The following is a 72089-nucleotide window of genomic DNA, read 5'->3' as shown; positions in this document are numbered from 1 at the left end:
TCTTTTGTCCAGTTCTGGGCACCTCAATATAAGAACATCAAACTCTGGAGCATTTTCAGAGGAGGGTGACCAAGCTAAGGGTGAAAGGACTCAAGGGCAACATTTAAGAGGAGCAACTGAGGTAACTTGGTTTACTCAGCTTGGAGAAAAGAAGGCAGGGTGTGACCCCATTGAAGGGAAGCAGTGGAGAGGGAGATGCTGACTTCCTCTCTCTGGGAACCAGTGATAGGACATGAAGAAAGGGAATGAAGCTGCTTAAGAGAAGTTCAGATTCGTCTTTGGGAAAAGATTCTTCACTGAAAGCACTGTCAGTCACTGAAACATACTTTCCTGGGAAGTGGTTACCGCACCAAATCTATCAGAAATCAAGGAGATTATGGATGACTCTCTTAGTTCTATGGTTAGTCCTGAGAGGAGCAGTGATGCTTATGGGCATCTTCTGATCTGAGATGTTCAATTTCTATGATTCTATGATTTACTGTTTTGCCATTACTTACGTGTACAGTGCTTGAATGTTTCAGTGGAGGCACTTGAGCTTCTCTCCCAAGATACCTTCAAAGGCAGCAGAAATGGTAAGGAGTGGGAAGAACCACTACCAGGGAAGAACTAGGATGCTGAGATATGTATAGTTTGTCTGAATACCAGCATAAATACTTTGTAGGTCTAGGAGCTGGGTGAAAGTCTCTGGGGATCTGGGTCCTGGATGCAGTGGGAGAAGTGAGGGATCCTCCTTGGGGTGCAACTTACCCTACAATCCTGGGTAAAGTAACATACACACGCAAAGCAGGGAGTGAAAGCTACCGTGAAGGAGATAATACAAAAGTTCTTCTAAGAGAAGTACAGCTACTTTTACGAACCTATTACAGAGGAAAAGAGCCAGTAGATGGCACTCCAGTATATGTAACACTCTTCCTGGGGTTGACAAGGACACATAACACCTGCTGCCCTACTTGCCTTCGGGATGCTGTGTGCGGCTTTTCGCACACAAAGCAAAATCTGAATCTTTTAGTGATGTTAAAAATGAAGGTGCAGGAACGAGGCATCTCCCAAGCAGTCAGCATGAGTGTTCCTGGAGGTCTCCACAGTCCCCAAGGTGCTCATGAACCTTGTGGCCTCTACACTGAACCACTAAAGTTTCTTCACTTCAGCAGGACAAGCTACAGAACTCAGTTAGTCAAAGCGTTCATGCAAACCAGAGTCAGCAAGGACTTAACAGAGGAAAGTGTTTCAGAAACATGACAAGCAGAGGATAGCTGTGCTGTGAATGCACAGACCCTTCTTGTCTTCCGACAGGATTCAGCATTTTGATGTGCTTCCTTAGGGAGTGTTCTTTTACCAACATCAGTGAGTTCAAAATTACAGCTGACCATTATTTTTTTCTCCTGTGGAGCAGCAGTGGTTGGGCTGTACTGAAATAGTTAAATGGGCAGAAGCATAGCACTTCAGATGCAGCCTGCAGTATCTGGCCACATAACCAGCTGGATGTGGAGAGGTAGCACTGGAGCATCCCCAAGCTTCACCAAATCTTTCCAATGAGATCTGATACCTTTAATGAAGAAACTGACATTAAAATGCTCATAAAATTCAAGTATTTCTTGAATTTTGAGCTTCATGTAGTGAATCAATAAAAAGATTGGAGAGGGGATGAGGGTTTTTGTCAAGTATAGTGTTTCTTCCAAACTCCTTTACACAACATATCCTGTCTTGTCCTTTTCATTTTTTCATGTTAATAATAAGGTCTTGCTGAAGGCTTAAATACTCTTTAAATTTTCATCATTAATTATAAAGAATATTTTTCATTGCCTTCATCTAAACACAAGTCATCAATTTAAGACAGAGAAACAAAGCAGTGGTGTGGGGAGGAGTGGTGTTGCTTTAAACTAAAGTTGCCAGAAGAGGGGAAACTCAATCCATCCCACTCCTACCAGTTTTGTGCCAGGACCAGCAACAGATGCTCACAGACTAGAGAGGGATCACAGGTCAGCAGGAGAGCTAAGACAGTTCAAAAGAATTCCAGCCACTGCAGTTAGCAAGTCAGCTTCATAGGGAGTCATATCTAAATGCCTCTATGCAAATGCACACAACATGGGGAATAAACAAGAGGAATTACATGCACATGCCTGCAGGACTATGATCTTACTGGAATCACAGAGATGGAGGGGGATGACTTCTGTGTTTCAAGTGTTGGAATGGAAGTAAACAGGCTGTTTAGGAAGGACAGGCAGTGGAGGTGAGGAGGGCGTGTCTCCCTTCATGTCAGTGACCCAATGGAGTGCACAGAGCTCTGCCTGGGCATGGATGAGGGACCATCTGAGAGTTTATGGGTCAGGATTAAAGGGAGGGCAGGGACAGGTGACATTATAGTGCAGGTCTGCTACAGACTGTCTGACCAGCAACAGAAGGTAGATGAGGCCCTCTACAGACAGAGAGGAGCAGACTTGCATTCAGAAGCCCTGGTCCTCGTGGGGGACTTCAAACACCCTGACATCTGTTGTAGGGGCACTACAGCAGGGCATAGGCAATCCAGGAGGTTCCTAGCATACACTGGTCACAACTGCCTTCTCCAAGCGAGAGAAAGGCCAACAAGGAGAGGTGCTATGCTGGGCCTTGTTCTCACCAACAAGGAGGGCCTGACGAGAAAGGCGAAGCTCAAGGGCAGGCTGGGCTGAAGTGACCGTGAAATGGTGCCGTTCAAGATCCTTGCAGCAGTGAGGAGGGCGAGAAGCAAGCTCACTGCCCTGGACTTCAGGAGCAATGCATCCTGACAAAAAGGAAGTCAGGCAAAAATTCCAGGAGGCCACTGTATATGAATAAGCAGCTCCTGGAAAAACTCAAACACAAAAAGGAAGCCTACAGAGGGTGGAAACAGGGATAGATAACATAAGGAAAATATGGGTTAGGAAATCTACAGCCATGATAGAGTTAAACATTGACATGGACATCAAGAACAATGAGAAAAATTTCTAAAGGTACGCTGGTGTTAAAAGGAAGAGTAGGGACAAGAAGGAAATTGGAGACCTGATTACCTGGGGTATGAAGAAGACTGAGGTACTCAACAAAGTTCTGCCTTGATCTTCACCAGCAAGTATGCCAGCTGCATCACCTGGGTTGCAGAAGTCAGAGGCAGGGGTTGGGAGAATGAGGAGCTGTAGAAGATCGAATTCAAGACCGTCTAAGGAAGCTGAAGGTGTACAAGTCCATGGTACCCAATGACATATATCCACAGATTTGAATGGTTAGTCAGGGCATAGTCTGGGGAAGATCCCACTCACTGGAAAAGGCATATTAAGTCCATTTCTAAAAAGGAAGACCCAAGAACTACAGACCTTCCAGTCACACCTCTGTGCCCAGCAAGATCATGAAGCAGATTCTCCTGCATGTGAAAGGAGGTGATAATTGACAGTCAGGATGATTTCTGTAAGGGCAAATCATTTGCATTTGGTTGGGGTGAGCTGGAGTTCATTTTCCTATAGCAGCCCTTGCAGCGCTGCGCTCGGCATTGGTATCTAGAAGGTGGTTGACAGCACACCAGTGTTTTGGCTGCTGCTGATCAGGGCTGTCACAGCCTCAGTGCTGTCTCTCCAACATTCTCCCCCCATCAAGGGGCTGGAGTGAGCAAGATCCTTGGAGGGGACACAACTAAGCCAGCGGATCCAAATTAACCAAAGGGATATTTCATACCAAGTGACATCAGCTCAAACATAAAAGCTAAGGAAAAGGAAGGAAGGAAGGCAGGCATCCTTATCTTAACATTCTACTCAGAATTTATGACAAACCTAATATATATTTCTGTCTCAACTAATTTACAGCTTAGTCTCTTATGAGAGATTTACTCCTGTTGTTTTCACTCATTTTTCTTCTCTTAAAATTTGGTTTAAAAATATTTCATGTATTACATATTTTCAACCAAAAAGATTGACTTTTGATGAGATGAAACCAGAATAGATTTTATTATTGTATTTTTGTACTAATATGCTACTTTTTGGGGTTAATTTTTAAAGTCAAAATTTCCTTGACATAATTAATACAGAAGAGAGGGAAAAAAAATATACAAAATTATATTTTTTTTATGATGATGGTTAAATACTGTGTGTACATATACAGCTCAGATTTCAGTATCTATATTAATGAGTTAACACAATTAGTCTATCTTTTTTTGTTCTTTCTGTAGGGTAGGGAACAGAGATGGCCCTCCATCAGCAGGAGCCTTATCGGTGTGTACAGCTGTTGATGATAGTTTCTCTACTAGTCGGTTTTACATTGATCATTAAAAAATAATTTAATAATAATAATTTTATTAAAAAATAATACAGACACCATTTGCAACCTGGATTCTGTGCCTGTCAGAGTAATTAAATCATTACTGTCAGTAGGTCAATCAAAGCAGTGTAGGGCACACAGGTACTGCAAGATTGCCAGTGATCAACACTCGGTTGTTTTCACAGAGGGTATGCTCAAGAAAATGCTGTGTTCCTAATTGGCAGGAAGCCCCAGAACACAACCATAATCAGGAGTTATGTGCTCTGTCTCTGGTTTCTCATGATTTAGACAGCAAAAAATCCAGCACTTAAATTTTGTTTTGTCACAACAAAAAATGTATTTTTTATCATGGCGTTTTATATCATGGCTGTCTTTATATGTGCTGGTTTATTGTGAGTCAATATAAAGAGAACAATCACGGTAAAATGTGCTTCAGATTAATTACCACCTTGTCACAGTGTGCCAGTTACATCATTTAGCTGCAGTGATCACTGCTAGGTATGACAAGCTCATATATCCTAGTGTTTATATGGCACCCCATGATTTAAAAATGGAAGCTGACCTTCCTGTTTTTAACCACACTGATCTGTCATGTGAGAGCTGTGCCACTCTTGTAGAGGGTGCCAAGTCTAGCTAAGTTACTCATTGCCTCATGAGGCAAGAAAACAATGTGTGGACTGTCTGTGCCCTGACAGAGACCTCACCTCAATCAATTTTTGGTGAGCTGAGGCTATGGGGATATTCTATGGAAAGATTCCATAGCAGAGGCATGTGTGAGGGCAAATAACATCCTTTAGACACCTTTGTTTGTCTTCAGGACAGAACAGAGAGCATAAATGAAGATATTCACTAAAATGCAGAACAGCCAGTGAGACTCACGTATTTATGTAGTGCGGCTCTTAACACCCACTGAATCTAGTGGGACTTAATTAGAGGAAGTTTCCAAAGACATTCTCATCTGAGCACCCAAACATGGAGCCACACTGAATTAGTGGGCTCTCCTGAAGGTATTGGCACTAACAATTAGTATCACACTCCAACGTAAGTCACAAGTAGTAAAACGTGTGTAGGGAAGGCTTCTTGCAAGACAGAGGCTGCCTCTGGAAACCATTCCACTTTTTAATTTCCTTCTACCTCACAGAATTCTTAAAAAATAATGTATAACTTACATTAAGAGCCCATACAAAAATTTTGAGTTAAAATGTTTCCCTACGGCAAAGGGGGAAGTCACCCATTCATGATGGACAATCCCCACTGTTCCCAGCAAAGTCAATATCCCTGACTACACAGGAACATGTTAGAAACATTTTAGATGAGTAAGCAGAGAACAGTATTTTTAAAAAGCATCAGGAAAATCAAGATCCCCTGTGATTTTTGTCATCTTCAAAAATACTCCTAGGACATTATTCAAAGCAACACTCCACTCTTATGGCTTATTATTTCAAAATAATTTTTGTACTTTTGCATAAACAGAAATAAGAACAGCTCTTCTGGACTGGACCAAAGGTCCCTCCTGCCTGTGGCCCGAAGGTCTACGGCCACATAAGCACTTCCAGCTGTGGAAGACAGGCATCTCTGACTCTTCCCTCTAGTGCCCTCCTCGCAGCCTCTCACCTTTTTCAGATCACAGACCTCCCAAACCTGACATAGTCACTGTGCACTAACCAGTCCTTCTTTTTCATTAATTCTTCCATCAATCCATGCATGATTTAGGTGCCCTTTCACACCCTGACCCCTATCAGCCTGATGAACCTGTGTCTCTGCTTGTTGGTTCCTCCCAACATTCATTTTGGAAGAGACAGCAAAGAGATGTCCCTGCCTGGTACATTGCATTCATGATTTGATAGATCCCTGAGGAAAAGCCTCACTGGCTTTATCAGATATCTCAGCCATGGCCAGCCTCTGCAAAGCCCTCACTCACCATGCCAAGTATGCCATACACAGGCCAGCTGAAGGTTTACCATCAAGGAACTAGTGCCAGTTCTCCTGAGGCAGTAACAGAGAGACCCTGTGGGGACACAGTAGGATAACTCACCACAAGTTACAGTGAGAGAGACCTACTGAAGGGTGGAACAGGGGAAGTTTGGACCCTTGGAATCTCTCTGTAGAGACAAGTGGTATTCCCAAAATAAAAGTCACCGATTGCCACTTGGAATTAACAATTAAGATTTTTGCTTTTGTTTGTTTATTTATTCATTCTTGATGCCTTTATGCTTTCACTGACTGTTAGAAAGTGAAAATAAAAAACAAGACCAGCACCTACATACACTAATGAACAATGTTCTTTTCTTCTACAAAAGGCGAGGAGGCGTTTGGATTTTAACATGCCAAAAAAAAAGGCTAAAACAATCTGTTTCACCCTGTGACGTTCATATGTGCAGGCAATGAGATTTTTCAAAGCTCCTTTCTAACACCCTGAGCCAGAGCATGCACACTGGAAAAAGTCCTGCTTGATAGGGCCTCGAAAGTCTTCTCTTCCTCCTGTTCCCCTCTCTCCACCTTGGATGGTCTCCCTGGCTGAGACTCAGTGGCAGGGTACAAAAACAAGTTCCCTGCCTGTTTTTATGCATAGATGCTGTCCCCATGTGTGCCTCGGGACCACAAAAATATTTAGAGACTCCAGAGAGTGAATAACTGCACCATACACAAAAATTCCTTGAGCCATTCCAGAGACTAACTCTACTCTCAAACGAACAGAAGCATGTCTCTGCTTGATCAGAGCTGGCACTTGCTGTAGCCCCTTAAATCAAGTGTTCAACAGCTACACAACTGATTTTAAAACCAAGTCATCATAGAAGAAGTAGTCAGGTGCTCAAATCTGTCTCAGAATTTCAAAACAAATATTGAGCAACGTAAGAAATGACTCATTCATGTTATTACAGGGTTTCTCACTATAGTGCAGTTGGATGAAGCAAACAAAAACAGGACGAGAAGCATGAGCTGCTTTCCAATGACTTTTTCAACTCAGAAACAGTAGGAATGTCTGCAGCATCACATCTGAAGCTGCCATCGAGGCCACACCTTGCAGGACCTTCCCCACCAGTAAGAAACCATCCTCTTCAACCAGCTACTTCCCCTCTCTGATCTGTATTACACAAGAAATTAATCAGACGCTTATAACACTGTGGCTGAAAAGCCTGAGAATTTTTTTTTGTTCCTGGAGGGAAGAAAAAGAGCAGTGAATGAATTTAGCACAATAACGTCTTCTAGTCCCTTTGACACTTTTTTAGTTCTCAGTTCCAGATGATATTCTAGCCTGGACTTGCAAAGACAGCAATCAGGTAGCCGAGGAAGTGACAGGTTTCCTACCGAGATATTTTCAAACAAAGAAAATATACTTCCCTGGAGCTGATATCAGAAGATGCTCTCAATTAGTCTGCATGTTAAATAAACCTGGTGGGGGGAATACTGAAAACATCTGCTTTCCACATGCTCTTTAACTACCTATTATGTCTTTGCTAGCAAAATACATCTTCTCATGCTCTAAATTGCTAAAGCTGAGCTCAGTGTTAGCCTAGATAAAAGTATGGTAACTGCTGTCATCCTTCCCTCTCTCTCTAGACCATGTCACTCCGGCTGCTCTCTGGGAGCACTGGATAGGATAAGGCAGAGGCACCAGTCATGTCTTCCTGCTTTGTATCAGGGGGTGAATGATGAATGCAGAGCTGTGTCCAAAGCAACTTATTTGTTAGTAACTGAAAGAAGGGGAAAAGCTAAGATGTTTTACTACATGATATGGACAAGAGATGGGCTCTGATGAGGTCATTAGTCTTGGGGTGATTTAGTTTAGTTAAAAGTTAGTCCAGCCGAACCAAGCAAAACTAATTCATTTTGCAGGAGCTGAAGACTCTGTGCATACAGTTACTTGTTACTCATTCCACTAAGCCTGGTCCTGCAGGACAGGACACCACAGGCAACCAGGGCTCAGGCAGTAGCTCTTGTTCTCAATACACCTGAGGTTAAAAATTCTCCTCTGTGAAAAGCCCATTTTCCCTCCTTTTTAAATATTCATGCTGAATTTGGGTAATACTTTTGTGGTCATCTGATGCACATTTTGGTTCTTGTGTCCTGTTCAGTGTGACTCTTAGACTAGCAATTTTGATTTGCAGACCTGATACCATTTAGTAAATGATTTTTAGAAAGCCTGAAGAACCCACATGCTTTTGGATTTATTCACAAGATTTTCAGCTTTCTGATCTAGACACACTCTCTGTTAAGATAAATGAGGAACTGTAGTTTGTAATGTGCCAAATGTTATGACACAGAAAACTTCTGTTAAAAACATGCCTGAAGCAAGCCTTCTAACAATGTTCTTAAAATGCTTTGTCTCATTTCACTGAGATAAAGCCCTTACTTCTTAGGCAGAAGACTGAGTGCTCAGATTTTACACTGTAGTGTGATCTGTAAGACACCCCCACCTACACACTCGATTAAATAAGAAAAAGATAAATTACAAGGAGGGTGAAGCTGAGACTCTTATTATATTGTTGAGATATTGTTGTGATGGGAAGGATGTAAACTGAAAAGGACAGCAAAATCCATGTGGTGCTCCAGGAACAGGCACAAGGAGCACACAGATCTGTAAAAGATACCTGTGTACTCTGTGTTCAGAATCCATCTTATCCTTCAGACCGTTCTCCATTGTCCCTCATCAGCTGTGTAGGAAGACCTAAAACCTAGAACAGTAATTGATATTCCTGGGCCTGGGAAAAAATATATTAAGAGTTTCACTTCACACTGTCTTCCTTCCCTTTTAATAAAAGCAAGAAAATACAGAAATTATCAAGCCATACTTGTTTGCTGCTTCAAATAAGTAAACAATTCCACTGGTAGATAGAGTTATGGTTCTGGTTTCCTTTCGCTCACCCAGCCTCCTGAGGTCACCCAGCCTCCTTTCGCTCACCCAGCCTCCTCTTATTAGTAAATCTCAAAAAAATTTGTCTTTTTTGTGTCATATCATTAAAATACTACCCATATGCAATATTGCTTCATGCACTGTCTCAGTGCATCACTAACCAAAGTGTATCTTTGTTTTCTTGTTTTTACCAAGTCTGAATTAATGCAGGTGAAAATATTCCAAAATTGTAAGTCTGGTTTAAAAATGGATATAGCTCTATCTCAAGCAAACCTCCAATGCTCATAAAAACAATTTGTCAAATTTCTCTAGATTGGATTTCACTGAAATCACAGCAACAGATAAGACTTTATCTGTTTTTTAAAGCCACACAAGGTGCACCTCACTAAGACACTAGTAGGGAAGAGCAGTGGTGCTCAGTGGTGACCCTACAGCACACCTGAGCTGTACTGGATGATAATTCCAACTCACAAAAGCACAACACAGGGGAGGAACCCTTTCACACCCTGACAGTATGTTTATTTAATATGAAAGCATCTCATCTCTTCCATAGCAAAGTACCATTGACAAAGCAGTCACATCAAACAGGACCCTAAACTATATATTTAACTTACCTGCATTTAAAAAATGAAACTTGCTCAGAATGAAAAAAGAAAATACCATAACCATTATTTAGCAAAGGGCAATGCTGGATACAGGAACACGTAGCTGTTCTTTTAAGTCAGCAGAGAAGAACAAACAAAACCAAAAGGTGTTCTTGTGAATTAGGAAGCACAACACATTTTCTATATTCTGTTGTCAAGAGCCATCTGAAATACCTTCTTGTATATATAGCTTCCGAGAAGAGTACCTTTAGAAAGATTTTCTCTCAAGAACAGTATCAACTCACACCATGAATTGGCTTTCAACTACACTACAGGTTTTAGAGTTGCTACATTGTTGTGAGAGTAGCAATCATTTCGAAGAGTTCTGAATGAGTAGACAGACTGTGATTCAAACTACTAGTACCCCTTGTATTTTTGGATGTTTACAAGTTTTCATCTTACAAAAGATAATCTCATTTCTGTGTTTGGAAACACCAGACTTCCTATTTCTTGTTGATCATCTTTTCATCAAACACATTCATTTGCTGAGAGATGAAGTAAAATCCATTTGAAGAAGAAACAGAAATATTTGATAAATACTGTCCAAGCAGATCACCAAAAGAAAATGACAAGAGCAAGTGAATTATTACAAGATAAAATTGCACCTTCTGAATATTAAATATCAGCTGAGTAATAGCTACCAAAAACCTCTCAAAAGCTGGTTCATTCATGTTTGTCCATAAAAACACTGGTGGTTCCCACCACTTCACCAGCTTCCCCACTTTTTGAATCCTGCCCAAAATACAGTCAAGCCAGGGACAGAAGACAGACCACTACAGCCCAGGCTGAAATCTGTCTCATAACTTTGCATACTGACTTTCAATAGTAGTGTACCATATGCCTTTTTCTTAGCTAACAGAAATTCCATAATCTGCTCTGCAGCCTGAAAGAAGGGGTGGCCAGCACTTACTGAGACACCTGCTCAGAAAAATGATGAAAATTAATATGGCTCTATTCTTCACTTACAGAATGTTAAGATTTACCTTTAATAGTCTTCATTAACTTAATAAGAATAGTTATGCTTTCTCCGTATATCTTTAATAACTTCCATCCAGGGATCACGAAACAAACAATAAAATGAGCATATTGATACACGTAATTACAAGTCCACCAGTATCATATCCTTCATCTCCATCATGTTAGTCTATCACACTATTTGCCTATGCTTGTGGCACCACAGAGTAACAGAATTTTTATTGTCCTAATTCAGCTTCAGGAGGACATAAAACAAGAAGCAAGCCAACAAGACTGGAAAGAATAGGGGCTTCCCATGCAGATAGGACTTTGTGTTTATTCCGTCCTGTTCTAATGGACACAGAACTAAGTCTAATGGACAAAGGAGCTCAGATTTGGGGTTGTGTGAAGAACATCTCCTTCCAAAGACACTATGGAGGCAGTGGAGCAATTTTGGAGAAGTTCCCAGTCACTTCTGCTCATATCTGAATGATCTGAGTAAATTTTGTGAAGTATGCATTGTTTACTACCTTCACTAGGCAGACAAGCAAAATGCTGGCAATGAAATTGTATGACCATGATATGTCCAAACACTGACTACTACTATGTCAACAGAAGCATGTTGAGCCTTCAGGCAGTATCGGATACATATTAGACATTTATCATCCTTCATCAGAGAAGGAGTCCCAACCACTCTATGAAAGGGGTTGGCAGTGCACTTAACCCCACTTACTAAAGTATTGAGGCAAAAATCAGCCACAAGGAAATTCACCTGCTTGAAGGAACTGCATCTGTACTGAGTTTGGGTGGCAAGGTTATTTTGGGAAGAGGGGATGGGGTGAATGCCTGCAGGGGCAACTTCTGTGAGAAGATGCTAGAAACTTCCCCTGTGTCTGATAGAGCCAGTTCCTTCTGGCTCCAAACAGACCCAATGCTGGCCAAGTATGAACCACTAAGTGATGGTGTAAGCCCCTCTAGGATAGCCTATTAAAGAAGGTTAAAGAAGTTATTGCACAGAAGCTATTGCAGAGAAAAGAGAGAACATGTGAGAGAAGCAGCCCTATAAACACCAAGGCCAGTTCAGAGCGAGGGGCAGGAGGTGTTCCAGGTGCTGGGGCAGAGATTCCCCTGCAGCCCCTGGTGCAGCCCATGGTGAGGCAGCTGCGCCCCTGCAGCCCTTGGAGGTCTGTGATGGAGCAAAGATCCACCTACCCCACAGGTGGAGGGTCCCACACTGGAACAGGGGGATGCTAAAAGGAGCTGCGACCCCATGGGAAGCACACACTGGAGCAGGTTTGCTGGCAGGACTTGTGACCCTGCAAGGGATCCGTGCTGAAGCAATCTGTTCTTGAAGGACTGCACCACAGGGGAAGCTCACACTGGAGCAGTTTGGAAGAACCGAAGTTCATCCTGGGGTTTATTTTGGAGAAGTTTGTGGAGGACTGTCCCCTTTGGGAGGGACACCATGATGGAGCAGGGGAAGGCATCCTCCCTCTAAACAGGAATCTGTGGCAGAGACATGTTATGAACTGACCACAACCCCATTCTCTATCCCCCTGTGCCTCTGCAGGTAGGAGGTAGAGAATTGGGAATAAAGTTAATCCCAGGAAGAAGGGAGGTTGCCAGGGAAAGTGTTTTTAAGATTTGGCTTTACTTCTCAGTATCCCACTCTCATTTGAATTTGACTAAATTCAGTTACTTTCCTCAAGCTGACTCTGTTTTGCCAATGATGAAAACTGCTGCGTGATCTCTCCCTTTCCTTGTCTCCCTCCATAAATATATGTCTCTGCCCTGACCAGCTGAGGAGTGATAGAAGTCTTTGGTATTCAGCCAGGGCCTAGCCTTCAAGGCATCCTTGTTTCAGCTCTTCAGCTGTTACAGTTCACGAAAATGATTTGCTTGTGAAATATTTTTTTCTGTCTTTTTTCCAGTTTTTGTCACAGATGAGGTCTCTAATCTAGCCCACTGTATGGTCTCACAACCAATTTGTATCTTTACAGCTAAGAGTTTATATATCTAAATTGAGCTAACCCTATTGTAAAGGCAAATTTGGCTTGGAAATCCATTTCACCTGTGACAATGTAGGGTTAAATTAAAGTTATTCAAGTATAGGGTGAGAATAAAGGCAAGCTTTAACAACAGCACCGCTGCTAAAAGAAATGCTTGTTAATTCACAGTTTCTTTATGAAAAGTACCTTTCATTAAATGTTATTTTCCTTCTTTTCCGAAGCCTAGTTAGGAAAAGCTCATGCTATGCAAATATAGTCATGATCAACTGGCTAAAGAACTACATTTTATATTCTATTGTCGGCTGGGAGTCTGTAACAGGTGGTATAAAAAAAGCAGGACAAAACATAAAACTTAATCTGATTACATACTTCAAAAAAACCCCAGTTGTTATAATCAGTTCCAATCTACAACTTGAAAAATGTTCTACATATCTTCTGGAAATGTGTACATGTTTCCTCAAGTGGCAAAACTGAATAGCCTTAAGGACTTCAAGAATATGAGTCTCTGGAAAAAAAAAAAAAATCAAGTGGATCGTTTTTATTAAGTTGAAAAAGCAGTGTAAAATTGTTGATATGTTTAAGTCTCTTCTAAATATTACACATAGGACAGGGAGGGAAAAATAAGCTCCAGGTGATCAATTATTTATTTACTCCACAGGAAAGCAAACTGCTAAAGAGGAAAAGGGTGAGGAGCACAGTAGAAAATCAGTAAATCAATGAGTAGCTTCTTAAAGAGAAAAACAGCTACACAAACCGGCACTACAATTTGAGGGCTTGACTTCAATTACTGTCTCTCTGTACTGATCAGAAATTAAACTTAACACCACAGATGCAATTGCAGAGAAAATGGGTGCTTCTTATAGCTGGTAACCTAGAAAATGTAACCACATAAATGGTTTTTTCTATTGTTAGGCATCCAGTAAAATCTTCTGCAGCAGTTAAAAATGTCCTTGTGTCTTATACCTATTTTTCTCCCTGTAGAGTGGAAGTGCAGTGATGATAGTCACCAGCCACATTGCCCTTCCTGTTCCAGATGAGTTATCTTTATCTCTCTCATTTTTATCATCCCTCATCCCTCCTTATCATCACTCATACTTGCAACACCAGCTCCTTCTGATGATAGGCTAATTATCAGGACTGTGGGGTAATACATCTGTTTATTAGCACTAACAAGAAAAGCAATGGTAATATAAAGGGCCCTGTTGTGTGCAAACAAAACCTGTTTCTTCTACTGTTTTTTACACTCAGAAAACACAGCCTTGAGTGTGGTGGTCTTTCAGTAAGTGGTTGCTTGATGAAAATATGTTTGATTTCATGTGGACTTTAGCTCCTATATTTCTCTTCCCATCATCCATCTGAGATTTCAAGGGAAGAGATTATTAGCCTGTACTTAATTTATCTAAGCATTGTGGCCTACTTGAGCATTTTTATTTAGATTTCATTCTCAGCTTGGCTGAATATGGTAAATGCAATTAAATATGAATAAACTGTCAGAAAGACTGCAGAAAACTCACGTCTTATGGGGATATTTCATATAGAGAAGACTCTTGTTTGGTACTCCTGACTCGCAGATCACTCAGGGAAAACAAAAAACCCGAACTAAATATTCAGGGGACTACAGAGATGCTTAGCTGGTAAATGGGTGTTCTGGTTGATGGTTGATTGTTACCATTCTCTGCCAGCTATAAACAACATTGGAAAATGGATTACAGAAGCACTCTCCTGTTAATTTCAAAATTGGTTTGTCCAGCCAGGTAGTCTGAGTTGATCTACCTGATTTTTCCTCATGTGGATGATTCACAGCTCCTGAGATCCCTTCAACTAGAACAATCTTTCCTTGGCTGATGGCAGCAAAAAGCTGGTAACAATAATGTCTTAACCTAAGAGAATAATATTCAGAAATGGGAAAACCCCCTTTTAGATCATCCAGAAGTTTTGGGGGTGATGGACCTAATCAGTTGGTGGCCAAAATACACCACCTACCCCAAATGCCAAGAGCAAGCACCAGTAGAAAGAAAGATCCACCACAAAAATATAAACCGACTTCTTTCAGAGGTTAATAGACTAGGCAAGTCCTTAAACAAGCATCTTGAAATTAAGAGGATATTATACAGCAGGCACCTCCAGAGAGTCACTCACTGTTAAGCAAAGTTGGTTAGAGCATTGCCATCTAACACAAAAATTTAAAAATACAAGGAGGTAGGGTTAGCAGTTTTTGTTTTTCATTATCTAGAAATTGTTATCAGTTATTGCTTTTCATTATTTTGTGGGAGATAAAATAGTTGCAATCCATAAATCTGTGAATCCTGAACACTGAATCCACTACAGAAAAGAAAAATCCTTCCCAGGGTAGGGTACATCTTTAAGGTACCTTGGACACTTAAACTCTTAAAAGTAAAAATGTTCACTAAGCTCAAAAGAGATGATTATTACAAGCATTTTGACAGCATCACAAGTAAATGCTGCTCTACAAAGTCTTCTTTGGGCAAGCACTGCACATGTCATAAAATTCCTGCCTTGAGGAGACTGCAGTCGAATCATTTACTCTTGAAAACAATTGTGATACACTACTGTCCTTTACACAATTTAAAAGATGTGTAGCCTAATAACCACAGCAAATAAATGGCTGATTTGGCAGTCCTTTCTTGTCCACAAAGCAATAGAGTCAGCCATTAGGATATATAGCTTAGAAATATAATGGAGTGCACAAAAAGATCACTAAATATTTTCACATAAGTTTAATAATCTTAATAACATTCAATTAGTTAGAACTAGCCTTTTTTTCCTCACCTCATTTTCTCTCTTCGCCCCCCAACTTTGTTTCTTTTTAAAAAAATCATTCCTTTCAGCAGATATTTGTAATATCTTAATACTTCTAGCTATGATTAAAAAAGAAAAAAATAAAACATGGAGCTAGTCATAGATGTAGTCAGTTAACCCAGGAATCCCTTTCTGCAGCACTTTTGAAATAAGTAGAAGTAAGCCCACCATAGCAAGATGCAATGGAGTCCCTGCAATGATTCCTCAGCAGGCCCTACTCCCCCTTCCTCTCCCACTCCCTCTGAGGCACCAAAGGGTTTCCAGTGTATTTTTCAGTCAGCACTTCTCACCTATTTCAAAGAGTGGTAAGAAAGGATGCAAAATGGAAGGAAGAAGAAGTAGGCTGGAGACATCCAGAAAGTACTTCTAGCAGCCTTTGGAACAAATTAAGACCCTTGTCCCTGGTTGTTTGACATGATCTCCACTTTCACGCCTCTGATGCTCTCCTAGGGCGCTTAGTTCTACCCAGACACCCTTTTCTGTAACTTGAGCTACCCTCTTGAGCTATAGGAGGAAGGCAGATTGCTACACTGTTGCCTTTATTCTGGTTATGTCTGAACAACAAAAGCCTCTCCTACACCCACCCTGTCCTTCATCGCTGAAAAATTGTTTCCCTGGTTACAAATGTAACCTTGCTGTTACATTTGTTTGAAACTTTGAACTTTGCTGTGTGATGTTGAGGTACGTGCAAACCCTCACCTTCTGTTCTCTTTTCAATTTGCTTTTGTGACATTTTTTCTTTTCCTTTCATTTAGAAAGGGATTACTACTCTGACAGCTCTTATATGATAGCCTCTTCAGGCTGCACAAAACACTTTCTCACACAGATTAGACTGCGCCAAATGGTGCTGCTATTGTTGCTGCTACTGCTGCTGCTGCACACACTGATGAGCACCCCCTTACCACGGAAGTCACGACAACACATGCTGAATAAAGCTCCACAACTAATAGGACAGGAATAAACTTTGTTCCTGCAGCTGTAAAGGCCACAAGGAATAGGATCAAAGCAGCTGAACATTGAAGCGGTTCCTACTCCACCTCATTCTAAGTAACTAAGACTTATTTCAAAGAGCGGTGAGAAAGGATGCAAAATGGGAGGAGGAAGAAGTAGGCTGGAAACATCCAGAGAGTAATTTTAGCAGCCCTTAGAACAAATTAAGATCCTTGTCCCTCGCTGTTTGACATGAACATCTTTCCTCTGTAGACAAGGTCTGCACAAAACCACTTGTAAAGGTGAGGAAGACACAGATGATTCATCTAGAATAGAAACAGTGATGTGGTCAGAGTTGTTTATTTGGCTTTACAACTTCCTCTCTTTTTTAATTGCAAGGCCTCTCCATGTCCTCCAAAGATACCACCCATCCCTTCTCATGTCTGTGTACCATATCTGAAGGTGATTTGCCTCTGAGAACAGGGAAGAATTTGGCAGCAATGTTAGTGGTGCATTACTTGCACTAGTGTTCTCACTAGTACTGTACTAGTGGAATGGGACTGCAAAATGAAAATGTGTCATGGCACAAAAGAAATGACCACATAGGCTCTACGTGCTATATTTTATTTATTATTTACCTGTGCAATGTGTCTTGCTGTTCTCTGCCCAGTTTCTCCTTGAAATTACAGGATTGTTTGGGTTTGCATATTTTTTCCATTTTCACAGTTTTGTAAATGTGTCCCCCTACATTCATTGTGTCTCATGACACTGCTGAAAAATCATCCAGTTTCGCACAAAGCCATTTATACACCTTTGTTAATAGCTCTTCTCCAGCCAAAACACATTAATTTCCCCACAGGCCATAATTATTTCCACTTTTAACCCCCAACACCAAACAAACTACTGAGGTCTTTAGGGATTTTTGTTAATCTTGTTTTCTCTTGTGGAGAATCTTGTTTGTTTCAATAGCAATTAGCTTTTACTGTCTACTTTCTCTTCTCTTTCACTTTGCCTTCCACTTAGATGTTATTCCATTGCACTACAGACTCTTCTGTGTGTTTGGAAAGTACCTAGCATGTCATTGTCACTGCCGATCATTGTGACTGCTGTAAGGAAAAGATTGTAATTTATTGCTTAGGAAATGCCATGCCATGTTATTTCCTGAAATGTGTACACTCATACGGTCACCTGAGTCTTACCAGTCAACCCACTAAAATTCAGGAGAAATACATAAAGGACAAATTATGTTTGTAGCAAGTTCAGTCAGTCAAGTAAATATCTTAGTATCATAACCAACTGCATTTGGTATCAAGACTCTACCTTTTAACACTTCGCTTTTAAGTGTAGGATATCCAAACAGAAGGATTTCTAAGAAACATCAATAGATTCTATATGAACATGCCCTAATATTTCCTTTTTAATTTTGTACAGATTCATTTCCAGAAAAGATCCAAGAAACAGCTACTAACTGAGCTTCTTTAGCTGAAACAGCCTGTCAGAGATAACTTACCTGGAGGATTTTGGCTTTGGTTTAGGAGGGTGTTGTGAGTCCTTGATGTACTTTGAACAAAAAAGCTTGCTGCATTCAATGGCTTGGATCATCCTTGCTATGAGCAGCCCAGGTTAATAACAGTCAGTAACACCCCAACTCCTCATTTCCTCATGTGGTGTTATTCTCCTACAGGAATTCTCTTTAACAAAAATTCACTGAAGAGCAACCTTTCCATGTGTCTGAGTAAATCAGAGTCAATAGAATCACAGAATGGCTTTAATTGTAAAGAACATTAAAGAACATCTAATTCCAACTCTCCTGCCCTGAACAGGGATGCCTTCTACTAGTCCAGGTTTCTCAAAGCCTCATCCAGCCTGGCCTTGAACACTTCCAGGGATGGGGCACCGACATCTTCTCTGGGCAACATCTTCCAGTCAACAATAAAGAATTTCTTCCTAGTATCTAATCTAAACCTGCTCTCTTTCTGTTTAAAAGCATCACCCTTGTCCTATCACTACATGCCCTTGTAAAAAGTCCCTCTCCAGCTTTCTCCCAGCAGGCCCCCTTTAGGTACTGGAACACCCTACCACCACTCTAAAACCTTGTCAGCCTTCATAAGAAATCCAGCAAGTGCTCCTCACCAGCTGAGCGACTTCCTAGAAATCTACTCCTAACAAGAACACAAGTCCTTTTACTGCTCCTGCCAGCTCACCAGTTCATGTCTGCTGGACTGAAATGGCCCGCTGGACTCCTAGCAGCCAGCAGCTCTGGAGCAGACTACAGTGCTTCCCCAGTTCCTTTTATCATGTCATTTATAGCCCTTTTTTCTTCCTGAGCTGCTCACACAGTTTAACTGTAGCTGGAAAATACTGAAGGGATAGAGTGGAAGTCCAGTAGGGAAGTCCCTATCTACCCTGGTTCACCCACTCCTCACACACATACTGGCTCAAGTGTTCAGAAAAAATTACTCACTTTTCGACTCCAGCTTGTCCATACTCAAAGTTGATGGAATTTTGGAACTGTTTGCAGGAGGCAAACTTCATCTTTCTGTAAAAAAATGTATTATAATTGGAGGAAGAATGCACCAGATAAGGACTCTGATGAGCACACTGAATTCAGCTTGGGTACATCTTATCCTTGTCACTGTGACTGATTAACTTTCCTTTTGTTCAGGTTTTGGTTTGGGGAAAGAGGTTTGTTTTGGGGATTCTTTGTGAGTTTGGTTTCGTTTTATTTTGGGTTTGGTTTTATGTTTGGTTTTTTGGAGTTTTTTGTTTGGTTGGCATTTGTTTTGGTTTTTTGTTCATGTTTTGGGTTGGTTTTGTTTGTTTGATTGTGTTTGTTTGTTTGTTTGCTTTTCTTAAATAAATGCTTGGGAATAGAATAGAAAGAACTCCCTGAACAATTTCTTCTTTATCAAATACCATACAGGCCTGAAGCAGCATGCATTAGTGTTATTTTAGGACATTACATAGCAGAATATGTACTTCCTTTGCTGTTAAACATGTGTAATTTAATGGAAAAAGTATTAAAAAAAAATTAAATTTTAAATGCCAATTAGAACACATGAAGATGCAGCAAAATTCTTTCCCCTGCCTAGGAAAATGCTACAAAAACAAATACTTTCATATCAATCTAAATCAGAGGAGTATCAAAAGCATCAGACAGGCTTTAAAATATTTGGGGCATGACTTTCAAATACAGAATTCACCTAATTAACATCAAGCAAGATACTTTTTTTCCCAAAAAGTGACATAACACTGCTATCAGCATCTAAGGTTCAAACTAGATTAGATGTGGCTGAAACTTCATTATAGTTCCTGTTTTGTGTACACTGGCTTTCAGTACAGTTTGGAGAAAGCAGCTGAAGCGTCACTTGATTATATCAGTGTTTACTTATCAGCTCTATGATATCCGCAAAGCAAGAGCTAAAAGGTTTAGCTGATGAGTTCTTGTCAATTGCAATGTAAAAAATGAAAGGAATTCACCTGCTCGTATTTTGGAATGAGAAATGATAAAGCAGCAGCTGCAGTAGGTATACTCTCAGTATAATTGCTTTTTGATTTTTGGATTTCAACAAGAGAAAAATTGTGCCTTTTCTTAATTACCTGGATTACCATAGTCTTTAAAACAGGTTAGAATTTAGAAAACTCTGTGAGGACAGTTCTTACACAACTCCAACTTATGTGCCTGGAATTCCAGCAAAGGCTTAGGACCCTTCCCAGGTAACTGCCCATATTGTTATCATCAGCCTGGTTGGACAAGACAGTTTGAGTCTTATTTCATCTTCCCGCTGAGGTTCCAGACTAAGTCACTTTCTCTCCCATGTCTGTAGGATCCTCCCTGGAATATTACATCTCCCTATATTGTGATATTAAAGAGAAATTACACAAATTAATCCACTATGTCCACTTGCTTTTTCAGATGAATAGGTGACTTCAACACCTTATTCTCTTGTGTTGAAATTAATTAACTTTTCCACATATTGTGAGCACAATGTCTTAATCATAACATTATGGATCTCCATGCAATCCTGGATCGTGTCTTTTGGGGTGACACGAGGCAGGAAAAAACATAAATAGTCATGCATGTGCTGGATGGGGAAAGATTCTCACTTCAGCCAAGCAGAAGAGAGTAGATGTAGAAGAACATAAAGTCCCAGTGACCTTGCCAGTCCCCAATCCTGAATTCCTGCTTAGATCACCCTCATAGTCATACCTATCACCCCATACCCACAGAAACCTCTCCAAGGACTAAAGGGAGTTCAGGGCTCCTTTGCACTTCCCCAAAGACCTCCTGCCAGCTACTAATCCTTGACAGACCCCAACCTCCCCTTTCTGTTGGACATGGATGGAGACACACAGATGGTCATTTTCCAGTGTTTGCAGCTTCTCTACTGTGTCTCCTTGAGGTGGCTTTCCTGCACTGCTTGCCACCAGTTTATCAGACAGAAATCAATGGTATTTAAACCAGGGCTAGAACTGATTAAGTAATTTCATTTTTCCTAGACTATAAAACTTTTATTGAAGCTGTAACACTGGTAAATCTCTGGATAAATGCTAGCCTAGTCAAGTCTAAATGAAACAACAGAAAATGTCTGCAACCGTTCTCTCAATTGATTTACACTCACTGGGAGAAGGGTACAGTCTTCCATTTTAAACTTTTATATCACCATTCTTTTATCTCCTTCTCCATTAAGTACCTGACCGCTTATCTTGATGCCCATTACCAAACCATCTGATGTCCCACAAGATTATGTGAACAATAATAAATCTCTCATTTTTCTCATCATTTAGTAGTTGGAACTTGATTAGGAATAATTTTAGGCGTTGTTACTCCTGTGTTCCCCTCAGGGAGCAAACAAGTCTTGTTGACTGAAACATTAGTAAATAGAATTATGACGAAACAAATCATCGAAGTAAAAGAGCTGGGGTGTGAAGCCCAAAGCATTTAGAGAAATGCATTAGTCATACCTTGGAAATCAATCAAGAATTTGGGGAAGGGGGGCAGAAAGCTAGTGAGGTCAAAATGTCGGCAGAACTAGCTGTAAATAAATTCCCTCTAGATAGCTGACTAACACAAAGTGCATGAGCTGAAACTTGTTTATTCGAACCCTGTGGACACACTACATGTTTCTGTTGGTTAAATATCTTGGAGCTGGAGGCAGATGCAAGAGGTGAAGGTTACTCCCTAGTTAACAACAAAACACAACGCTCTCCCACACCGCTCCACCAAGGGCTGGAACAGGGATGATCAAACAAAAAAACCCTTAACCCCTGGGAAATACGTTCCCCTGTGACAGGTGGGAATGGTCCTGAAAAACAGCCTGCACGTCCACCTTGGGTCATGTTTACACAGCAGATATTTGGTACAGTCCAGCACTAATCAAGGAAAGGGATGTGGGGCACACTGCTCTGGAATTTCTTGTTTTATTTTCCTCAGCACCTCTTCTCCCCCTTGTTTTCTTTCTCTGCCCATGTCACTCTATGAACTTGATACTTTGTTGCTGGAAATACATATTTTGGCAAAAACTACAGAGAAAATAGTGCTGGGCACCAGTGAAACAACCCTGAATAAAAGTGGAATAAAACCCCAAGCCAAAACAAAAACCACCCTATTTAGAAGGAAAGGTTTAAACAATCTCTGAACGAGTAGGATCCTACTATTTTATGATTCTTTGTCCAGCCTGCTTCTGGATAGTGGATATTCACACATTTCATCAATGAGATTTATTGCTCTTCAGATATTATCTATACTCTAACATGTTTTCATCATTAATTTTAAGGGGGAAAATACTAGAAGTGAGCACAAACAGAAAACTATTTCACTGCCTTAATAACCTGTTCAAATCCCAGTACTAAAGCTGAGCTGTAATGAACATGTCAAATTAACTCCTGTAATACTCTGAGCCCACCTCATGGCCTATTCCTGCTGCATCTCAAGTCACTTAAAATCAGTTTGGTGACGTCTGCCCCACTTCACAACTGAACTCAGAAGCTATCTAAAATTAAAACCTGAATTAATTTGGTTCCAGCAACCTGAGGCAGATCTTTTCTTCCTGAGATCAGAAAATCTCATAACACCACGTTTCACTGTTAGAGTGAAAAGATTGTTCATGTAGTTAAAACGATGACAAAACTTTTAACAGGAATAGGACGAAGGTTGCAAATAATTGCCAGCTGAAGTGAGAATAGTCTTTGCGTGCAGTTTACAGCAAGGTCACTGCAAAACCATCTTTTCACAAAAACACACCTATCACTATGGTAGTGCCTCCTTTCCATTACTGTCATAGCTATGTACATTATTGGAAGGAAATAAATGTTCCCTGATGCCCATTCCTCTCTGGAAGGGGAGGAGAAAAATAATACCTTTGTCATTTTTAGAGCTGATCCAAATTTCTTGCCGTAACTGTCACATATTAAGTTTGTAAGTTTAATCGTCATTATCTCCAAATCAAAATACCTAATTTTTCCAGAAGAAATGCCAAACTGCCATTGTTCTGTTTGAACTGCTATTTATATGTAATCTCACTTGGATATATCCAAATATCAACTTGTAGGAGTTTCAGTACGGCAAAAGCAACAAAGCCAACTATAAGAAAAACATTTCAGACAGTAAACTGGTTCTTCAAAAACATCAGTTGCAAATTAACATTCATGACAAGACTAGAACTTTGTTATTGCTATCTCAAGGGATGATATTAGAGAAATAATAGGTTAATATTTATAATGTAAGATAATTCAATGAGCTGCTTCAGGATGAATATGATAAGGCATAAAAAAGCTTTGACTAATTATCAACTAGGTTAACATAACATAACACGTGTGTGTGTGTGTTGTGTGTGTTGGATGAAACACATGCTGTTATGAACGTGCCAGATCTGCAATACTGATTACTCATCTCGTCTTGCAGACAGACTGAAAGTACTTGCTGTCGAGTATGTGTGCCAATTAAGTCATGGAATCATAGAATATCCTGTGCTGGAAGGCACCCATCAGGATCATCAAAGTCCAACTCCTGGTCCTGTACAGGACATCCCAAGAGTCACACCATGTGCCTGAGAATATTGTCCAAACACTTCTGGAGCTCTGTCAGGCTTGGTGCTGTGACCACTTCCCTGGGGAGCCTGTTCCAGTGCCCAGAGATCCACTGAGTGAAGAACCTTTTCCTGACATCCCACCTAAACCTCCCCTGACACAGTATCCTTATGGACTAAGTAGAGGATCTTGTCATTTCGGGTAATGATCCAAATACTGCTGCTTGGTGAATAAATTTTTGGGGTTTTTTAAATAACTTTCTGTTCCCTTGTTGTTACAGTAGCTTCACCATCCTAAGAAACTAGAGCATAAACTAAAAAAATGTATGTCTACAATTTAGCTATTTTTAGCCCAGCATCACACCAAGAAGAGTTCTGAGTTTCTCCTCAGTGCTTTCTATGCAAGGTTTGCAGAATAAACGGCTTTTACAGCTCTCTGAGTCCACAATTTCTCCTCCAGTTGTACTTTCTGGTGTTTATCTCATAAAGGTGAAGGGATGTCATACATCTGCACTCATGCTTGGTCACTGTTCAGCTGTGTTATCCTCTTCTGCAGTTACTAAGTTAAACCTAAGCCCATGTGCCTGGTCCCCCCAGTCATACCCTGGATAGGCCAGACACAATTCCTTTCCTGACACCACTATCAGTCAGGAACTACAACTGGATACAGACCATTACACTCACCATTTTTAAAATGCTTTCCACTTAACTTCCACTAACAGTCTGTGGAACCACAGAAACTGGTTAATAGGATGGTTTTATATAATCTGTTGCAGGGAAAACATCCACACTTCTACAATATTGTTTCAAAACAATTGGACCGTTTTATTTAGAGGAATTTTGCACAACATGAAGGCAGCAGCCCTAAGGATCTTCACTGGGCTCGAGTCAGTTGATGTTTCTCTTCCTGACAGCATTATAGGAGTGAAAAAGAGTCAGGTTCTTAAAAATGTTGGCATCTACAGATGAATTAGCAGTTCAAAAGTTTTGAGACCCTCAAATTTATACCTGCAAACCAAGAGGTTGAGGAATCAAAGATACCATTCCCAAGGCAGACAGTTCCTGAATTCTGAGAGTTGCCAGAATGAGATTTCAGTAAAAGCATTTTCCTTCCTTCTTCTGATGCCTTACACTTGGCTGTAGCAAGTAATGGTGAGAAGCAGGTATGTTCCAGCTCCAAGGCTGCATCCCAGGAAACAGGTGACCACTGCCTTCAGGTTCCCAGCTCTCAGACCACCTGCACACATGATCAGGCTACAGTCTTGCTCAATCCCTTTTACTACATCTATTTATATAGCAAAATTTTTGGTCTAACTAGTGGAAGATGGCAAATAGTTCTTACCAAGCAGTGAGCTCTGTTGACTGTTAATAAGTTTGCTTTAAAGTACTACAACCTTGCTTTGACTTTCAGTAGAAAAGCTTTGGGTTTGAACAGACTTCCAAAATATTTAGAACCTCACAGACTACTTACACTGGTTAAAAACTGCCTCTGAAAACCCAAATTTTCGTTGTGTTTGTATCCCAAAAGAAGTACTCCAGATTTAAAAGTGGAAAGAAATGATTGGACAGATTATGTTTCAAATTTTACAATTATTTTCAATGTAGAAAGAATGTTGGAAAAAATACTTTCTGGCCTAATATTTTGCTTTTTCAGAAGCCAAAGGCCCAGTCAAGGTCAGGAAAAATAAAATTTTAAAAAATCCAGAAAATCTCTGCTCAATTTTGAAACCAAAAGGATACAGCTGTAGTAGTACAGGGATGATATTGGCTTTTTCTTCATTCTAACCAGTACTTGCTCAGAACAGGACTTCAGACTCCACAGCTGCAAAACCCATGCCAGAGAGGACAGCCTGTAGTAAGTATCATGAGTGTACTTTATTCATGCAAATCATCCCACTAATCTTAAGGGGACAACTCATTTTCTAGGTTGATCTATATTCTTCAGTGTTTGCACAGTTTGTGTTAAAAATACCTGTTGAGGGAGAAATAAATCATTAATGAATTATCAGCCTCAATTTGCCTTCTATATTTGTCAAGCAGAGCTGTGTTTAAAGACAGCCTTTCACTGTCCTTATGGATAACACATATCCAGGACTGTAACATGTAGAAGGATAGCCTTCCACAGAAGAAGGCTAGAAGGGGGAGGAAAAAATCTCTCTTCCTTGTAGAAAAGGAAATAACACACATCTTATCTACTAATTTAATGAGTTTTGTCCTTTTTGCAGTAAAGTTTCCTTATGAAATTATTTTCACCTTTTTCCACATCAATTTAATGACAAGATCGTAATTTTAAATTCCTAACATCCAGATCAGTTCAGCCTGGAAAACTGGAATATTTTGACACAGGTATTTTCCTCAAGATTAACAGAAGAGATAACATAGGAACATTGGGTCTTACAGAAGGCTAAGAGTAAAGTTTGCTTCAAAACCTGAAAAGGCAGCACCTTAATGGAAGGGTGGAACCGGAATCGTCACCTCCTCAGTGACACTGCTTGCTTTGCTTACTTTCTTGCCAGCTATTTGTCCATTTAAACACCCTGTCATTGCCAGGTTATTTTGCAACACAGGAACCTTGGATCAGCTGAGAAAGTAAATACTGCTCAAACATTCACCTTTTCTGCGTATTAGCAGACCAGAATTTCTGGACATGAGTGAATGACATCGCACAGGAGACAATAAATTATCACAAAACACTTATCTCTGCTGTCTTTTGCCTCAAAAGGTGCAGCACTACCTGTCTGGCTAGCATCTCATGGCAGTAGGCCAACAAGAGAGCTGTTGATAGTGGCCTGACCTGCAATTTAGCCAGGCAGACAGGACCCAAGCCATGTCATACAGTGTCCCCTCCAGTGGCACTGCATCCTCAGCTGACCCTCAGGAGTATTTCAGTCATTAAGTCACCCACCACAAGCTGTGGGTGGACAGGAGTCTATCAGGAGATCCCATGAGATGTCATGCAGATTAGTGTGGGGTGACAATGGGCTCTCTTTTTTGAAGTGAAGGTGCAGATGTACAAGTGCCAACTAACTGCACACTCCCACCAACCCTCATCCCATCCTGTGACTTAATTCTTTCTTTCTGATCCCCTGATGGACTCTGGGGATCCAGACTAATATTGTTCCTTGCCATCAGCACAGGTTACAATAATACGGACTGAAATGGTCCATGTTCTAAACTACAACTCTTACCCTGCATTCCCAAATCATATGAAAGCTTGGGGACTTGTTTGACCCACAAGTAACTTTTGTTCATGCAGGTAAGTGAACAGTACACCCAGAATCATGTCTGATTTAATGATGGATATTTAGTTCCTTGAGTATTCACTTATTACAGAGATCCCTGGTTTTATGAAAGAGATTCTCTTTTCTGTTCCTGAAGAAGAAAATTAATAATAGTGTAAACACAAAGACTTTAAAGCTCGAACAAACATTCTAGGAAGCCGAAGTATATTACAGTTGTTCTGCAATATATTTTTGAGGTCTTTTGATTTTTGAATGCAAGGAGTCAACACTACAGGGATTGTATACAACCATTTTGCCTACAAAGTGCAGCACCATGCCTCAGGAAGGAAAACAGTGAGTTCTCAAAAAGGTGGATTTCTTTTCCCTTAGCGTCAATGAGGCCCTGCAGGCTGAAATATGCCCATGTTTGATGGGTTGAGGACTTTACTCAAGTGGTTCTTGGCAGGTGTGAAATAACTGCTGAAAACAATCTCATCTGTAAAACTGCACCAATTTGGCTGCACAACATTTTCTTTCCCTATACCATGTGCTAACTGATAGAATGTGAATCACAAGAATTAAAGACAGAAATGATCTATGATCTCTTCCATCCTTCTGCTACCAGGCCAGTCTTGTTCCCTGACATATATTCAGCACTACTTTCAAGTCGTTTTATGAAAGGTGCATACAGACTTCCACCAATTCTTTGCCAGTGCACAAGCCTAATACCTCCCCAGCTAGAAAACCTTTTTTAAAGTGCAGCTTTTGCTTAATTTCATGGCCTTATCTCCTTGGCCTGCGCTTTGTAAATTCCATATATTTTCAAGGCTCTTTCATTTTTTTTCCACTTCTGCAGCATCATTCCTGTCAAATACCACAGCAAAGGAGCTGATTTGCAAAGGTGACATTTTTTAGCATCCTCAATTTTTTTCAAAGCACTCCTATATAGAACAACATGGCTGCTGGTGAGCAGCTGTAAAGAGGAAATGTAAAATTATAAAAAGTTCAGGGACAGGCTTCTGCTAGTGCAGGCATGACCCAGCCATTACTGAAGATCAACGGGCTTTCCTGAATGTTGCTACATCTCACGAAGTCTGTGTATGAAATGATAAGAAGAATGTATAAAAAAACCCACAATAAGTCAAAATTTGAGGTTTTCTCTTGCTGTTTAAGCCTTCCTATAGTGGAAACAGAAAGATTTCTGTGACTGGACAAGTCTTCTGCATTCTTAAAATGTCAGTTTCATTCATGGGTAATTGCATGTGTTAGTTACAAGTATGCAGGTAGCTTCCTGTATACTGTATTTTCTGTCACAATTTATACCTGTTCTTTAAATTGAAATTGCATGTCCTGCAAAAGATATCCCACTTAGACCATGCCAGTTGCTCAGTATGCTGAAGCCCAGTGTAAAGAACCAGACTAGATTACCTTCCTACCTGAACTTCTGTCCTCCAACTACAAAGGTGACACTGCCATAGAAATCAGAAGAACTTGTGTGGTTTAACGTTTGCCCTGAGGTGATTCAGCATTTGATTTAACTGAAATCTTCAGCTGCCTCCATCCTCTTTCTTCATGAAAAAAGTTGCCCTACCTGACAAGCAGGAAGGCAAGAAAATCTTACTACTCAATAGTTACCTTCTAAACTATTTGGTGGCCTCAGGGAGAGGCTCAGAATCAGGGTTGATCATCTTCTGACCATGTCAGGTCACAGTACACCCACTAGTGCCAGGCAGCAGTCTGAGCCTGAGTAATGCCCCAGATTTTGTTGTTACTGAATGTAAAACTGAAAATTGATGGTGAGCACTCAAAGCTTATTTTAATAGGTTAACAGCAGACTGTATCACTTCACAGAATCAGAAAAACAGAAGATAGGAAAACCATTTTTGTTTGTCCAGTCTTCAGCTATCCTCTATCAACAAATTCACTGCACATGTGAAAGCAAGACAGTATTTTATCATGAATCTCAAGAACACTATAGTACAGAATAACAGAATATTCTGGGTTGGAAGGGACCCACAAGGATCATCAGGTCCAACTCTTCAGTGACTGGCCTGTGCAGGGATCAAATCCACAACCCTGGCATTATTAGTGCCATGCTCTGACCAACTGAGCTATGTTTTCTAGGTTGTAGCTGTCTCAAATAAGTTTCTTCCACTTTCTCTGAAGTATTATATCTGATCTGTTACTGCCACCAGAGCTCTGTCAATAAAGTAGTCATCGCTAGTACTGAGCAGTGGCAGTTTTATGAAGAATTTTTATGTTTTTATTCTTTTGAATGGCCAACAACCCAACATTTCAAAATTCTTCAGAAAGGAAACTCAAGGACCTGGGGAGAAAGGTCTGGAATGCTCAAAATATCTTAAAATATTACTGTATTACCGTCAATTTTGCAACTGCTATATTGAATTATATATAAGATAAAATACATTGTACACATACTTAAGAGAGAGAAAGGTATTTATTACACACTGTAACTCTTCCACTTAAGTATTAATAGGGAAATGTTCATGTGATTCAAACATTTCCCTATTCACTTTGTTTAAGAGAAGTGCCAGCCAACAAAATAGGCTTGATTTCTTCTGAACTTTGATATTAACACACTTCTTCTGCACATTTTCTAATAAAATGCTTGTCAGAAATGTAGTCTGGAACCTTTTATGTTTGCTTTGCTCAACCACAGTAAATGACATCTAGACATATGCCAAATACATTTTGTTCGTTTTGTGTATACTAAACTATGTACAATGTACGCCCCTCAGTGGACTCCAACATGTTCTGAATGTAAGTATAAATATTTTCCAAGTCATCAGACATACAAACTTGTTGTGCACACCTCTTTAAAATAAATTTTATTCAAGAGAGAGAAAAGCGCATTGTGTTCTGGTTTAAAAGTAGGGAAGAGGTATGGGCAGAAGTTTTTTTAATCAATTCTGAGTGGAAGAAGCAGGGATGCTCTGCTGCCTTTCAATAGACACTTGTGCAAAACTGCCTGTAATTTTATGGCTCTACAGAGACTTGTCACATTTCCAAGTGTTAAGTACTGCTTTTTTAAAAAATACAGTTCCCTAAGGGACTGTGAGTACTGCTAGGGGTCACAGAAGAACCTCACTGACAGCTGCAAGAAATGTTCAGCCATTAGCATGCAGTTAAACAGCACTGATATGGTAGGTTAGGGTCCACCTTTAATTGTTTATACTTACAACATTTTTGTAAGAGTCCAAGCAAGTTGTATGTTCCTGAGGAAACAGAGAGAGAAAACTTGAAGGATGAAAACTGCCCAGGGTTTTATTTTCTCATGTTGTCAGTTCAAGGAAGGACAGTCAAGAGCCCTGAACTTCGAAAATATGTTCAGATTTTAATAAATGAACAATCATTTTCAGATACGGGGCTAAGGTTGAGTATTAACCAGACACTGCAAGTTTCTAATTGCTGTACTTCTCTCCATTCCTTTAACTGAGATACTCATTACTGCAAGGTCACAGTGGCTACACATGCTTCCTCTTACCCAGGGAGTTACATGAGAAAGATACATGGTGTCTTTATATTTTGCACCATAAATAATAACAAGGCATCAGCCTGCAATATAGTTCACAGAAAGCTTTGTGTCAAGACACTGCACAGCAAATCTTTAAGGTTTGGGCTGCTAAGCTGCACCAAACAGGTCTGCCTGCACACCTCATGTACATGAAAAACAGATTATTGCATATTGCATTATTTTTATTCATCTGTATTTTGGTAATGAGGATGATGTACTTGGCATCCAGTCATCACATACAGAGAAAAGACAGTTTGAACACACACGTGCATACACATAGTCTTCCTTCACACAGCTGAGGAGAGTATTGAAATCGTGGTCTTACATAATGCACAGCAAATAAGTAAGCAGCAGTTAACTGTAAGACAAAAAGTAATTTGATCTCACATAGTCAAACTGAATAAATATAGCTGCTCTTCATTATATTTTGGGTTTCATCACAAAGAAAGCTGGACAATGACATGAAGATGAGAAAATTGTGAAAAGAAAGGAGTTTGCTCCTCATTGTTACTATAATCTCACCATTGTCTCTAACAGTGCCCAGAGTGACAGTCTGGTTTTATTTTCATGCCCTTAAATTAATATTTCCCTTGCTTAGCTACTTGTATTGAATTTGCATGGCCAAGCTTTTGTAGCAGGGGGCTACAGGGGTGGCTTCTCTGAGAAGCTGCGAGAAGCTCCTTCCATGTCCAACAGAGGCAATGCCAAGACACTCCAAAGGCCAACGTGCCACTGGCCAAGACTAGGCCAACTAGAAATGATGGTAGTGCCTCAGTGATAACATATTTAAAAAGACAAAGACAAAAAAAGTCATTGCACAGTTGTAATCACAGCCAGATAAGAGTGGGGTGAGAGCACGTGATGGGAACAGCCCTCCAGACACGAGGGTCAGTGGAGAAGGAGAGGGAAGAAGATCCTCCAAGCACCAGACAAGCTCCACACCAGAGCAGGGGGATGCCTGAGAGGAGGCCCATGGAGAGAGATGCCATCACTGGAGCAGCCTGTCCTTGAGGGACTGCACCTCATGGAAGAGTGACCCATGTTGCAGCAGTTTGAGGGGGACTGTTGCCTGTGGGATGGACTCACATCAGAGAAGTTCATGGAGAACTGTCTCCCATGAGAGAGACCCCATGATGAGCAGGGGAAGGACTCCTCACCCTGAGCAGCAAGAGAAACAACATGCGATGAACTGACCATAACCCCCATTCCCTGGCTCCCTGCACTTCTAGGGGAGGAGGTAGAGCTGGGAAGGAGGGAGGCATGAGGGGAAGGTGTTTTTAAGGTCTGTTTTACTTCTAATTATCCTGCTCTGATTTTGTTAGTAATAAATTCAATTAATATCTCTAAATCTAGCCTCTTTTGTTTGTGATGGTATTTGGTGATTGATCTCTCCCAGTCCTTATCTCAACTCATGAATTCTTTGTTATTATCTCTCCCCAGTCCACCTGCAAAGGGGAGTGAGAGAGCTCCTTTGGTGGGTGCGTGGCATCCAGCCAGGGTCAGCCCACCACCACTGATGAAGAAGAATTGTGACACTTGTGCAGCAATAATGAAACAGTGAGATAAATATCCTGTGTTTTCCAGCCAATTGCTTACAGACTTTCTGAATTAGTGTTCAGGAAATTGGCATTCTGCTGACCCAGCAGCATCTCTGAGTACAGCAGTGGTGATCAGCCAGCCTGGCAGCTCGGCCTCTGTACCCTGACATGGCTCTAACTCTGGTCTGTGGCATTTTATGACAATATGCAAATCTTGGCATTTTGTAGTTAGGCCATAACTTGGAACAGAACTGGGAAGCCAACCCAGTTTATAATTAGTCTAGGACTGGTAACTAATTCTAGGTAGTTTCTTTTTCTGAGGTATTTTGGTAATGTTAAAGGATTTCACCACCAGCTTGTAAGTGGAGCTTTGGTGCAAAAAGGCAGGGGTACACTCAGACTGCTGAATGCCTATATAATATTATTTTCTAAGGAGAAGCTGAATTCTAGTGTCATGGTCAGAATTATTCTAGTTTGGGGATCATATAAAATACAAAAACAAATTCTGTAAAAAGCAGTCTAGAGCAGTTGCAATGAATATGTACATCTCACTTGTGCAACTCCATTTATTTCAGTGACACCAACCTAAGCCAACCCAACACAGAAAATTAGAACTTGTCTGCTTTTTTGATTTACATCAGGATTATGTACTTCATGGTAAGCATACCATCTGAGCAGGCACTCAGTGGCAGCACTCCCAACAGCTTTCATTTTACAGTGAGTTGGTGCTTTCAGGCAAGGAAGGTTTTCTCTGATGGGTTTCACTTCGTTATGATAGTGCTGACCTCCATTCCTGGTGGCATTTTCCTAGTACTAAGATGTAGGCCATGGAGCAATTCTAAAAAATGCTATGCCTCCCCCTTAGGATCACACAAGAAAAACCCTGCAATGTTCTCCTGCCATCTCACGAGATGACTCTTTCGAACACCCAGTGTCAGTGGACAGCCACAACCGCCAGAAGGGCAGCCCACACTTGTCTGATAGGCAGATGCACTACACACATGGTGTGCATGCACTTGATGGGCCACTGGTCAGTGCAAGCTGGCTGCAAGCCAAGAATTGTGCTAGTCAGCAGCTGTGACCATGGCTTTAGTGGCCTGCACTGGTTTTGGCTGGGGTAGAGTTCACTTTCTTCATGGTGGCTGGCATGGGGCTGGTTTGGATTTGTGTTGAACACAGGGTTGATAATACAGAGATGTTTTTGTTCTTTTTGAGCAAAGGCCCTTTCTGGTTTTCATCCTGCCATGCTGGTGAGAAGACTGGGGATGCATGGGAAGTCACAGGACCCTCTGTCTCCTCTGCAGCTGCAAAAGAAAGAGAACAAGCATGAGACCAAGGAAAGAGAAGCCCGGGTAGCTGCTTCAGCAAGGACAACACAGAATAGCTTCATTTAGCACACTGTGGTTCTGGGAGCAGTAAGGAGATATCATCAGGGAGAAGAGAGCAATGCATGGCTTCAAAAGACAAGGATCTTTGAGCTTCAGCAACAGGGACCTACACATCGAGAGCTCCTGCAAACACACAGAGCACCTGGAAGTTCATGATGTTCCACAGGTGCCTGCAGGTGCTAACTAGTGCAGTGCTGATATCCTGACAAGCATGACTCTTATGATGAAGGTGAGCACATCTCTTGAATTACAGTTATTGCCACTGTTTTCCCCTCATCAGTCCTCAAGATGGCTACTGACTAGCTTTATGGACATTACTGTATATTTTCTTGTTTTCTGAATTTTCATCATCTACAACAGATGATGAAGACTTGATTTTACCAGGAACTAGCAGTCACCAAAACAGATGCAGGGGAACCACAGAGCAAGTTTTGGGAAAAAGTGATCCTTGGTGTGTAATATCAACCTCAGAATCCAGTTCTGGAGCATTGGCGCCAGTATTGTCTGAAGCAGTACGGGATGCATTGCAGAAAGAGAAAGACACCAGTTTTCCAGGCAGTCTCACTAGAGACTCACTAGTGGCACTAGAAGATGCCACTTCCTGAAGGAGAATTGCTGGGGATATGGTATCAAGGACATCTCACACAGATGTGAAGACATGCATTTGGCAAAAGAGACTTTGGCCAGCATATTGGGTCAGGTATCCTAGTTCATGGGGTGTGAACTGCTAGCCAAGGTCTCCTGAGAATATGCTTTTGCTGCACTTCAGTATGCCTTATTGAAACATACTGGCTCAGAGAAAGAGAGAAACATATTGGCTCACTACTTATTGAAACATATTGGCTCACTACTCTCCATGGAATTTGTCCTCATGCTTTGAAAAATGGTGTTTTCCAGCTCTCTCTGGGCAGTAAGTAGCATTTGGTTTAATGGGCAAAAAGAGAATTTGCACAAGCAATATCTCTCTCTTAAACTGCAACTTCTTACATGCTGGGCAAACAGTACAGGCTCTGTAAGATCAGAAAGATCTTAGTTTGAAAATTTTAATCTTTGGATTAAAGGTTTCTTGCCTCTTGGAACCCCCCTAGGAAATCCAGAGGCTGAAGGAGTTAACACACCACCTTTGCCTCCAGACGGATGAAAGCAACTCAGCTTCCATGGGTCACTGTTTTCACTACAAAAGAAATCACTAGTGGAACAGTTATGACACTTCAAGGTATGCTTCTGGGAGGAGGCAGAGTAATTCATGCCTGTCAGAAGGAAATTCTCTGCCCAGCAGCACCAGCCCTTGTACTGATCCTTTGCAGAGTAGCAGGAAATACCTCACCGTCCCCTAAATTTGCTGGATGCTTCCCAGTGTTGAGCTCCATGAGGACTGTCCGTATACAGCCCTGATTTATTCTTCTCTTTGAAGCAGTGTTATTGCAGTTTCTGAGCCACAGATTCTTATGGGCAGCTGTTCCTCATGCACAGGGTTTTCAGAACCTGCTGCTGATGTGACTTCAGGTTAATGTACAGGCAGTCAGACACCGAAGTGGAAGAAGTAGAAGAGGAGCACGAAAGCATGCTTTGTTAGTTCATTTAACCATAAGATCTGCTTCTGCAACACCTTTCCAGTTCCCTGAATATAGCAATTCCCCTTCTTCAGCAATTCCTAGGTTTTGTCTGCTTGGCCTACTGGGTGTCCTTCATGTGTAAGCCTTCCAAAGACAAGCCTCTTTCCTCCATTTCATCATACTCACATGGGTTATCAAACTTTTGTTTGCAGATGTTGTGTAACACTCAGCAGCAGTGTTCCAGGAAAGCTCTGGTGCATTTTGAATGTAAATTTTCTGCTCCTCATCATTCTGACATTTTGATAGCAAGGCCAAGCACAAAAGACCCCAGCAATATAGCAGCTGGCAATCATGTCAAACTTGGGGAATACACTACCTATATGAAGATCTCTGTATCAGTGCAGAATTTACTAAGTAAATTCAACATGCAGAAAAGTCCTAGGTACAATCAACACTCATCCACAAAGTTAATTTTTCCTTATTGCATTGCCCATGCTGCTAGGACCTGGTTACACAACATGAAACCAACTGAAAGTATGAAGAGGTAATGAAGGCCAAATTCTATCACAAAGTGGTTCTTGTGAAATAAAAAAAGGAGCTCAAATGCACCCCCAAACCCACTTACAATTAATCATAACTTTGCACATAAATCAGCCATCATGCTAGTTGACATACTGTCATAGTAACTATCCAGACCACAGCAGCACTGCTCAGAGGCTTTTAACTAATTTATATCGAATACACATTTCTCATGTGATTGTTAACATCTCTGGTCTACAGCTATGCCTGAAAATTCCAACTCCTCTCCTCCAAACCAGTATTAGCTACAGATGTCTCCCAGTTTGATTTTGCTCAGTGAATGCCATACATTGTGAGGGGAAAAAAAAGGGACTGCATTGGACAGCGTATCATGAAGCTTTGATATTGTTCCACTGAGGAAGAGCCTTTCCAGTTGACAATGATACACTTAATGGTTAAACCTCAGTAGAGGAACACATAGATATGTGGAACAAAAGGGAGGGTGCTTGAGCCATTCTCCAGCACCTCATTCCAGATAACTTCAAGTCCTGGTGTATATTAAGGGTGGGTCTCTGCCCTAGGCATTTGTGCTAAGCGTTTTATCTACATGGAGAAATTTACAGTCAAATAATGTTGGTAAAAATACCTCAGTAGAGTCATATCAATATTGAATCCTGGCATGACACTCTTCTTCAGGAGTAAGACTGCTTTCATGGAATTTATTCCAGCATAACTATAGCACTGTAATCAGATCAACAGAGTTCTACGGGTCAAAATTCCCATCTAGAAAGTGCCATCAAAATTATTAGAAAAAAGAATACCAGCCCACCTTCATTTATTCAGCCACATTTCTTTACTGCTATTTTATGTTCACAAAGAAAGAAAAATAAATTTATTCTCTACATAATGCAGAAGGGGGATTTTTTTTTTTTATATTGGCTGGGTTTATATCTTTTTCTGTGTCAACAATGATTGCTACAAAACTTCACATCAGGAACATGGTAGTATAGTGTAACTCAGAACTCAGAGAATCAAAAGGGAATATGGAACTCCAAAGAGACTTGATAGAGCTAAAGGGGTAAAATGGCAAATTTCCCTCTTGCACTAATCAAATGTAATCGCAGCTGACAAGTAGCTCTTCCCCCCAGGGGCTTACTGAATCTATTTTAAAGCTTTAGTTCTAGATTAAATCAAAGTACAAGCAGTTCCAAAAGGCATCAGAGACAGCATGACCACTACTGGAATATTAAAATATAACATCATCTATCTGACACAGATCAACTGATTTCTTATCTGGCTTGTTCTTGTCATGATGACAACCCCTGTTTATCCTGGTTCAATACCATTCTTTTCCTCTGCTGGCACTCAGTAATTTGCTCCTTTCTTCACAAGCAGCAATGAACTGTGGAGGTGGAAAAATGAACTCTTTCTTGGACAGAAAGACATGAAAATAAAATCCCTTCCACTGGACGTCTTTTGCTCTTGGTCTCTCTCTTTTCTGAGACAATGGCTGCCTAAGTATTTTCAAAAAAGATAAGGCTAAAGAAGAGATTATTAAAGTTATAATGGTCAAAAAGGACAACATCCTTTTCATAGAACATCTCTTATCTTACCTATACAGTTGCAAAGTTTTAAGGGCTAGATCCTTATTGATTATATGGATCCTTTTATAAATGCTGGGAAATCTCTGCAGGCACTCATGGTTTGGCACTGTCTGTCCGTATATTTGAGGCCTTCACGCTGCAAGTCACTGTAGCAGGATGGGCACGTACACATTGGATGGGGATGGCAGATGGGCTGATGCAGACCCAGGATCCTGCTGTGCTAAAGCAGAGTTTGGGGGGACAGAGCCAGCACTCCTCACCTCCCTGAAGATGTGGCAAAGCCTGCACAGCCACGCTGCACAGTGCCGGAGTGATGCACAGAGCATATCACTGTTGCAGCACATTGCAGGCGCTGGGCCGGGCAAAGCTCCTCCATTTGCTTCACTAATCAACCCTCTCCAGTGCTGTTGCCATCATCCAGCCAATGTAAGTCTATGCTGATAAAACTAAAAAATCAGAGACCAAGCCAAGCACTGATGTTCCCCAAAGCTGCCAGTTATGTCTCTTTAAGGCCTTGATATCAAGCCTGGCAAGATTTAAGCACCTCAAAATTTGAATCAAACTTTAGTTAATCAGTTAGCTACAGCTAGACAGTTATGACTAAGCAACTGCATTGTGAATGTTGTATGCTTGTCTAATCTTTTGTTTCGAGGGAAATTTATGGCAATCCCAAGGTGAATGGGGTGTCTGGATGAGAGCCACGGGGGTGAAGCCAGCAGAACTGAGCAGTAACTGGGGGAAAGAATTCCAGCAGTGAGCCATCATATCCACCGACTCAGTGTTCACCGATTCAAAACGGACCCCAGACTTGAAGGGAAGAACTGCACCTGCGGACTAAGAAGCATAGGAAACAAGAAATATAACTAATAAATAAGGGGTTGAGTATTAAAGAATGAAAAAGTTATGTAATTGTAACCAATGAATGCTGATGCCTCTGTTTGTTAAAATGTATAAATAGTGTACAGTTTTGATGATCCATAAGCCAGCATTTCATGGGTTACCACCAAGCTCCCTACTTTGCACAAATTTAGAATAAAAGATGGAAATACTTCACCTTGGTGTGTGAGTTGGTGCTGTGCACCAGGTAACAAGCTCACATTTGGGATAAAAACATTACCCTACTAATTAGTAAAATTAGTGGAACTCATGGTAGGTAAAGGAGTTTGCCATTGTGGAGTAACTTGTGACACTGGAGCTTTCTTCTCTCTTTCAGTGGTGCTCCAGGAGATTGACTAATGACTTCCATAAGGATCCTAGGATATTTTTTTTATTCAGATCACAACAGAGGTTTATGGTTTTAATTACAGTTGGTGAAACTGGTGTCTGTATTCCATCCCGTCAACCACAAAGATCTTTTTCCATGAGATTTTGATTTTAAAAATATGTTCTTATTGTTCCTCTTTTCAAATGTCTGCTTTTCTTTAAGAACAATCTCAAAGGCCTTGTTTAAGAATTTATTTATTTTCTCTTCCAACATATTCTTTTAATTAGAAAAATACTTTGTCATTTGCTACATGGTCTGTGTCCTCTGAGAAGTTGAGCAGCTCCTGAAAAGTGTGAGTGATTAGCTCCCCATAAGGGAAGTCCAAAACAGCATCCCTCAAAGAGCACTGAGATGGAACTAGGAAAAGGCTGATTGCAATTCTCATCCATCTTAAAAGAAGATGAATAGCTGCTGAGAGAACAAAGCCTGCGTTCATTGGCAGAACAAACTAAAAATAATACAGTATAATAGGCCTGGAGTTTTGATCCTTCTTGGAGCATCTTCATGTTTAATACTCAGCCTCTCAGACTGGAAAAGGAGAGGAAAAGGAGAGTGCTGTATGTTATCCAGAAAGAGGCCAGTAGCCTGAGCTGCATTACACGTCTATGGTTTTGTCCTTTAGCATTTTAGGAAACTTAAGTCAATTGGGCTTCTACCACTAGCAGTCACTCCTTTAGTTCAAATAATGAGAAGAGTGTTAGGATTCCTTATGTCTGTTAAAGACCATATGAAAGGTGGCCAGGAGATCTCAAGAAGACAATTACTAAGGGGTGGTTCTTAAAGGTCCTTTTTAAAAATCCCAAGAAATTACCTCCCCATTTTTCCAGCTTCCTCCAAATCTGTCATGAACGAGTGATTTATGTCATTTAAAGAATCACCATCAAAGGTCTTTTTTTTTATTTTTTCAAAAAAAAAAGGTTTAATATAAATTTCCAAAAGCACAACTTAACAAAGTTCAATGGTAAGTTTCACTGTATTACTTACTACACGAATGAAACATACAAAGGAAAATCAGATTTAAATCAATTTGTGCATGCATACAAGCACAAAGAAATATGCATAGAGGTATATATACTTGCTAAAAACCCACCTCAAGTTCAGTGAAATACTCATGTTAGATACCTTTGTACCTCTCAGCAGGTGAGGGTTGAACTTCAAGAAGGGGACAATCAGCCCAGACCCTAATGCCAGGTTTCAGTGACCCGCGTGTTGTAAACCGCAAAACAGCTGAGTTCCAAGAGGTGTTGCAATGGGAGGGAGGTGTTGGGGCAGCCACTGTGGCCCAGCAGAGCTCAAAGAGATGTGGGACTGCTGCTCAGGGTTGGATTCAGTTGTCTGTCAGTCTTCCTCCTGGCCATAATCTGGGCTGGAAATTTCCTCAGAAGTTCAGTAAATATAATATTGTTTCATCCAGGCAAATGGTACACGTAAGTAGCATTCCAAGGCATTAGACAACAGCAGTTGGTTAGGCAGCAGAATTTCCAAGGAACGCTGTCTCTGATAAGCTCAGAGGGAGCTTAACTGCCCCTCGATTAAGGTGGAGGCCTAAAGAGAATTCCAGGGATGTAGAGCAGCCAGATTTGGAGGGTAGGGGACCATTAAGAAAAAATCTAACATTGGAAGTTTTATTAACATTAGCACAACAGTAGACAAAATTTTAAGTATCAAAAAATGTATGCAACAATGTAATTAAACCTGGTAGCATAATGCCTAACCTCAAGGGGCCTGAATTAAGGCCATGCTGGCAACTTCAACTTTCAAACACTAGGTTTCACAATGTTCTCAGGCACTCCTGTATTACAAAGTATCCACTTAAGGCTGTATGGAAAGCTTTGCTTCTGGCTGTATGGAAAGCAAAATTTTCTATAAAGCCTGGGCTTCAAAGACAACCTTAAAAAATATGGATTTTTTAAATACTCTAATTGATTTTTGAAAGCAAAAACTTTCATGACTCTGCAAAGGTTAAAGTTCAATGAAGTCTCCCTGTTCCTAAAGATGAGCAAAGTGCTATAATTACAGTGACCATGGAAAGGTACACCATTTAGGTCTCACTTTTGAATTTCATAAAATAACCACAAAACCTTCTTACCAGAAAACCTACATCTTAACTCCCAGTTCTTACATTGAAAACCTAACAACTGCTAGTTGTTGATACTTGGGAACCACAGCATTTTCAGTACAAGAATTTCTCCTGTGACCTCTTGCCTTATCTAGCAAAGTTCTGCTGATGAATGAAGCCACTACTACTCAACAATACCAGTAGCTCCTCAAAATTATTTTCTCCTTTCTGCAAAGGTGTGAATGCACAAGGCTCAGCAAAAGGAGTCTGCTAAGTTAAAGACGGGTGATTCTTTGTGTCACATATCTAAACACACATTCATGGGCATATCTCCATCTCTTGCTTCACTATCCATTGGAACAGAAAAAGTGTGAAAATTAGGAAGTGTTCGGGTAAACTTAGAAAAAGCAGATGAAAAAAATCTGTGTAACACCAGAGCTCCTGAGCCAAGGGACACTCATGAAGATTGTCCACAGGCAATTTCAGAAAAATCAAAATTGCTATTAGCAGATGCTAAGATTCTTCAGTGTGTGAAGAACACCAACAGACAGTTTCTGTTCATTCCCCTAACCAGTAAGAATTCATCTTATATTAGACATGCAATGATGTGTGGATTAACGGTCTTGTGATCCCTAAAGTTACAACATGCTGTAAGACTTAACCTAAAATTTTTATTTCAGTAATGTAAGCAGTACCATATACTAAAAATCATTAATATAAACTTTTTTTTAAAAAAAGGACAGAAAAAGTCATCGTTGGAGATGCAGTCATGTACAGTGACTCAGTAATGGTGGACTATTTACAAATAGACTGTTGTCTGCCAAAATCAGATCCATTTTCTGGTTTGCAACAAGCCAATATTTATATACTCTAGAGAGGCATTGATTGCTTATTTCAAGGTTGCACAAGTCTGGATGCCTTATGGAATTCCACAAATGAAGCACCCCAACTACTAAAGCTTTTTACTATATATACATTTTAGCAAACAAGGGAACTAGTGTTCATTTGCTAAAAGTTAGTTCTTATTACATAGTTCTTACTAATCAGCATCCTCTCCTCCACTGGTTAATGACTCTCACTTCCCGTGCTACTTAGTCTGCATGCTCAGTCTTTTTTCTTCTTTTGAGTCAGTGGGCCTCTCAGGTTGGTGGTCTGTGAGCCGGTGGTCACAGATTCCCCTGCAGGAATTACCTTTTACCCAGTCAGAGCTAATTTCAGCACAGTTGCTGAGTTGGCTTTATTAGTTTCTCCCTTATCTTGGGAGTTCTAGCAGATGTCACATAAATTCTGCATTCTTTGTGTCCAGTATCAGTGAACATCCTTTCTTCCCAAGCCTTGTTAAACCTCCCCCTAGATCTGAGATCGTTGAAGCATGTCAACCCTAAACTTAAACAAGGATTTATTTTTCTGATACATGAGCATCATTTAGAGTTTGCTTGTTAGCTGCTATCTGTTTCCCAGATTAAATCTCCCTTCCTGTTGATTAGGCTTGAAAGTATACAAAGATCAAACATCAAAGAACATCGTTTCTTAAGAAAACTTCTACATATTCCACATGTTGCAATAAAACAGTACACCAAAGATTAATATAAATCTTTGCAGCTGTTTTGTTCTTATCATTTCAGCCTTTGGGGACTCAGCTAAATACACATTTTTATAATGCTGTGTTTTCTAGTAAGATGGTCTACAAGATTATTTCTACCACCTGCCCCTGTGAGCTGCCAGGTAACTCCTTCAATTGATAGGGTGTGACCACAGCCCCACTTGGACCTTTTGTCAGCCCTTCACTACTGTACAACAGGTGGGCTTCCTTTGTGCCCTATCTATGCACTTTGATACCCTGTTAAAGTGATGTAATTTCACACTACCCTGACCACAGAAAGGCAAAGAGAGAGGCATTTTTACATGCCACAGTTAAAAGAAGAAACTACTTGTACTACATTGCGATAGGGATGAGGTTTGACATCTGTGGCCAAAGGGCAGAGAAAGAAGGGATCACAAAAAACCTTCCCAAAAGGTATTTTAGACCTGATAGGAACGAGCTGCATTTTTCCTCCAAGGTATAAACAGCAGTTAAAACATGGGTAGAAGAAATTAATCCAAAAATATAAAATCTGCTGCCTACACCATAAGAAAGAATTCGAAATTTTGATTTGAAATTTTGAGAGGAATAGGAGCAAGAAGAATGTCCAGACACTGGCACCAGGTAAAATACCATGCAAAGGCATACAAATGGGCTCTGCATACCTATTTTCTGCAGTTTTGAGCCTGTAAGCAGCCAGCAATCCATTCAAATCCTTTAATAAAAGCCAGGGTTCATGACTGTAACCTCCACAAAGTCACTAACCCATCGGCTTGGCACAAGCACTTACAAGTATGACAAATTTTACAGTTGAAATAGAAGAGTCCTTGCACAAAGGGGAGATGAGAGCCAAAAGCATGGAAAGCCTTCCACTACCCTCCTGCCCAAATCTGGACACAAGAAAAGACAGCAGCATGCAGACAAGCCAATTCTTTGTCTGCTTTTTTTCCTGGAGCACACACTAGCACTGCTACAAAACAGTTGTAAGCTGGAAAGCGCAAATCAGTGCACTCACATTCATCTGCTCAGCCAGAAGTCAAGTCAGAAGCGCTCAATAATTCCTGGATATTTAAAGGCAGCATCAAGGAAATTGGAGAAAAACAAAAATCAGAGGTGGGCTTGAGTGTGTGTTGGCTTTCTCTTTATAGAGAGAATGGTAAAATAAATCAATTAAGCAGTAGATGTGCCACGCTGAGTTTCAAAGTCATAAGGTATGACATCTTTTTTTGGTGGGGCTTTTTAAATATTTTTCCAATATCTTTTCTAATGGCTGCAGGGCTGCTCTAAAGCCAAAGTAAAGAGTCTTCATACCAATATGAATGAGATGTGTGGGTTAAATGTCAGGATTGTTGTGATTTTTGTATCTCAGGAGGGGTACAGGGACAGAATCACCCTCCATCATCTACATCTAGAATCATCTACAGTGGAGGATTGCATCACAGTGGGAGGACGTGAGAAGAAGAAAATGGAAAGGCAATGCTCTGGTCACCACATGCAAATGGGCAAGAATCCTAGGCAGGCCCCAGCCACCATGTGAAAGCAGAAAACAGAGCCATGCTGTATCTCAACACTGCCTTTCCATGACCCTGTTTTCGGGAAAGTTTATGGGAGAGACATCCCCAGATAAAACATCAATGAAAAGCTTCTGGTACACTCCCAAATAGAGAGGTCTCAAGTCACTTGTGCCATTCTCAGGATCTCCACAGAAATACCACTGGTATAATCTTTGAGACTTCTCCTAACTTACCCCATTGCTACTGCCTATGCACTAGACTTTTAAAATCTAGGCCCAGGCTAGAAATCTAAAACAAGATTATTTTCCACTCAGTGTAGCTCTGTCAGTACAGCTTAATACCTTTGAAAGACCACTAACATCTAAACTGAAATAAAGCCAGCAAAGCTGGTTACACTGTGGGTAAGCAAACACAATGAGGATTTTCCCATTGTGCTGTTGAGCAAACACAGAGCAAGAGCAGCTCAGGACCTTCCCTGCTAGTCCTATAATATTGTCTTGCTGGCAGTGTAAATCAGATCTCCGGTCACCAAAAGGCTGCTCTGAACTGCTTAACTCACAGCTTAACCACCCACAGGCACCCCCCAGCTTGTGCCCTGGCTGGCATCAGGGCTCACCTGCACCCAAGAAAGGGTCTGGCCTCTCTCTCCTGTCTTTCTGCTACACGACAGAGTCCCAGAACCTGAATTAATAGTAGAAGAAACCAACAAAATTGCACAAACACTTGGGTCAGTTTTGCTATGCAGAGGGAAGGGATCAATATGCAATGCTCAGATACAAAACTTTCTAAGTGTCTGTTTGCAGGACATGGTGAGATATCATGACCAAAAAGTCATCAATGTTTTCCAGGTGAATTCCTGTGAAAGACTGAAACTACAAGCAAGGGACACAACAAGAAAATCTGTAGGCAGAATTTCCATAGATTTTTGTATTTTCCTCTCATTACTAGTTTCATTACTCAATATTATTTTGGAATTTTATCAGTAATGACACTTAGACTACTTTTAAAATGTTCTGGGATAGACAACCTCAAGTCCAGAGGGTAAACACAGTTTCCTTTATTAACAAAACACTGGTATTTTTTCCCAAAATACAGCAAAGAGAAACAGACAATGGAAAAATGCAAACTATAATCTCTTCATGGTTCAGTTGTCCTGATGCCCTGCAAATGTTAATGCTGCTTTCTACGCTTTATCACCTATGCATCGTTCATACCTTCCTTGGGAAGAAATATTCATCCTGATTACCTGTTTGCCATAAAATTAGCTTCCCCAAAAGAGAACAACTGGTAATTGTTATCATCCACAGGTATTTCTACATGGTTCTGGTTAGACCTAGTAACTACTGTGGTTTTCTGTCCAAGTATCAGTCCCTGATTGAGTACCAGTCCCTAAGCAAACACCAACCCCTGACCAAGTACCAGCCCCCGACCGAGTACCAGCTGCCAGAGCTGCCAGCTGCATTTGCAGACGGAGCTGCTGCCACCAGAGATGGAGGGGGAGGGCAGGGCTGTCGGCATTTCCCTTCGTCTCCCCACAGCGGTTGGCAGTGGGGCCTCCATCCTGGGGGTTGCTCTGCCAGCTGGAGTGTCACTTTGTCCCCAGGGTCAGTGAGCTTTCAGCACCTTTGTAACTAGTGACTGTTACTGATATTTTTTGCCTGTTGCTGTTTTGGGGGTTTTTTGTAAACTTTTTTTTTTTTCACTCATATCTGCTTCTCCTTATTGGTGGAAAGGGATTGGTTAAACTACATGGAAGGTAACCCATTTTATAAAACCTCCTTAACTTGTCTTAAACCAAGACATACACCTCCTTCAACAAATAGTTTGACTCTTAGGAAAGAAGGGAACAGACCAGGGTAATGAGGTGATATTCAATTACTTCTTAAAAACTGACCACTTAAGAAAGGTATCTGGCCACTGTATCTCTTTCCAGGAAAAAAAGAAATAATTAGTTTCTCTTAATGTGCATAGTTGGAACACACTGTAAAGAAGGCTTTCTTCAATATTTACAAAAGAACCTTGCACAGCTTCTTTCTGATTGGATTCTGATGATAAAAAAAAAATCTTTTAAAAAAGCACCATAAATGTTCATACTATTGCTGTGACCATGAGGACACAGAATTGGATGGACAAGAAAGGACTTCAACTTCCAATGAACTAAGAATCGAAAGCTCCAAGAATTCAGTCCACTATGAACACGTTCAGTAAGCTGCCCCATGGCTACCTAGCTTTAAAATCTGCCTCAGTAATAAACTGAGAGATATAAGGAAAAAAGATGTGATGATGAAACCAGAGGATAATAGAAAGTTTATCAACAACAGAAACCCATCAGAAAGGATAATGCTGAAAACTAAAAAGTGTTTAAAACAAGTAAATTAAGTCCAGGTACTGAAAACCTAACAGGATCAAAAGAAATATAGGATATATAGCATGCTTAGACACACTGGAAAAAGAAGCAAGAGAAGACAAGGAACGTCCAAAGAATGAATGCTTCTTTAGAGTCTTGGTAATTTATATATTTTCCCAGATGAATAAATATTTTATAATACTATTTTATTTTACTGTATTTTATTTTTGGAGTGCTTATTTTATTAAAGGACTAATAAAGGGATTTTCATGGTGACTGAGTTTGCAAGACCACGGGTGAGCCTCAGTGAATGAAGCTGAAGTGCCTGGGGAGGTATCCCTGGTGTTGCTCATGATAGGCCTGGAAATCTCCCTTAGTACTTTCACTCTGAGTGCCAGTTCTCAGTGGAGATTCTCCCTGCCTCTGCAGCTTTCAACCTCCAGGTTATGAAGAAAACAAACTAAACTGGCCAATCCCACCTATCAGCACAGTAGAAAAAGTAATCTGATCCCACGGAGAGACATTCATATCAGTAAATTTGTTTCTCAGGCTTGTATGTCTAGAAACAGGTTTAACTGAGCCTGTGAACTAGCATGGCAGGCTGGGCTAATATTTAACAAGGAGGAGTACTGTGAGCACTGATGCAGTGTCCTAGGGATTAAACAAATGGCAGGGATCTTTGATTGTCTCACTGTCACCACATATGCTCTTGTCCCAGTCTATTAGACAAATATGTTCGACTAAAGTTAGTATATAAATCCATACTTGGGTATTGACCTGATTTCTAGAAATGTTCAATGTAATTCCCACTTTGGTCCCAGTACAGCAGGCCCTCTTCATCCCAGGAGAGAAATGCATCCTCTTCTAAGCAGTGGGGGCTATATAAAAGAAGCAACAAATGTAATGAGATCATCAGCAGGGAAAACGTTGTATGCTTTATGTATCAATATTATAGATCAATATTGCAATCACTGGATTTTTTTCATTTTAATTCAGATTAAAATACAAGGGAGCATGCAGCATTACCCAAAATGGCAAGACAGTGCGTCTGTATAGACAGTCCTCCCTGCTGCCATCTGCATTCATTTCTGTATCATCATTATCCTATATTATGGGTAAACACTACCTTTATTCTTCTATAAATTAATTTTTTTTTTTTTAATTAGTAGTAAGACCACCAAAGGGAAAAGCAGAATCTAGAAACTGATGCCATCAGATATCTGGAAATGGGTCAGGAACGCAGAGACAAAGAAATCTCCAAGTGCTGAGAAATTAAGCAGGCAACGTGAAGGCTTGCAGTGACTTTGGAGTGTCATGAAGTAAATTTCTCAGAGTTGTTAATTTTGCATATTCTTTATGTTTCAAACTGCATTCTCAGCAGTAGCTGTTTTTTCCAAACATATCTTCATTCTGGAAATGAAACATGAATATCAAACTACTATCTTAATGAAAATTACCTGTATTTGTTTACATTTACAAGGCTTTTTAAATACACTAAGTTACAGAGAGTTTAAAGACTTGCCAAAACAAGAACATGGACAGCTCTGAAAAGAGTCTGATGCAAATGGCTTATGAGAGAAAGTTCTTCGTGAAGGTTTTTACATTCACAAGTTAAGTAAACATCATCCAAGGCTGCCACAGCAAGAATACTGGGCTGGCATAGGAAGAATTCTTATGCAAAAGCCCAAACTGGCCTCTACAGGAAACAAGTCATTGTGGAAATCAGACTAACGAACACCTTGGTTTCCGTGAGTTGTTACATACCTCTTAAAAGTCACTTAAATCAAGGCGTTCAAAAGCTTTTAAGAATTTTAGGTAAATGGACCTCTAGGTGTTGTTACCTGAATACCTTGAAGGACACATCAGGCTTCTCTTCAGGGTGGGGTTTACAGGAACTTTGCCAAAGCATCTTCTTTAAAGACTGACTCAGTCTGGCTATGCATCAGACAGCTGGCTTCTCTGGGGATGCATTGTTTTAACCTCTATGTGAGTTACAGCAGAAATACTAAGGCATACAATGGAGACGCTTGAGATTTCTGGTGTGCTTGCAAATCTAGTGATACATACAAATTTGGTGTTATCAGTTAATGAAACTCTGCTAAGGAGTACCTGTGGTTACAGAGAAGTGTCTTTAAGTCACCTTAAATTACAATAGCTGCTATGATGCCCTCTCACAAACATGCATACTCTACAGCACATTGAAATACTGTAACTCCATCTTCCACAGGCCACTGAACATTTAAAACATCCAGAAAATGGGCAAGCCCTCAGAACCATGTCAGCATTTTCGTTAAAAGGGGTGCTTGGATGCTTCACCAAGCAGCTTGTGCTGTCTGAAGGTGATATGCTTTATATAAAATAGACCAAATTTTCAGTCAGTCCTTATCGTCCCAGAAAAACATTTTAAAATAAAACCCCCTAAATTTGCAGAAAGAAATTATTTGTGTACTGATTCCTTTTTATCAAGTTTTGCAGGGATGTATGTATTTGCGGACACCCCTGAGAACTGAACCAAAGTTCAAACAAACTACTTTTAAGTGTCCGGTACTCAGAAGTAGTCTCTCCTCAGTGCAAGGATGTAAAAAAAGAAAGGGTGTATCAGGACGGAAAATCTGCCCTTCTATTCAAATGTATGTCCACCTAAAGCATCTGAACATACTTCTTGTAATGTGTTTATTTTCCTTTGAAATCAAACTATATTTAATAGTCTTCTTTGAAGTAATGATTATTATTTCCTGTAGTCACAAACTTCATGGACTGTTACTTATCCATATGTAGCTATGAAATCCAAATAAATCTATAAATAACACATAATGCACAGTGTAAGTAATACTATAAAACAATACAATAATATAAATAACTATTAGAATCAGGGGCTATCAATTGGTTTTCCCACAAAAGGCATCTTTCAGTGAAAAGTCAGCATAATCCCTACTCCTTAGTTAAGGCCTGTTGAAAACATAAACAGGAAGCAATTTTTCAAAGACCAGTAACTCTGAGTAATGCCTCATATTAGCTCTAGTCTTCTGAAGCTAGCAGTACTCTGTCTTCTTCCTGTTACTGAGGAACACTTTTGTCCTGATAGGAAAGTTTCAGCTGTGCCTTTAAAACTCCATCCTTTAAAATGCTCCACATTTGTCATAAAATCATTTTGACTTCTTTACACCCAATACAGATTTAGATCATCTAAGTATCTTAAACTGCCATAAGGGAGTCCAACACATTTTAGAGAAGAATCTGTGGGAAAGATGGTCACTCATCCCCTCTGTTGGACTGCTCACCATATATGTCTAAAAACAAGTATCTCCACCAAAATGTTTCAGGAATGCTACACTTCAAACCTCTTCAGACGGCAGGTGCCCTTCATCAGGAGGTGAGCTTACAGCCTTTCAAAGGAATGCCTGGAACCCTGCTCAGATTCACAAACCACTTATTTCCTTCTTCCCTCATCTGCCAAGTTCCAGGTACCCACATTCTTGAAGAATTCACAACATACAACCGGAAACAACAGCTGTAAGACAATGGAAGCTGTATGTTTCTGATCTATAATGAGTATGTTCACCTGAAAAGACTTTTTAAAGTGTGTGTCTTTCTCTAACCAGTCATCCATTTCCTCAGAAGGCACCTTGCTTGTGATGCTGCTAAGCAAACAACAGGAGGTCCAAAATCACCGCCATCTTCTGAAGCTGTGCTTTCTAAGGATGTACACACTCTTTTGCTCTTTGTGGTAAAATCGTAAGGCTACCCTGGGAGTGTCCTCCTTTTATGGGTCCCTGATATTCCAAACATCACAAGTTTAAAAAGGCAGTTTTGTGAATCTCACGGTATTCCTGAAGGTAGCGACCACTTAGAAGATAAGATTGTGTCCAAAATGGCAAGCAGAATTAGCTCTTTATCATTGGATTAAGTAAAACGTATAGTTGCTTTTTTATTCTTTCTTTTTTTGTGAAGGTCTGCTCTTCAGAGCAGTGAAAGGACTATGTTATCAGACAACTGGCAATGACATTTATAACCGGCAATTTAAATTGGAAGTTCTCTTCCGTTTCGCGGCAATTCTCTTACATTTTTACTTTCCATCTCACAAGACGCCCAGAGCGTAAGCAAATTTAGGTCAAATAAAACCAAAAAAATACCCAAGAAAATTGTATTTTCAAGGCAACCCAGGTTCTCTAAGACTCGATGTGCCGCAGCGCGCCGGCGCTGGGGCACTCCGTCCCCCTGACACCTAGCGGTGAGCAGGCGCTCCGCCAGCGCGGAGCCCGCCCACACCGCCCGGCCCGCGGCTCCCTCCCCGCCCGGGGCTCCCGCGCTCCGTGACGGGGCTCCGTGGGAACGGCCGGCGCGGGGGGGAGACCGCCCCGCCCCAGAGCGGCAACGGGCGGAGCGCAGGGCAGCAGCACGCATGCACCGGCGGGCGGGCAGGGGGAGGAGCCGCGTCCGCCGGGCGGGCTGGGCTCCTCCCTCCTCCCCCCCCCCCCCCCCCCCCCCTCCTCCTCCTCCTCCTCCTATTCCTCCTATTCCTCCTCCTATTCCTCCTCCTCCTCGCCGCCGTCTTCTTCTTCCCCCTCCCCACTTACCCTCCTCCAGCGCTTTCCCGCCGCCCGCCTTCCACGCACGGCGGGTCCCGCCTCGCGCCGCTGCCGACACGGCCGCCGCTGCCGCTGCGGGAACAAAGGAGCGAAGCGGCGGCGGCGCGGCCGCCAGCCCGGCGCCCCCCGCAACCTCCGCTCTCCCCGCAGCCGCCCGGAGCTATCCGCGGCGCGTTCTCCAGCACCCGCCGCGGGGTTTGTGGCCCCCGCCGGGAACAGGTGGGTGAGGGATGGCAGGCTGGGCTGGGCTCCGCGGGGCCTTCACCGTGACGGCGTGTGCCCGGGCCTCCTCTTCGGCGGCTTCGTTCCGTTCGGTCCCCACTGCGGCCGGTGCGGGGCAACGCAGGTGGCGAAACAATGAGGTTCCTGTGGCTGGCGGCGGCGTGGGGCCTGCCGGCGGCGAGGCCGAGCGTGACTCAGGCGCTTGCGAGCAGCGGCCCGGCCGGACATCCCCCCCCCGGTGCCACCGCTCCTCAGCCCGGCAGCCTCGCGAATCTTTTGTGTCCGGGTGTCGAAGGAGGTCGAGGGGGTGGGGGACGCAGTTAAGACGCGCGGCACTGCGGGCGCTTGGCAGGGGCCCCCCCTTTGTCTGAGTCAGCCGCCGGACTACACCCGCCTGGGGAGCGCCCAGTGCTGGTTCGGGTCCCCCGTAGCGACACTGGGCTCTGCCTCGCCCGAGCGCGGCCGTGAGCGGCGAGTGACCCCCGTAGGTGTTGTGCATTCTCCTTTTGTTTTGTTCCTGTGCTTCTCGCGTTTGATCGTGATCCTTTTTCAGGAGGAGGATGTTGAGGCAATTGGGTATTCAGGTCAGTGGGCCCGTTGCTAACGCAGTGCCCGGGTTTTGGGGCTGGTTTCCGCACGCGTCGGGGCCCTCGTTTTTGTCGTTAGCCGCCAGTGTGGCATCGCCTGCTGGGACGGAGGAGGCACGGCCATGGCCTCGGCGCCCAGGGGTGACTGAGGTGCGCGGCCGGCGTCGCTAACGGGATTTTACGCGCCCCTTTCCGCGAGCTGGGCTGGTGACTGCGAGGGTGCTGGTGGAAGGAGACCTTTTTCAATTATCTTTTTCCCTCCTCTCGAAGAGGAGCGGTTGGGTGTAACCCCACCCGCCCGGGGTTGCGGGGCGCATTTGTGGAGCGATGGTTGCCCCAGGGCCCCGATCGCGGAAGGCGGCGGGCTGGTGATGCCGCATTTTCTGGGCTGCAGGTCGGCACCCGCTCTCCCCGCTCCCGCCTGGAAGGCAGTCGGATTTCGCCGGCGCCTCCTCCCGCCGGAGCCGGCGGCCTGCGGGAGATATAAATAGGGACTGACTTCAGCGGGCGGCGGGGGCGGCCGGGCTCCCCGGCCCTGTCACGCCGCCGCCTGACAGGCGGAAGCGCCGGCGCTCGTCAGCCCATGTGACCGACCCACCGCGGCGGCAGCGGCACCGCCGAGCGGGCAGCCCGGGGCTCCTCTGCCGCCCGTGCGCCCGGCGCAGAGCTGCGGTAAGGGGTTCCCACTGTCGGCAGGAGCCCTAGAAGGGAACGGGGGTGAAACCCGGGCCACCTCCCGGACACTGGAAAAGCACGGCTTGTTCAGCGATGGGTAGGAACGACTTGATCGTTCCGTTAGGGGCATGCATTTCAAGTAGTGGAAGACTGTGCAGACCAAAGGAGCTGCTGATTGTCTAGTTTGTATTAGGATGTTAGAGTTGGCTCCTAAAGCAACGTTTAGTAAGTGGTGAAATTTGTTTTAGCACACTAACTTGAAAGTTAAGCAGGTCACTTGATGTTGGCAGCGTGTTTGATAGCATGTTGGTCTTAGCTGGTTAGTAATAAAAAGGGCAGAAGTAGTCTTTTTTTGTATTATCTAGACATTGGTCTACAATACAGATAAGAAGATTTTTTTTAGATTTTTTCTAGGTGGGTCAGGCTTTTTTTCTAGCTCCCTTGACTGGTGTGTTTGGCTGTTAAATTGTATCAGAGTAAGTGTGAAGCTGTGTTGTAGCCAGAAAGGACGCTATTTATACCTGGAAGGTGTTACAAAGCTATAAATAGTACAGCTATTTATACCTGGAAAATTGGGTCCTGTGACCACCAGCAGGCAAGATGAATTTTGCTTGTTTACTTTCTCCTAGTTTTGGTTTACTGTGATCCCAGGAGTTTAGTTTAGCTAAAGGCACAGTTGCAGTTGTAGTGCTAGAGAAACATAAGTTTACTACTTGCAGTGTGGGCTCTCTTAATTAGAGGTATTTTTCTATATGCTGTAATGAATTCACTTTTGGCATTTTTGACTTCTGGCAAGTGTCAGCTGTCAAATATCTCTTACTGTGACAGTTTCTGAGTAGGAAAACAGCAATCTAAAGTTTATACTAAAATGTCTTCAGATGCCATATGAACAGCTTCTACTAAATTTGAATTTTAGTGCAATATTATTACGTGTCCTCAATTTGTAGCAAATGCATGATTGCTGTGTTCCAGTTTTATTGCCCTTGGGAATCAAGGATTTGGCTGCTGTGCAGTTTTCTACTAACCTTGCTTTGCAGAGGTTAACAGGCAGTGAAGGTGAAAACCTTACGTCCAACATGCGGTTTGTTGCAAAAGTTAGCAGTGACTGCCTCTGGGAGGCTTAGAAGTCTTTATACAACTTGATTAGAGAAGGGTTTTTGTCTTTTGTAAATTTGTAAGCTATGTAATAGAACATACTCAACAGTTTGGAGTTGTTAGTGTTATTTTCCCTTGGAAGAGTACTGTGAGAGTAAGTACTGCTGATAGTGGAATTAGCTTCAAAATTATATGAAATTGGCACTAAAAAAGCAGGGCTCTTCTGCTGGAGTCTCTTGACTCTGCTGGAGTAAAGGAAAAATAAGCTATATTATTTGCCAGAACTGCTTTGTGGGTCTTACTTATTCTGCATATCCCTGTTAGTGCTCAGAGGTTGGTATATAAGGAGGTTTTTTTGGCTGTCGAATTAAATTAACCTGTACATGCAGCTCAGTGCCCAGTGTATTATTTCTCAGTATATTATTTCAAGTATATTATTTCTCAGTATTAGTGTGATGATACTTTTTCTTGTCTTAAAAGTTCATAATGATGTTGCTTAGCAATAAATTGCAGTCTTGAACAGTATATTAACATTCATATAACCCTCTTTAAGAATGATATCACTTGGTAGGGCAGGGTGAGCAGACATTCTTACAATTCTTTTAATTCTTAATACTTTTAACCCTGTAATTGATTTTGGTGGCATGCCAGCTCCTAATGCAGTTTTTGGTTTTATTTACAGCATCGAGATGACTCAGGAGACAAACCAGACCCCAGGGCCTATGCTGTGTAGTACAGGATGTGGATTTTATGGAAATCCTAGGACAAATGGGATGTGTTCTGTTTGCTACAAAGAACATCTTCAGCGACAGCAGAATAGTGGTAGAATCAGCCCAATGGGTAAGGGTGTGGGGAGTTGTTGGGGGCTTCTTTATTTCTTTTAAATTAAAATGTACAGAGGATTACAAGGAATACTAGAACATTTTTTTAGGAGGACTTTTGAAAGCTGAACTGAAAGAATGAATATTCAATACTACTTTAAAGCACAGTAAAGATAAAAATACATTTCTGTGTAATGTGTTCTGGTTTGCTTGGCATTCAACCATAACTTGCTTTCCCACTTAGCCTCTTCTGTTAGCATTTTCTTACGCCATCTGTATTTTGGTTAAGTAAAAAGTGTCTTTAAGTAAAAAGTAATAAGCAGTAGCAGTGAAGATTGTATGCAGACAGTTCATAGCTGTATAGGAGACTATTTGATTAATGTGTTTTCTGCAATTTGTTCATAACTTGTCAAATTCTTGTTACATAGGAACAACCAATGGTTCAAACAGTCCTACCTCAGAATCTTCATCTGCACAGAGACCAGACACTAGCTTAAACAACTGTGAAGGTGCTGCTGGCAGCACATCTGAAAAAACAAGGTAAAATTAAGGTTGTACTGTGAGGGTTGAATGAGCTGTGAGTGTGCAGGAACAGCCTGCAGCAACCCTCCACTGTTGCAGTGAGTGTCTGCAGAGGAAAAAGGACCGGTGACCTGACAGGGCTCTATGAATCCATGTAAATTGAAAAATCATTCAAATATTTGGTGTTGTAGAGCTGCAGTAAAAAGAATGGGTTTTATCTACAGAAATAATTTGTTACAGGCTCACCTGTTTTCTTCTAGGGAAACCAAAACAGAGTAAAGAAGTGTGTTTTGAAGATAGTAGAAGCATAGGTCTGGAAAACGTATCAGTAGTAACTGCACCAATAGTTCATTAATGGGTCTGGACAGTTAAAGCTTTTATTAGGAATGTAAAACTGATGTAAATTATGTGTTCCGCTGTGCTTAAACAGAAATGTGCCTGTTGCCGCTTTGCCTGTAACGCAGCAAATGACAGAAATGAGCATTTCAAGAGAAGATGACTTAACACCGAAAACAGAGACTGAGCCAGGTATGTTCTCAGAGTGACACTGGGCACAACCAGTGACTTAATATGGGTGGAGGGTTTGTTTACTTTCTGAGTAGCCATCTCCTGTTGCGATGGTCTTGAGAAATGTGTTTAGGATGCTTTTGAGTCTTGTCTCCTCAGAATCAAGAAAAAGGACTAGTTCCAGAACAGCCTTAAAAATATATGTTAATTGTTAGTAAAAAAATTGACACTTACCAGGGTGTTTTTAGATCCCGAACATTGGTTTTTGGAAGTGAGGTACTCTAAAATTCCATTAGGTTAAGGTGTTCGGTTTTGAAGTCAAACTGTTGGGATTCCAGCTGACTCATGGCAGGCAAAATGGCTTGTATTTGGAGAAGGGTGCTTAATAAATTCCATTCAACAGAGGAGGCTTTGGGGGAAGGGACAATATGAGGTTTAAAAACATTAACAGAAGTTGCTTAGGGTTCTTGAACTAATTGAGTAATCAGTAGATATAACCAATGCATTGTTTCAGGGACACAGGATAGTTGCAGCTTTAATTGCTGTGCATGAATTGTCTGTTTAACTGTTTATTCTCTTGCTGTTAGATAATTGCAGCTGGAGTAGTAAAACGTCAACGTGTAAACCATTTCTTGGAGTGAGGCAGAGAGAGAGGGGCAGCTTGCTTAACCTAACCAGTGAACAATTGAATTCATACCAGTTTGTTCAAATGGATATTGTAACACACTTGTTTTGTACTTTAGCAAATCCAGACTTTTTTATTTAATTTACCGGTTCTAAAACAGTTTTAAAAACTGAAAGCTGATGTATAGTAGGAAGTGTATTCACTCAAGCTGAAGATAAAATCCATTTTTCAGTTTTGAAGTCAATGAGATGAAAATGGCAGCAGATGCTACTCAGCACTGTATCAAAGTGATTCTTACCTAGTTATATCTTTGCCAACACGGGCTGATTGGCCTCTTGGTGTTTAATTGCTCGGTATTTGCACAGGGGGTTTTACCATTTTCATAAGTCATGCTAAGTCAAGGTTCTGTGACACGGACTAAAGTACAGTTATACAATATATTGCATTTTTCATTATGTATAGACTGAGAGGGAATTTTTGCAATTACTAAATTTCTTTAACTGATGTCATCTGAAGAGGCTTTCATTATGTGACTGAAAAGTAATTTAGACTTTGCTACAATATTCACTAACCCATTGTGCCATGTTATGAAATCCCACTGGAATGTGTCAAGAAGGAAATAGGAATACATAAAATGGTAGTAGTGAGGAAGTAATAGGTGATTTTACTTTTCTTAGAACTGTTGTCATTTTGCCAGCTGCAATGAATAGTTACTTTTGATATATAGCCTGTTTTTCAGGTCAGCTGTATGTTAGGTCACACAGCTCACTATTGATTAGAATGGGGGGAAAAAATCCAAAGCAGCTCAAAGACACGAATTGTAGTAAATTATCTCAGAGGTTAAAACCAGTAAAAGCTGTCACAGGCTTGTGTAGAGATGATTGGAAAAACTACCCGGAAAATTAAATGCCTCTGGAAAAAACTTGAAGAACTAAGCTACCTCCTGAGAGACCATACCTGTAAATTTGTGAGGCAGCCTCAGCTGCTCTAATGCCCAAGCTCTCTTTTAAGTATTATTGCTTGGCACAGATCCTGGACAGCATAAGATAATGTCCTTATATACTATTCTTAGAGTTTGTTGGACATCTTAAATTAACAGGTGTTGGCTATATTCAGTGGTACATTACTCTGTGTCTTGCAGGCAAGAGAAGCTGGCCTAGACTTTTTATAAAAAAACTTCCTGGTGGGTCTGGACTAGACAGATTTTTTTATCTTCCTTTTTTCCAGTAGCATCCATTATGTGTTGGTCTCTAAAGGACAAACTGGAACAATGGTAAATAATCACCTAATAGCAACAAAAGTTAATACATACTTTGAGGTGTGATTCTCTAAGATAATGCAGTCATGGAGTTAGTGAAACAGTGTAGCTGTAAGCATAGCCTGACGCTAGGGACAATTTCATAACCAGATAATAGACCATGAACTGTATCTTCAACAGTATGAAGTCACATGCTCTTCTGCCAGATGTTCATTGGCAAAAGAAATTTTGTATGTTTCCCTTACAAGTTAGAAAGTTTAAAAGAAGGATTACATCTGGTAAACTAATTTTTTTTTTGTAGTCTATAGCATAAAATTATATTTGTTTGCTTTTGGAATTAAAACAACTGACTAGAAGGTAGAGGAGTTGAGAAAAAAATTAAACAATTAAGTTTGACGAGCTTGTTTTTCTTGATTTTTTTGGGGGGTTTTGGGTTTTTTCTTCTTGGTGCAGGTTGAGGTTACAACCTAGATGCACCTTCAGAACAAACCTGGTGCTAAGACAATTAATTGTATCTTAACATTTGAAGAAAGGCATGGTGGATGTAACTCGGTAACTCGCATTGTTGTTTTCTTGTAACTTGTTGTAGTGGGCTGATTCTGACTGAATGCCAGGCACCCACCAAAGCATCTCTCTCACTCCCCTCCACAGCTGGACAGGGGAGAGAAAATAAAATGAGGGGTTCATGGGTTGAGATAAGGATGGGGAGAGATCACTCACCAAATACCATCACAGGCAAAACAGATTTGAATTAGAGATATGGAGTTTATTATTAACAAAATCACAGCAGAATAATGAGAAGTAAAAACAGATCTTAAAAAAAACCTTCCCCTTGTGCCTCCCTCCTTCCCAGCTCTACTTCTTCCCCAGTAGCTCCCAGGGAGATGGGGAATGGGGGTTAGGTCAGTTCATGATACATTTCTGCTGCTACTCAGGGAGAGGAGTCTTTACCCTGCTCTAGAGTGGGGTCCCTCCCATGGGAGATTGTTCCCCATGAACTTCTCCAGCATGAGCCCATCTTACAAGCACCAGTTTTCCATGAATCCTGCATGGGTCACTCTTCATGGGGTGCAGTGCTTCAAGGGCAGGCTGCTCCAGCATGGGTCCCCCACAGGGGGACCTTTATGTCCTCAAATTCATAAATGGGTGCTATTTAAAAAAATACATTTTATAGGATTTTGATAAGTTTTTACACATTTTAAGGACTGAAGACAGACTATACCCAAAGTATTCTAGAAATATGATTCATAGTTCCTTTTTTTGCCCTGCTAAGTTGCAGGAATTAAATGCAAAACTTAGTGAACTTCTTTCTTTTCTATGTGTTACGCTATTAAAGCAGTATATCCACCAAGTGGGTGAAGCATGGTGGACTCTTTTCTGTTTGGTTTATTATTATTTTAGCAGATATTCAAGTGGAAATAAAAGATGTGTAAAAGAGATAGAGTTGGGTTAATAGTAACCACTTGTCGTGGGTTGACCTGAGCCAGATGCCAGGCACCCACCAAAGCTGCTCACTCACTCCCCTCTGCAGCTGGACAGAGGAGAGAAAATTTAACTAAGGGTTAATGGGTTGAGAGAAGGACTGGGAGAGATCCCTCGTCAAATACCATCATGGGCAAAGCAGGTTGTAATTAGAGATAAGGAATTGATTTATTACGCTAACAAATTCAGAACAGGATAATGAGAAGTAAAAACAGACCTTAAAATCACTTTCCCCCCCACTCCTCCCTCCTTCCAGCTCTACCTCCTGCCCCATAGTCAGGGAATGGGGGTTGTGGTCAGTTCGTCACTTCAGGCTCCTCCTGCTCAGAGGGAGAAGTTGTTCCCTTGCTGCATCATGGGGTCCCTCCTACTGAAGAGAGTTCTCCATGAACTTCTCCAACATGAGTCTATTTCACGAGCAGCAGCTCCCCGAGAACTGCTGCAATGTGAGTCCATCCCACAGGCAACAGTCCCCCTCAAACTGCTGCAATATGGGTTGCTCTTCCAGAGGTGCAGTCCTTCAGGGACAGGCTACTCCAGCCTGGGAGCGCCCATGGAGAGTGGCCCATGACCATCATTTCTGATTGGCCCAGCCTTGGCCAGTGACACAACTGTCTTGGAGCCAGCTGGCATTGGCTGCAGCATAAGGACTGTATTGTTTCTAGTACTTCTACTACTACTACTATGTTTCAGCTCCAGAACTGTGGAAATGCATCTAATGTCTTTTGGATGACTTCTGAGTTTACCTTCTATCTCTCTTGTTTTGTTTTTTCCATTTCTTCAATGGTGGGAGCTGGCAGTTAGCTTCATCAAGTCACAGTCCTTAAATCAATCTTTTTTCCTGTGCTTTCAAGAATTTGTGCCCGTTATCCTTGAAGTTTAAGGTGTTTAGATCTTATTTTGGTGAATTTTTCTTTAGTCAGAGAAGCTTCTAAAAACTTTATTCTTTTACTTTTATATCCCTTTTTGGTTACTTTTGATATGGGGAATGTTAGAAAATAGCACTGATTCATTTTCAGCATGTTTTTTTCAACCAAAACATCATATTCATTCCTTTCCAGTGTGAAATCTCTGTAATACTGATAATACACATGCTTTTTTTGAAGCAGCCATACTGTTTTGTATAAGAAAAACTACTGACAGCTTTAAACATTCTTTTCTTAGAGTGGTTTTCAATTTTGAGTGGCAGTCCCATGTAGTCACTGTGATTTAGTAATTTGGGGTCTGAGAAGAACTTTATTCCCCAGTTTGTAGAACCTTTCTGCATATAGGTTGAGTAGCTATTTTACTTCGTCATGTGGCTAACTGTTTCCATCAGTGGCCTTCCTGCTCCTCATGGATCTTATCTTTAGGCTACATTTGAAGGAAATTTTCCCAAATTCATGATGAAGTGCCTGTATTTGTGTGGAGTTTTTCAGGCACCCACCTCCAGTACTTCAATTATGTTAGTGTTTATCATTAATTTGCTAGGATAATAGTTGTCCTTGGGCATGATGGGAATGCATCTTATAGTGCCTACAGGCAATCATTTAAGGCCAAAATACTAGTTAATAAAAGCCTACCCAGTTCTGAAAATCAGTTGTGCCTAAAGTTTTTGGCATTGTAGTAGGAGAACTGATCTGGTAAAATTCAAGCGAAGTAAATCTTTGCAGATCTTGAGCCAGAGACAGGAAGGGACATGACCAAGGTGATGGAGAGGGCTACATAGAGCCATGGAACCGTTTGCAGGGGGAAAGGGCTTTATACATCATCTCATTCCAACCCCTGTGTTCCTGTGCATCACTACTCATGGAGTAAGGAATTTCTGCCTAATATCTAATATAATTCTCTCTTGTAATTCAGAAATGTTTCTCCTGGTCCCATCACTCTCTGCCCATGCATAAATCTATCCTTGTTTTGTAAACTCTCTAAGCTTGGAAGGCTTCAATGAGGTTCCCAGAGCCTTGTCATCTCCATGCTGAGCAACCCCATCTCAGCCTGTCTTCGTAGGAGAGGTGCTTCAGCCCCCTGAGCATCTTTGTGTTCCTCCTCTGGTGTTTACCTGACAGATTCACTCTTTCCTGTGCTGAAGACCCCAGAGCTGGATTCAGCACTCCAGGTGGGGTCTGGCAGGAGTAGAGTAGAGGACAGAATCCCCTCCCTTGATGTGCTGACTCCTATTTGGATGCAGTTGGCTTTCTGGGCTGCCAGCACACACTCCTAGCTCATGTCCAGTTTTTCATCCAGAAGAATCCACAAGTCCTTCTCTGTAGAGGGATCTCAATGAGCCACACTGTGTGTCCTCATGTCTGGGGTTACTCCAACCCAGGTGCAGCACCTTGCACTTGGACTTGTTGAATTGCTTGAGTTCTCACGAGCCCATTTCTCAAGTTTGTCCAGCTCTCCCTGTCTGGCATCCCCTCCTTCATGCTGAAGGTGCACTTAATCCCACTGTCTGTGTAACTGATGGAGATATTCAAGAGCAGGGGTCCTAAGACAGAGCCTTGAGGGACACCACTCATGAGCAGTCTGCACCTGGACATAGAGCCATTGACCACACCTCTCTGGCTGCGTCCATCCAGTAAATTCCACATCCACCACATAGTCCATCCTTAAAATCCATGTTTCTCCAGTTTGGAGATCAGGATGAGAATGTGCATGCATGCCAGTAGGAGCTCTTTTGCAGTGGTGAGGTGTTTTAGTGGTGACAAATTTGCTTCATCTGAACACTGTTACTGAGGAACCAGGTCTACAGGTACCAGTAACCACTATTTTCCAGCTGTCAGCATTTTTTCAGCTACCTGTTCTGTGGTGATACAGAAATCACTTTAGAGCACTTTGATTAACACTGTGTGATTTCTGACATGAATTTAATTGGATATCTTGAGGACTGGAATTGTACAAATTGCCCAGTTGGATTTGTCCTTTGTGTTAAAGGAAGCCTTTTGTGACAAGCAATTGTAAGAACAGTATTTTGATTTACATGAGCTCCTGATGTCATGTCAGAAAAACTACAATTTTCAATATTTTTCATCTACAGGTTGAAGAAAAAGGAGTTTTGTTCTGCGCTTTAGGGGGCAGGATAGGCAGCTTTTTCTTCTGTCCTAGCCATCACTCAGAAGCACATTTATGAACATTTAACATCATAAAAACAAATCAGACTTAAATCTGCTGGCATAAAATAATAGGAGAATCCTTTGTTCATGGAGAGTAATAAATGGAACGTTTTAGTTTGGATTTAGGGAACTTTGTTCCCTCTTGTCTTGGTACCTTCTAGTGACCATTACTGCATGTTGTGTACTGCTTTTCCTCCTTGGAAGATGTTTTAGTTATGGAGGAAGGATCCAGTTCAGCAGCCCTTTCAGGAAATGTGCTGCTGCAGTTTCTTAGGATCACTTTCATCACTGTACAGGTTGTGGGCTGCCATTGTTGCAGTTTCTTGATGCAAAGATGAAAGTATACCTGTAGTAATTGGTAACATTTGCCCTAGATGCATTTGTTCTCAGAGGCTTTGTTTTGTGGTAGGGTGCTCTACGATGCTGTCTCTTGGCCTTGGTAATTCCTGGGGAGTTGCTGTTCTCATTTTTGCTTCCTTGTTGATACATGTTAGGCAGTGATATAAATGGTTCTCTTCTCATTTCCGTTTTCTCTTAATGTATGTTGTGAGTGACTTTATGTCACTGTTGATTTGCCCCCCTCTGCATTTTCTTTTGCATGTGACTGAAACAGCATGCATGCTCCCAGGGCTCAGTTTTTAAGTTGGTTCTGATGTAGATGAAGTTTCCCATAGCTAACTACACACCAAATTGCAATGTGCCTGTTTCTGGTTCCTCTTACTTATCTGTCTTGGCTTACAATTAGCATTTCATTTTGAAACCAACTAGCAATATAACAAATCTTTAAAAAGGCATGTGGCCATGCTTTTGGGGAGTTGTTTTGTCTTTTTATTTTTTTTAAGGCCATAGTTAAAGGCTGTTAGCCAAGGCGTGTAACATTCAACAGGTACACTCAGTTTGTGATACTGCTGGTTGTTAAGCCAGTTTTTAGTCACAGACTCTTAAGTAGACAAACTGGTACTGAACACTAATTTTCTTAAGATTTAAAGACAAGTTCTGAGTGTCATATTTGTTCATCTAGAAAATCTTTATCAAAAAAATTTGTTTTCACGAAAGAAAATATATAAAAAATCTGTGATGTGACAAAAAACCCAGGTTGTAAATGACCTTGGTTGTTCATTGGGGCTGTTGCTATAATGTAGAAGTACAAGAAAATACTAGCAACCATTTGTTTTACTGCATGAAATTTTTTGGTGATGAGCACTGAAGGTTCCTTGTTACTTCTGAGCATTTGTTGCTTATAAATCTTGTTTAGATTATGATGTCTCACCTGAGGCCTTTCTTGTTGTAAGGTGAACTGTGAAGTTTTCTGGGTGTTTTTAGAATACCTTTGAGTGTCAGTGCAAACACAGTTTTGAAAAACAAGTACTGATTCAAAAGAATCACAACTAACAAACCATATTTGTATGAAGTTGATTGCAAATAAGTCCTTGAGGCTTATATACTCCATTTATTCTGAAATGCATTCTGTAGTTATTGACATTATGATAAATGTTATCATATTCTGGGAGTGTTCAGCAAACTTGTGCCAAGAACAGGTATTACAGTGGTGTACAAGTGCATCTCTCAGCTTTCCTTAGTTCCAGTTTTGGATATGAAGAGGATATCAATTTAGAAAACTAAATTTCAGGGAGGGAACCTTTTTTTTTCAATAAAATAGCTGTGTCTAAAGATGTTCTAAAGATGTCTAAAGAGGCAATTGAGAAAGTATTTATTTTGACTGTACCTACTTGAACACTAAAACTGAATAAACTACAAAAAATACAGATATGCAATGCAAATCTGCACTTTGTTATTTAAATGAGGGCTTTTTTGAACTGTGTGTTTTATAGCTGTGTTCTGGATCTGTCACAGAATTAGCAGCTTCCTAGCTGCTGTCTCAGTGAACTGCTTTAGATAAAGTCAAAAAAAGCAAATTTCACCCATATTTCCTTTGCTTGCTTTAACAGTTGTTACTCAACCAAGCCCATCAGTTTCTCAGCCTGGTACTTCAGAGAGTGAAGAGAGAGGTGCTGAACTGCCGAAACCAAAGAAGAACAGATGTTTCATGTGCAGGAAGAAGGTTGGCCTTACAGGTATGAGAACACTGACAATTTTAAACAAATTTGCATGATTAGTTACCTCTTGCTAGATAAAACTTGATAAAATATGTGTTCTATTAACCTTATAAGCTTCTTCAGAATTCAAACAACTTAGTACAACCATTTATTTTTATGTCATAGTAGACAAACATATCCTCTTTGTAGTGACTGCACCCTTAATTAATACCTTAATTAAAAACTAATCTTCCTAGTAATGTTGCTTCTTTTTCTGTGTACAGGATTTGACTGCCGATGTGGAAACCTGTTTTGTGGACTTCACCGTTACTCTGACAAGCATAACTGCCCATATGATTACAAAGCAGAAGCTGCAGCAAAAATCAGAAAAGAGAATCCAGTTGTGGTGGCTGAAAAAATTCAGAGAATATAAATTAATGTGCTTATGAAAAGACTGACTTTTTGTGGGGCTTTTTTTTCAATACATCCTAAAAAACATGAAAAGAGCAGGTGCATGGTCATTTTCCTTTGTTTTCCAAAGTTTTACTTCTAGTCCTGTCTGTCTAAATGATATTTCAAATGTTCAGGTGTTTGTTACAGGCAGAATTGGATAGATACAGCCCTTGAAAATATATATGCCCTCCCCAGAATAGATGGATGATCAGAAACCTGCACAGGAATACACATGCACAGAGGACAGACTCTAGTTCACATGTGCCAAACAGATGTATGCAATCTGCATGTGTGCAGCAGCTCTGCCTTTTGAGATGTGCGTGAGGTATTTAATGTTCGGCTAATGTTATATGCCTGTTTTGGAGAAGGATACATCAAAACAGTTGGCAGTCTACTTCTATCATTTAAAATCTCATTCTACGTTTTAGTTGCCACACTTCATTTTAGTTTTCCAGCAGAATGTGAGCTGTGTAGAGGGGTCCACCATCCTAGTAAGATGAGTTTCAATGCCATATTTAAGTCACTTAACAACTGCACTGAGAAAAATGGAAAAAATCAGATGCACTTGAGAAGGAAATTGTCTTGGAAAAGATTATATGAACTTTAGAATCTTGAAAAAAAAGTTCCCAAAGGAAATGTCCTGTTAGGAGCTTATGAACTGGCCTGCAACAGAGTTGTCTGCTTTTCCTTGCATAGCTAAAAATGTTGTGTAGCACAATATTGTAAGATTGGTTTTCAAAAAACAGTTACAAATGTTTCTAGACATACCACAGAATCTCTATCAAGCAACACAGATCTAAATAAGTTGCTGAAGTATTAGAGCAGTTTATTATTCATGTACTACTTATGTTCTGTGTGTTCCAAGTTCAGAAGAATATTAGGAATTAATTTTTCTAGTTTTAAATGTAACAGTTGCACCGTTCTGCATGGAAAACCATACCTAACATGGCTGCTGTAGACTTAAATGGTAGCTGGAACAACTCTTGGAGGGCTGCTTTATCATTTTTAATTGTACTTGGGTATAGGACTGTAGTGTTCTTGGGTGTATTGCATGGGCTGCGTTATTTACGGCATTGTACAATAACAACTCTAGAAAAGGCAGTATTCTTCACTGATGCTTGTCTGGTAATATATATCACTTCTGTGTTATAATGGAAGGGGGTTTTGTGATGTATGAAACTTGTGTTTTTTATATAAACAAATACGGTTTAGACTAGTGTTGTGGTAATGCCTGTTCTCATCTGTAAATAGTTACATATGTACACAAGGCACTACTCCTGACATGATTTTTGTTGCCAGTGTTCAGTCTTGGTTTTTACTTCACTATTAAAAGCATCAGGTTTCGCTTCTAACTTTGTACTTCTGAGTTATTAGATATGCAAACATGTACAGATAGTTCATATTTATGTATTGCACATAAGCTACCCCGCATCTATGCTATATTGTATTATGTAAATAATAAAAATAATGTACAGAAGGAAATACTTCCTTTTATGGTAGTTCATTGGTTTTAGTTCTTGCTGTAATGAGAATGTGACCTTGCAGATGCTCAAGTGCAAAGTTTAATACAAGTTCTTACAGATGTTGTCGTATACTTGAGCTTGCCTATGTCCTTCTTTGGATATACCAACTTCTCTTGAGACAACTTGCATGAGCAACTGCAATACAGGTAACTACTTGATGACCTGACGAAAATGCCAGCAAACAACAATGTGCTTTAAAGGGAGCAAAGGAAAATATTAGCAATAAACTTCAAACTTATTTTCAGTGGATCTGTCGTGATTGAGCCAGTACACTGACTAAACTATTCTGTTTACACCTTAACCAGCAGACCTGGGCAGTTACTACTGTCAGTGACAGCAACCAAATACAGGTGTTAAATATGCCTGGTTTATGCATTCCAGTGGGAAGGAAAAGGACACAGTACAGAGCACATGTTGCCATGGAGGAAGACATCTTTAATACCGGATAATCCATAAAAATTGCTTATATCAGAAATGGATAAAATGTATCCCACCAGTCAGCTGATAGTCATCGTGATAAGTTAATACTCCAGCCACTGTGTGTATACCTCCAATAAGGGAACACAGGCGTGCTCTGGGACTTCATTTTCCTGGATAAATTTTAGGACTTTATCATGGAACTGCTTTAAAGCACCAAAATTACAGTATTTCTACCTTTTGTATTAAAGTGATGTCAGTGGCTCCATAAGAATAAGATGCTGTTTGTCTTTTTTTTTTTTTTTTTGGAACCTGAGAATGCGCTGTAGCTGGATGTTTGAGGAACTGTCTGTCTGGTTTTGATACTGTCTTGGCTAGAGTGGCTTAAGACTGGTAGTAGTACTGATACTGTTAGTTAATGATTATGGTGGTCTCAGTCTGACTTTTTCTGTGCAAAGGTTGTACTTGTGAACATTGTTGAAATACTTGATCTTGGCACATCTGTACAGGAAAGTACGAAATGAAAAGTCCCTCTTTTTCCTCTGAAATTGTGAACTGTATTATGTAAATTACACTTAAGTGGGGTGTGAGCCTGTCCTCAAAGTTAAGTCTGCAAGCTGGCCAGAGCTTTGTTCTTTTAATAGTGTATGTAGTGTGTATAATCACTCCTGAGCTCTAGTTCTGTTACGATTCACTAAACAAAGGAGGGGAAGGTTGTTTGAAAAGAGCAAGTATTGGCAAAGTTATGTCTGGGGACACTGTTTAGACTTGCACTGGTACATCTTCCAAGAGAAAAACATAATTGCTTCACATATCACTCTTCCTCATTTAACATTTGCCTGTTAGACTGAGATCTTTTTAACTCATACATAAGCATAATGTTCTGGAAAGAGTCTCACTCTGTTTTAAACAACATTTCTAAATGATGGAGGCTTTTTTGATTAGGAAACAAAAAGGGTCATATAAACACATGAGTAAATGAAAACACCTAGGTCATGAAAAACTGCTTGATAATCTTCAATCTCTGAAATACTTGCCTAGCCTCAAGTGTTATGGCTGTGCACTATGTTCCACAGGATTCTGGGCAAACTTACTGATAGCTATTACTGTTAAACCTGAAATTTGAAGTAAGGATAGCCTTCCTGTGGTGGTTCCAGTGCTGATGAACTGCCAGATGCTTTGGCTGGTTGTTGGTTGTGATGTGTAAGGATGCCATGGGGTCAAGAAGCCCTGATGACTATCTTCATGATACTTAGCTGTTTGAAAGCATGCTACTGAAAGCATTGGTTACTCTCCTTTGGAAGATGATTATTCGCAAGTGTAATGTCCAGGGTGCTTGTATTTGTCACGGCTCCTAGTCACTAAAAGGGTACTTAAGGATTTGACTTGGGTCTGGTGTCTAATGAGTCAAAATGCATGTCATTTTTCCTGTGTTCCTAAGCTGCTCTACAGTATCATCTAATGCATTGCTTGAAGGAAGAAATACACAGCAAATAAGGAATTGGTTTGTTTCAGGTATCCAGTTGTATTAAGTAGCTATGATTCAGTCACAAATGTAACTTTGCTCTCTGTATAGATGTGTGATTCTTCTGCTTGTTCATTAGTTTCTGAGCTAGCGTTTTCTCATAAATTATGTATTACTGACTCTCTTGATCTTTTTCTGTAATTAAACACCCAGGATATTTGATCAACTACTTTCTGATTTAGGAGACACAAAGGGCTTTGGCAGTACACCTGAAAGTTCCTGGATGGTGTTGGAATTGACATAGGACACATGAATAGTTAGAAAACTTCAGCTGGAAGAATAGTGAGTGACTGTCAAAATACAGTGCAGGAACAAAGTTCTGTCTGTGAGTGTAGTGAGAGTTACCACCACAGAGAGAGTTTTAAATGCCATTTTGCAGAACTGAGTTATTGCTTAATCTACTGTAAACGCTTAGCAGAAAGTGCTTCAGCCTGTAAGCTGCCTATTTTAGAAGTAATTTAGTGATGACCAAAGAAACAGGGTTGAGTTTGGGGTTTTTTTCACCAAAGGAAGTACAGAGACCATTTCTGCTTGAAAGGTACATCAGCCTAGTAACACAGAACTGAAGACTGGATCATTCATGATATGAAGAACTGAGTTCTGTAGGATACAAATTAGCAGAATATCAGCAGTCTGTGATTTGATATAAATTAAACAAAAGTAGGGGTAAAGATGGGAGTACTGAAATAAATGCAAGAATCAACACCTACAATGGCAACCAAAGACACTGGCTTGACTGTTTTATTTGCATAGGTAAAACCTACTATTTAAAAAGAAGTTGATAATTGAAATTGCTAATGTCATAGCTTCCTGAAGAAGCTGTCTTGTACTTGCCTTTTATACTAGATGGTAAGATGCAGATGGCAAATTATTTTTTTTAATGCCAATTTCATTTCACGGTGTGTTTCTGTTGTAAGCTCATGGCCAGCATTGTAGCAGTGTTGGAAGTTAGGTTTCTCAGGTGAGTGTTACTTTGGCTCAAACTGCCTAAGTAAGATATCTGTGTTTTTATTAAACTCCCTTGTCGTGCTAGTTCTTTTCTTCCTGTATCTACAACCAGCCTTTATTTCCAAGCAGCAATAAGCCTGCTTATCACAATCTGGGTTTATTCACTATGGAGAGAAAACAAAAAATAAATGGGATAATTATATCTACTCTTGTACCCAAGTACAAGTAATGCAGGGTAGACTTGGAGTTGGACTTTGATAATCCTTGTGGGTCCCTTCCAACACAGAATATTCGGTGATTCCCTAATCATTGTGTGATGAGTCCTGGTCCAAGGCAGGTTAGGTCTCACTTAACTAACTTAGGCATCTGAGAGGGTTGCAGGGTGAAGTGCCTCCCTCTTTGTCAGCATTTTACAGGTTACTCATGACCTCTGTCAAGAGAAGGCACTTCCAGAACCCTCCTCCTCCTTTCAAGTTCCCATTGGGATGCCTGTAAATGCCACATTACTACCATTGCTCTGTGATTCTATTTTTGATCCATGCACAGGTGACAACATTTCTCAATTATCTTACTGTCACTGTGGATCAAGTTCTTTGTTTTGTTTGCTTTTTTAATGGTTATGCGTGTGTGGGGTTTTTTATAAAATGTAGAGGGGACTGTGTGTGCCACTTATCAGTGTAGTGAGATCTTCTCTATTGATAGACCAGAGGCTTGTTTGCTAAATGAACTACCAAGGCTGGCATGTTTCATGAAAAGTGTTGAAAACCAAGGAAAGAGTTAGAGACTGCATAGTAGCCAAATGTACTTGCCTAACTGGACTCAAGACACCTTAGCTGCCTACTAATCTGCTGTACAATGTGGCTGTGTCTTAACTGATTTTACCCTCCTCCATATCCAGCCATGCTCACCATGGTTTGGTTTGAGTAGGGAAAAATCAATACTTTTAAAATGCTTTGTTTGGGGATTTTACCAGGGGGTTGAGTTTATTTTTATAGGGCAGTGAGCACTATTGATGGGAAGTCACTTTTAGGCTTTTCCTGGTCCATGTGTTTCTAGATTCTTCCTATACCTCCTAGATGCTGCAATAATTAAATCAAAAAAAAAAAGATAAGCCATTATTCGGTATGGGGCCCTGCTCACTGCAGAACTCTTCTGTCAGCTTCATGTTTCCACTGCAATCATATCCCTCAGTCCCTTTATCCAGTGTCTGAAAGGTGTCATTAAATGCTAGCTGGGCCTATTTAGAGATGTGTATTTGGACTTATCTTTATTGGTTTGTTATCAGATTTCATTGATAGCAGTTTTGACAGGTAGTTAATGTATTTTGTTGTCTGAAAGCATTTGGTGGTGATGTTTGTTGACATTGTTGGCATAATCTTGTGAGAGGTGTTAGAAGCAGAAAGCATATGCTGAGCTCTTGCATGGCAAGCATGTAGGTGAAGAAATGCTACCTACAGCTCACATCTTTCACCTTTGGAGACCTACAATCCCTGTCTCTAATATTTTTGCCCGGTTAATGATTTTCCAATATAGCAGAAGAGAATGAGGTCCCACTGTAATCTTCACTTGGTAGTATCACTGAGATTGTAGCACAGATGTGAAGAAAAGAAAATCAATTTAATTCACTATTGCTCATTCTAGTTCATCGACTCTTTACCATAGTGCACATGTATATTGTTTAAAATCCACCCAACCTGTGTCATTTTCTGATGAGGGTTTTCCTTGAGTGAAAAACATTTTTAGATTTGATTGAAGTTTTCTTTAGTGGATCAGTGAGAAGTTGGGTACGTGATGACTGTACCCTGAGTTCCCAAGGGAGCCTGTGAAACAGTTTGTGTACAGGGCTATTTGACTTTGATAATGCTTCTGGGAGACCAGGTCAGATTAGGTTTAAACAGGATTAGGCTAAAATAGATTTTCCTTAGTTGTATTTTAAGTAGCATGGAATTTATGAGGGGAAAATAGATTTATGACCCTGGCAATATCTTGATTCCTCTCAGTCTGGTTTCAGTCTTCAGAGTGAGACTGAGATGGTTCCTTTGATTGCTGGACTGATATGATGGATAATACCCATACAGATTTGTGTATTTCAGCTAGAATTCCTGACTGACCCTGTATGACCAAAGTCTTGGATATTTTGTTGTCAATTCAGTCACCACAGCAGCTTGCAGGAAGTTCACTGATTGCTGGGTCTAGTGTGAGGATGATGCACAGGCAGGCAGGAGAGGTGAAACCACGACACACAGATTTGTACACGCTGCTGAGGAATTACGGTTTCAGTCTCAGTGCTGAAACAGTTTGGCTGGCAGCTTCAAGCATAGCAGTGATGCAAAGATTAGCATTTGCCATTGTGACTTCAATGTTTGCTGGCTGAGTGTGAGCCAGTCACCTGCCGGTTGCAGAAATAGCTTTACATTTAAGGTGATACTGTTGCTGATACAAGCTAGTAATTACATATCTGGACCTGCCAATAAATAAAGGTCCAACAGTAGTAGTTCACTGGCTCCTCAGAAACATTTTCTAAGCTAGAGTTTGAAAACTGTACTATGTTAGGGAGTGGCCTTGAGATTCAAGTTAATTTACTCATCATTTCACCTAAGCAGGGGTGGTTATGTTTGTCATCTGCTGAGGCTGAATCACAGTTCAGCACAGAGTCATTTCTCAGTGTTGGCCAGCCTTCAGTAAATAGAGGCATATAACACTCAGTCTACAAATAGCTGCTGGAGACCAAAGGTTATATCAGTGAATAGTAACACCAAGACTTTTACGGACTCTGCCTCTTCATTTCCCAGAGCCCTTCGTGCTGGTGGGTAAGGGTTGCTGTCCCCAGTGCACAGAGGGGAAGACAAAGCACGAAAAGGGTCAGTGAGGATACGGTCCTGCAGTTCTGGCTCCAGTCGTGCTGTATTACCAGACTGCTGCCACCAGTCACTTGGCTGTCCTAGAGCACTAGTTTTACCCTAACTTGTGCAATTGCTTCCTGATTTGCTTTTGGTCAAGTGATCCAAGTTTAAAAGCCACATTTTAAAGAGCAATGTCGCAGACCTCAGAGAGGGTGGGTGAGTTATGCTACCAGAAGCAGATGTACAACATCTAGGGATGCCCTAAATGCTGACTAAACCCATCTTTCAGCAAGAGGAGTGAAACATCTGAGTTCTACACTGCCCTTGGCCATGAAAAGTAGCAGTGCCAGGTTCTAGACCCAGCTCTCCTTGCTTCTTCAAGGGTCATTGTGGCATCCCTGCTTCCCCCAAGCTCCAGAGTGGTATAAGAGAGGGCCAGGGGAGGAACAGCAGCCCCTTGGCTGGGCACTACTCAAGACGCAGCTCCACCATATGACGTTGGTGGGCAAAACCAGATGAAGCCTAGAGTTGCCATTTCTATATTTACCTTACAGCAAATATTGCCCCAAAAGGTCTGTGAACTCCAGTATGCTTCTCTGGAGGCCAAAATCCATCCACCACCACACTTGGTCCTCACAAGGCTATTAAAATTCTTTGATTGCTGGCACTTCAGCTCAGGAAACAACAGTGTCACACCAACGCCAAACAAGAAAAGCACCAATAGGCAAGAATACCCATACACTTCTGCTGCCAGACCTCAGGAACACCCTCACTGTAACTTAACTCCTGCACAAGCTTTGGCTGGCCTTTTCTCTTTTATTTCATCCCCACTCATGATAGCACTTTTAACAGTCTGAAACAAACATGTCTGATTTTCTTAAAGCAGTTCACATAATTTGAAAAGCTGCTTTGTGTGTGTGTGTTTTTAACTGTGGTAAAAGGTTATGCCAAGAACGTATCTTTGCAGACCTTATTAGTGCTGAAGAAAGTAAGTTAATATATGCACACCCTCCAGTATAAGTAGTATGCTGGTTTGGGCTACAAATTGAGAAAAATTTTTTAAAAAGCTGAAGGCAAGAATGCCACTATGGACTGCAAGTCCTAAGCAGTCAGGGTAACTTCCACTTCTTTTTCTGCTAAATATGCCTCTTTTAGGGAATGTTTTACTAACATCGGTTAAGTTGTTAACTTATGTTTGTCTTTTTTTAACTAAACACAATTTTGTTAGGTGGAGTACAG

The 72089-nt window shown here is 41.0% G+C and overlaps 2 protein-coding genes and 1 long non-coding RNA gene across 3 annotated transcripts in view; 1 reads left to right on the top strand and 2 right to left on the bottom strand.

Annotated features, from left to right (window-relative positions):
* TMC1 (transmembrane channel like 1) overlaps positions 1-15972 on the bottom strand; it is an 82502-nt gene extending 66530 nt beyond the window's left edge. The window contains exon 1 of the mRNA XM_042013127.1: positions 15833-15972. The gene's annotated coding sequence lies outside the window, so the exon portion shown is untranslated. The remainder of the gene's footprint in view (positions 1-15832) is intronic.
* A 16133-nt stretch (positions 15973-32105) lies between these two features.
* Positions 32106-49992, bottom strand: LOC121657300. The gene is made up of 2 exons (XR_006013556.1): positions 46405-49992; positions 32106-33098 (listed from the first exon to the last, which is right to left on the bottom strand). It is a non-coding gene; the product is annotated as an uncharacterized LOC121657300 (long non-coding RNA).
* Positions 49993-50342: 350 nt separating this feature from the next.
* ZFAND5 (zinc finger AN1-type containing 5) lies at positions 50343-65361 on the top strand. The gene is made up of 6 exons (XM_042012804.1): positions 50343-50435; positions 53478-53635; positions 54045-54156; positions 54569-54666; positions 63055-63180; positions 63426-65361. The coding sequence occupies exons 2-6, from the start codon at positions 53485-53487 to the stop codon at positions 63572-63574; spliced, it is 636 nt and encodes a 211-aa protein (XP_041868738.1). The 5' UTR covers positions 50343-50435; positions 53478-53484; the 3' UTR covers positions 63575-65361.
* The last annotated feature ends 6728 nt before the right edge of the window (positions 65362-72089 follow it).

Source organism: Corvus kubaryi, unplaced genomic scaffold (assembly GCF_017639235.1).
Source record: "Corvus kubaryi isolate FWS band 111438036 unplaced genomic scaffold, C.kubaryi_AGA036_p1.0 split1-37296, whole genome shotgun sequence".
Taxonomy (NCBI): Eukaryota; Metazoa; Chordata; class Aves; order Passeriformes; family Corvidae; genus Corvus; species Corvus kubaryi.
This window is presented reverse-complemented; position numbering and strand designations above follow the sequence as displayed.

What these genes read in the sequence shown, in the direction of transcription:
- ZFAND5 (XM_042012804.1), top strand. Translation starts at nt 53,485, where the DNA reads ATGACTCAGGAGACAAACCAGACCCCAGGGCCTATGCTGTGTAGTACA. An exon ending in TGGTAGAATCAGCCCAATGG is followed by an intron (nt 53,636 to 54,044) that starts GTAAGGGTGTGG and finishes CTTGTTACATAG; the next exon opens with GAACAACCAATGGTTCAAAC. An exon ending in AGCACATCTGAAAAAACAAG is followed by an intron (nt 54,157 to 54,568) that starts GTAAAATTAAGG and finishes GTGCTTAAACAG; the next exon opens with AAATGTGCCTGTTGCCGCTT.